General features: G+C 44.9%; 6 protein-coding genes across 6 annotated transcripts; all 6 read left to right on the forward strand.

Annotated features, from left to right (window-relative positions):
* Window positions 1-343: 343 nt before the first annotated feature.
* On the forward strand, window positions 344-3,105 carry LOC140546322 (serine/threonine-protein kinase pim-2-like). Its single transcript, XM_072669509.1, has 8 exons — window positions 344-422; window positions 1,289-1,453; window positions 1,595-1,689; window positions 1,782-1,832; window positions 1,941-2,316; window positions 2,451-2,627; window positions 2,756-2,868; window positions 3,058-3,105. Exons 1-8 carry the CDS (start codon window positions 344-346, stop codon window positions 3,103-3,105), a joined length of 1,104 nt encoding a protein of 367 aa, XP_072525610.1.
* A 9,320-nt stretch (window positions 3,106-12,425) lies between these two features.
* Window positions 12,426-16,518, forward strand: LOC140546323 (serine/threonine-protein kinase pim-1-like). Its single transcript, XM_072669510.1, has 8 exons — window positions 12,426-12,465; window positions 14,702-14,866; window positions 15,008-15,102; window positions 15,195-15,245; window positions 15,354-15,729; window positions 15,864-16,040; window positions 16,169-16,281; window positions 16,471-16,518. Exons 1-8 carry the CDS (start codon window positions 12,426-12,428, stop codon window positions 16,516-16,518), a joined length of 1,065 nt encoding a protein of 354 aa, XP_072525611.1.
* An 11,440-nt stretch (window positions 16,519-27,958) lies between these two features.
* Window positions 27,959-29,644, forward strand: LOC140546324 (serine/threonine-protein kinase pim-2-like). The gene is made up of 7 exons (XM_072669512.1): window positions 27,959-27,992; window positions 28,068-28,228; window positions 28,321-28,371; window positions 28,480-28,855; window positions 28,990-29,166; window positions 29,295-29,407; window positions 29,597-29,644. Exons 1-7 carry the CDS (start codon window positions 27,959-27,961, stop codon window positions 29,642-29,644), a joined length of 960 nt encoding a protein of 319 aa, XP_072525613.1.
* A 10,928-nt stretch (window positions 29,645-40,572) lies between these two features.
* Window positions 40,573-43,668, forward strand: LOC140546325 (serine/threonine-protein kinase pim-2-like). The gene is made up of 8 exons (XM_072669513.1): window positions 40,573-40,633; window positions 41,852-42,016; window positions 42,158-42,252; window positions 42,345-42,395; window positions 42,504-42,879; window positions 43,014-43,190; window positions 43,319-43,431; window positions 43,621-43,668. The coding sequence occupies exons 1-8, from the start codon at window positions 40,573-40,575 to the stop codon at window positions 43,666-43,668; spliced, it is 1,086 nt and encodes a 361-aa protein (XP_072525614.1).
* Window positions 43,669-51,212: 7,544 nt separating this feature from the next.
* LOC140546326 (serine/threonine-protein kinase pim-2-like) lies at window positions 51,213-54,308 on the forward strand. Its single transcript, XM_072669514.1, has 8 exons — window positions 51,213-51,273; window positions 52,492-52,656; window positions 52,798-52,892; window positions 52,985-53,035; window positions 53,144-53,519; window positions 53,654-53,830; window positions 53,959-54,071; window positions 54,261-54,308. The coding sequence occupies exons 1-8, from the start codon at window positions 51,213-51,215 to the stop codon at window positions 54,306-54,308; spliced, it is 1,086 nt and encodes a 361-aa protein (XP_072525615.1).
* A 7,650-nt stretch (window positions 54,309-61,958) lies between these two features.
* LOC140546327 (serine/threonine-protein kinase pim-2-like) lies at window positions 61,959-64,720 on the forward strand. Its single transcript, XM_072669515.1, has 8 exons — window positions 61,959-62,037; window positions 62,904-63,068; window positions 63,210-63,304; window positions 63,397-63,447; window positions 63,556-63,931; window positions 64,066-64,242; window positions 64,371-64,483; window positions 64,673-64,720. Exons 1-8 carry the CDS (start codon window positions 61,959-61,961, stop codon window positions 64,718-64,720), a joined length of 1,104 nt encoding a protein of 367 aa, XP_072525616.1.
* The last annotated feature ends 6,040 nt before the right edge of the window (window positions 64,721-70,760 follow it).

Below are 70,760 nucleotides of genomic sequence, written 5' to 3' on the forward strand. Positions count from 1 at the left end.
CTGAAGAGTGTCTCTACATGCACCAGCTGCATCTCCTACAGACAGCAGCTAAGACAGTACGCCACCTACTGGTCAACAGTAAGTATTACAGAGGGAGAAGATCTTACAGAGTGAAGCGATGATGTAAAGCTCTCTGTTACAATTTAAAAATAGGATCAAATTGATTGATTGATTGATGTTAATGAGCATTGTTACATCGTTCGTTTGATCTCCTGTTTTATTTTCTCAGCAAAGACAAATCATCTCATCTTCCTGTTTTAACTGCAGGTGAACAGAGGACACGCGGACACTGGGCGGAACTCGCCATGGCAATCGAGCAGCTCTTTCTATTGATGACATCACAATGGAGGAGCTCCCTGTCACAGTCTTCCGAGCTCGGAACTCCTTCACTTCTTCTCAGGACACTGAGGAAGAGACAAGCTGTCCGACTTGGTCCTGACGTTTGTCTTAGCGATTGACTTAGCAGCAGTCGTAGCGGTTCACTTAGCGACAGTCTTAGTGAACGTCTTAGTGGTAGTCTTAGCGACAGTCTTAGTGATTGTCTTAGTGACAGTTTTAGTCTCACTGACTGGCTTAGCGATTTAGTGACTACCGTAGTTATTGGCTTGGTCACAGCCTTAGCTATTAGCTTAATCATAGTCTTAGAGACTAAACTGGTGATTATCCTAGCGACAGTCTCACTGATTGGCTTAGCGACTTAGTGACTGGCGTAGTTTTTGGCTTAGTCACAGCCTTAGCTACTACCTTAATCATAGTCTTAGAGACTAACTTAGTGATTGTCTTAGAGACAGTCTTAGGGATTGTCCTAGCCACTGGCTTAGTGACAGTTTTAGCTGTTGGCTTAGCATTAGACTTAGCCACTGGATTAGCTGATAGTATTAGTGACTAGCTTAGCAATAGCGTTAGAGACAGTCTTAGCTATTGGCTTAGTCACATTCTTAGCTGTTGGCTTAGCGACAGTATTAGCAACTGGCTTAGCCACAGTGTTAGTTATTGTCTTAGCTGTAGGAAATTGCAGGTTCTTCATCCAGCAGTAGATGATGGAGCAGGAGTCTACAGCTACAGGTCATTCATACAGTTCTGCTGGAATCTGATCTTACAGATCCACACTTTGTTGCTTTGATTAGATTTTAGATTTAGGTCTCGGGATCCATGTTTACTCTCTGTGATGTGAACTGGAATAAGCTCTGTTAGGAGCTTCATTAAGAGCTAAGAGAATTGTAGGCACTACCTACTCCATTCTAGACGTCAGTCTGTACAGACTCCAACCCTTATGTCCTGTATTTAGATGTTGGGCGGCGAAAGAGGAAAAGAAAGGAGGAGGGCAGCCAGAGGTTCTCACAGAGAACAACCGAGGTTGCCAGAAGTAAAAGCCCGGTAAGGAAGAGAAGGAAGGGAGAAGTTAGCCAGCCCAAAATAATGACCAGAAGACAGCGGAGCGACATCAAGCCAGGTTAGCCCATTGGCCAGACCACTGCACACAAGGAGGTGGTCCAGTATTTAGTGCAATAGCCTGTGCTGCTAATAGATAGACTCCTGAGAGATGATGGGGAGAGAGCTGATGTTCAGCTTCAACACTGTTTGTTTTCAACAGACACTTTTGCCTCTCTCTACGTCACTGGAGAGAAACTGGGAGAAGGAGGCTTCGGCGCCGTCTTCGAGGGAACCCGGGTTTCCGACGGCCTACAGGTTCTTAAATCACCCCTCCAGAACTTCATTATCTCATCTGTTCCCTTTTCAGTCCTCATAACATTCACACCTCGTCTCCTCTCTGTCTGCAGGTGGCCGTTAAATTCGTCACCAAGCGGGACGACGATGAATACGTCCAATGCGTAAGTGCACCTGGAAGCCAGGTTTTACTGTCCGATCACACATCACGCTCCCAGACTTCACTGCACTCACCTTTCCACCAACCTTGCCCTGTGTTCCTGTTCTTCCAGCCTGTTCAGCTCAAGACAGTGCCCATGGAGGTGGCTCTAATGAACAGGATGAGCCAGCCACCCACCAGCAATGTGGTGAAGCTCATCGAGTGGTTCGACGAGCCTGAGCGCTACATCCTGGTCCTGGAGCGCCCAGATCCTTGCCAGGACTTGCAGTCCTTGATCGACCAGTGGGGAGGTTCGGTCAGTGAAGAGATAGCCAGGGACATCATGCTCCAGACGGTGGAGGCAGCAAGAACGTGCCAGAAGCGAGGTGTCCTGCACAGAGACATCAAACTGGAGAACTTCCTGATCAACACAGACACCTCAGAGATCAAGCTGATCGACTTCGGCTGTGGGGACTGGGTCAAGAAAGGCGGATACCGTGAATTTGCAGGTAAACTGGAGTCTAGGGACGAAATTTACACGTTACCTTAGAAACATGAGCCTGAGAGGACCCATGTGTCCCTCTCATGGCCACTTCACTGGAAAGGTAACGAGCTGGACGCTCTTCTTCTTTTATGTTGTCAGGCACCTTTCAGTACTGCCCCCCAGAGTTCTTTCTAAAGGGGAGGTACCACGCCAGTCCTGCGACAGTCTGGTCTCTAGGAGTCCTGCTGTTCAGGCTGGTTAGTGGACACCTTCCCTTTACAGACGAGCAGGAAATCGTGGAGGGGCTTCTGAGCTTCAAGGACCACCTATCCAATGGTGAGATAACTGAGAGCCTCCTCGAGAGACTCTTAGAAGTTCAGGACGACGTGTTCTGCACGGTCGTCTTTCTGAAATGTACTTAAGTATCTCTCTCACATCCAATCCAATCCCGTCCCTCTGCACAGAATGCTGCAATCTGATTAGGAGGTGTCTGCAGCGCAACCCATCCCAGAGGCCCAAAGTGAAGCAGATCCTGAAGCACGACTGGTTCCAGTGCAGCGTTCCTACCGAGGATCAGGTTAGCCATGGAAAATGAGAATGACTGCTTAGAGAAAAAAGAGTAGAAGCTAAAATATCTAGAGTTGTGATCGAGGAGGCGAAGGAAAGAAAAACTACTAGAAATGAAGAGGAAGATCTGAATTCTCAGCATTTCTGATCCTTAGACGTGCTTCCGTCTCCAATGCGTATCTCCTGGGTTGTGTTTCAGGTCCTGAGAACAGAGCAGCCTTCAGAGCAGAGGAGACAAACCGTCTGAAGTTGGCCCGTTTCATCAACAGGTAAAAATGGGTATAAGGAGCTCCAGCGTTGAGCTGTGGAGCTGTGGAGCTGTGCTTTATGGAATGATGGTGCTCCATCCAATAAGTCTGGGATGAGTTGGGGATGAGGTGAGTTGGTGATAATCCTGAGCTGACTAACGCTCTCGTCACTGAATGCAATCAAATTCTCACAGCAGTGCTCCTCCAAATTTTAGTAGAAAGGCGTCTTCCCTGGCAGTAGAGAGAGTTACCCCAACAAAAGCAGGATCAACTCTTTTAAATGCCGTTAATTTTGGAAGAAGCAGTGAATGAACAGGTGTCCCAATACTTTTGTCAATATAGTGTAGAGTCCCTAAAGTCTTTACAGGAAGCCCCAGCAGTGTGTGTAGCTGGGAATGGGTACACTTGACGTGCTTTGTCTTGCTTAAGGAAATTCCCATGTAAGGCTGGGAACTGTTTACCCTCGTCTTAATGACGACGACTCCGTCTGATAAATGATGAGAGTGAACGGCGGATTCTGGAAGGTGGGAAAGTTCACCACTGGTTTAATCTGCTGCTGTCTTAGAGGCCTGACACCAGTGTTTGTGGAAATGGGGGTCAGCAGAGCTCCGAGAGGGGGGGCGGGACAGAGGGGCAGTTCACTCTTACAGTGAAGATGACCTCATTCCCTTTAAGCGCTAAGCGCTCCCCACTTCTCGTAGAGCTTAGAAGCCTTTTTTTGGACAGAAGCACCAAACAGTGTATGAACCAAAAGCCTGTGAAGCGGTTAGCCTTTAGCTCACTGCTGCGCTGAGTAGAAGCTGCTGCTGCTGCTGTGTTGATTGTGTGTGTTTCAGGATTCCTCCTTTCCTCCATCCTTGGTTGCCTGGTTCCTCCAGAACTCATCCCTAGGTCATGCCATCTGCCAAGTCCCGCCTCTTCTAGCCTCGACTCTGCCCCATCACTTTTTCCTCACTCCATGCCTTCACCTTCCCCTCTGGCCACACCTCGGACCGCTGCTCGAACCTTCGCACGTCTTCTGCCCTTAATCTGCGGACCCTCCTAGGCGTAGAGCTTGTTCCCCGAGCTTCGCTGCTCCCTCTCGCTGCAGTACCTCAGTTCCCTCGACCGTAGTCCATGCGCCCCTCCACTGTCAGTGCCTGGAGTAGAAGCCTCTGGACTGGCTCCTCCATTCTGCACGACTCCCCAGGTGCGTCGTCTTGCTGACCCGTCGCAGGATCGGCTGACCCTCCCTCGGCTTTCTCAGCTTTCCGTTATTCTGCTGTCTTCTAGCAGCCGGTCTCCACATTACGTCCGTCGTTAGTAAGAAGTACGTGTAGAAGTAAGGAAGGACTAAGAAGTACTTTTCCACAATCCGGCGCCAACCAGAGGAGGATGGGTTCCCCTACTGAGCCTGGGTTCCTCTCAAGGTTTCTTCCTGGCTTCTCAGGGAGTTTTTCCTTGCCACCGTTGCCCTCGGCTTGCTCCTTAGGGGTCTAGGCCCGGATTCTAGCCTTATTCACTAGCGACACAACAGGCTAAATTCAATGGAGTATTTAATCGGACGTCCGTCTTACTTATCTGACCTCTATACTTTAAATCAACCGCCCCCCTTACAGCCCCCTCTCATATTATCAGAAGCTGATGGCATGGTCTGAACTAATAGACTTATCCTCTGACCAATCTGACCTCCTATAAATTCCAGCTCCGTCCTTCTCCCACCAAGCAGAAGCCACCTGAGCTCCAGCCCAGAGTTCTCAGAGTTCTCCCCCTTCCCTTACAGTCTCCTCCCATATGATCAGAAGCTGATGGCCTGGTCTGAACGCCCCTGATCAAAATAAAGATTTTTAGAGCACTGCTCAGGTGAATGTGTTTATTATCACTGATGATTCACTCCATTTCAGAAAGCATTACTGTACATCATACTGAGGCTAACAGCTAACAGCTAACAACGGTTCTACCTTCAGTGTTAGAACATGTGGAGGCATCTGGAGCCGAGCAGAGTCTTCAGAGCTGAAACGATGACCAGCTGTAGCCATAAGACACGTCTCTGGACAACTTGGCTATGATTAGTCAGATTCAGTGGTGGATTTATCTGTTTTACCTTCTGTTAAATGAGACATAAAATAATATGTCATATAAACAACTAAACAGAGCCTAAATGCTAACTCCAGCCACACAAGAGAAGGGAGAATGGCTGGGCAGAGGCTAAAAGCTAATGCTAGACGCAAAATAGCAATCAGTGCTACAGTTATTAGTGCTGAAGGACTGAGATGCTAATCTACTTTTAATAGCTTTGGTAAAGCTAACGCTAGGCTGACCGGCTACTGACTGTGCTGACTGGACACAGCGAGAACTTAGAAAGCAACACCATCCAGTAAGACTTGAGAATAGTTACAGCAAATACGTTTGTTCGGATTTGGATTTGCTACAGTTCTAAGCTACGCTACGCTAGGCTAGGTTGTGCTATGGTATGCGGCCAGTCAGTCATATACACTGAGTAATAACTGACGAGCTCCTTCAGGCAATAAACAGACGCTAACGGCTAACTGCTGCCTCTGAGGTAAGAAAACACTTCATGAGGTAAAAATGATCCATTTCTGAGTGAATATTGGTAATATGTATCAGTTCTAACTGAATATTGATTATTTTAAAGCTTTAACTAAATCATTTGTACATTATATTTGTACATTTGCGGCATTTAGCAGACGCTCTTATCCAGAGCGACTTACAAAGTGCTTTGCTATTTACCCAAGAAAAGCCTTAGCTAGTTAGAATAGGCTAATAATTCAAAAGATACCTCCAAGCTTAGACATTACTAAACACAATACAATAAGGCGACCATAGAACTATTCGTCCAAGTACTCTCTGAAGAGGTGGGTCTTCAGTCTGCGTTTGAAGACAGCGAGTGGCTCGGCCGTTCGGACACCCAGGGGCAGCTCGTTCCACCACTTTGGTGCCAGGACAGAAAAAAGCCTGGACGCTTGTCTTCCGCGGATTTTGAGGGATGGCGGGTCAAGCCGAGCCGTACTTGAAGCTCGAAGGGCTCTTGGTGCGGATCGGCTTTTGACCATTGCCATCAGGTACGGAGGGGCTGGTCCGTTCTTGGCTTTGTAGGCCAGCGTCAGGGTTTTAAATCTGATGCGGGCAGCTACTGGAAACCAGTGGAGAGAACGCAGCAGTGGAGTGACATGGCTAAATTTTGGGACATTGAAGACGACCCGTGCCGCTGCATTCTGGATGAGTTGCAGGGGCCTGATGGTGCGCAGAGGGAGACCAGCCAGAAGAGAGTTGCAGTAGTCAAGTCTGGAAGTGACGAGAGACTGAACAAGCACCTGGGTGGCCTCTCTAGAGAGGAAGGGTCGAATTCTCCGGATGTTGTACAGGAGGAATCTGCAGGACCGAGTTACGTTTGCAACATGACTTGAGAACGATAACTGATCATCCATCACTACACCAAGGCTTCGGGCTTCAGTTGAAGGAGTGACCAGTGAGTTCTCAAAGGTGATGGCAAGATCGTTTCTTGGTCCAGCAGTTCCCGGGATGTACAGCAGCTCCGTCTTGTAGGGGTTGAGTTTGAGATGGTGAGCCGCCATCCAAGACGAGACGTCGGCGAGGCATGCTGAGATACGGGCAGAAACCTGTGTGTCAGACGGTGGGAAAGAGAGCATGAGTTGAGTGTCATCGGCGTAGCAGTGGTAAGAGAATCCATGAGAGGATATCACTTTACCAAGAGAGTGAGTGTATAGTGAGAAAAGAAGAGGACCAAGAACTGAGCCTTGTGGAACGCCAGTGGAGAGACTACAAGGAGCGGACGTGTCACCCTGCCATGTTACCTGGTATGAGCGTCCCTGCAGGTATGATGCAAACCATTGCCATGCAGAGCCGGTAATTCCAAGACCGGCAAGGATAGACAGGAGGATCTTGTGGTCCACTGTGTCAAAAGCTGCGGAGAGGTCGAGAAGGATCAGAACCGAGGACAGTCTGGCAGCTTTAGCTGCATGGAGCTTCTCTGTAACTGCAATGAGAGCAGTTTCAGTAGAGTGTGCAGCTTTGAAGCCAGACTGGTGGGGGTCCTGAAGATTGTTCAGAGTGAGAAAGAGAGACAGTTGGTTGTAGACGGAACGTTCAAGAATCTTTGAGAGAAAAGAGAGAAGAGAGATAGGTCTGTAGTTGCCGATGTCCAAGCTGTCTAGAGTTGGTTTCTTTAGGATGGGCACGACTCTGGCAGACTTGAAGGCCAATGGTACATGACCTGATGACAAAGAGCTGTTTATGATAGAGGAGATAAAGGGAAGGAGGTTTGGAGCGATTGTTTGGAACAGAGGGGAAGGAACAGGGTCTAGTGGACAGGTGGTAGGATTATTGGAGGTGAGAAGATGTAGGAGGTCATCTGTGGAAAGAGGAGAGAAGCAGGTCAGAGAAGAGGGAGGAGGAGGGCAGTGCCTAGAGAGCTGGGTAGAGGCGGGGGGGAAAGATCGGCGGGTCTTGTCAACCTTTTCTTCAAAGAAGGAGACAAAATCATCTGCAGACAGGGTAGTGGGAGGTGGGGGAGTAGGAGGGTTGAGGAGAGAGGAGAAGATGGTGAATAGTTTGCGTGGGTCAGATGCAGAGGATTCCAATTTCCCCCTGTAGTAAGATGCTTTAGCGGCAGCAACTTCCATTCTAAACCTGGAGAGAAGAGACTGATAAGAGTGGAGGTCGGAGTCATGTTGTGACTTCCGCCACTTCCTTTCAGCCAGTCTTAGCTCTCTGCGGTTGTTGCGGAGAACATCTGACAGCCACGGGGAAGGTGGAGAAGAATTTGCTGACCTAGTGGAGAAAGGGCAGAGAAGGTCGACAGAGGTGGAAATAGAAGAGAGGAGAGTGTCTGTAGCAGTTTCAAGTGGGAGAGAGGAGAAAGATTCAAGATGGGGAAGAGTGGTCAGGACAGTTGAGGCAAGAGCTGAGGGGGAAACAGAGCGAAGATTGCGGTGAAGAGTGGAAGAACTTGCAGAAGTGGTAGTTGAAGGAGCAGAGAGGGGGAGTGAGAAGGAGAGAAAGTGGTGATCAGAGAAGTCCAAAGGAGTCACAGCCACATCCAGAGCAGGGACAGGTCTGCTGAAGATCAGGTCCAGAGTGTTCCCTGCTCTGTGTGTTGGTGCAGACTGGTTGAACGCGAGATCAAAAGAGGATAGGATTGGGAGAAGGCATGAAGACTGGAGTTTCTCTGATGGAAGGTTGAAGTCACCAAGTAGAATAAGTGGGGCGTCAACAGGGAGTCCACTCAAGAGAACATCCAGTTCATCAACGAAACTGCCCAAAGGACCAGGAGGACGATAGAGAACAATGATGAGAAGTCTAGTGGGAGAGGAGACAGTAACAGCATGGTATTCAAAAGAGGAAATGTCAAGATTAGAAAAAGAGAGCGGGGTGAAGCGCCACAGAGGAGAGAGAATTAAACCAGTGCCGCCGCCCCTGCCAGTCTTTCGTGGAGAGTGGGAAAAGACAAAGGCAGACGACAAGGCAGCTGGAGTTGCAGAGTTGTCCGGGGTGATCCACGTCTCAGTCAGTGCCAGGAAGTTTAGAGACCGAGCAGAAGCAAAAGCTGAAATGAAATCTGCCTTCTGCACTGCAGACTGGCAATTCCATAGTCCCCCAGTTACCATCACATTGGTATTAGAACAAGGTGGGTAAATGAGGTTACCGGAATTGCGGCGTCTGCACCGGTATCTGCACCTCCGGCTGCTGTCAGAGGTGAGGACAGGAATTGCAAAGCACATCTTCAAGTATAACAGAACAGAGTTGAGTAAAAAAAAAAGTTTTTGCAGCAGATATTCTAGCTAGGAGTCATGACGTCTAACAAACACCTAATTTATCAAGATTGGAGGCACTTGGCTCCTCCTCTGCAATTCACACTTCTAGCTGGCCTGAAACTACACCTGAATCAGCACCTCAATCAACTAGTGAGCACCAAGCTTCTATGTTAACCTTACTGTGGTAAAACGTCTGGTTATGACTGAGGACTCTAGCTAGCTAACAAGCTAACTAGCTGTAATGGAACGTAATGGCATTACTTTTATGCTAATGACTTTTAGGTATTAGATAGTGTGGTTTTAATTAGCATGAGGGAATTGTAGCTACGTAGCTAAGTAACATTATGTTGTAATGAAATCCGACTTTAATGGTTTAAACGAAGTTTTCAAATCTGAATCTTTTCACATCGCCAAGCTTTTTCACAACAGCCGTCCCCATTATCAGCCACTTCCCCGAAGTCAGCATTTCCGCCCTAGATGCACAAGATTACCACGTTGTTGTCATCTATGTCAAATATATCAAATATAACATGGATATTTGACGTAGTTTAGCATGTGATTGTGATTTTTGTCATGTTACATTCCCATTAGTTAGCTAACTAGCTACGTCTTTTTTCAGTCATTAGCACGGGGAGCTAGCTAACCATAAACGCTCATTCACACCATAAAAGTTTTTCAGGACGGGTTTGTGAGCATAAATGTGGGTATTTATTTATACATATTTAATATTTTTATTTAATAGCTTTTTTGTTTTACTTCAGATATTTAAAAAAAAAATTATTCTATATTGGACAAGTTTCTTTAAGTCTCTTTTCACTATACTGTTTTCCCCAAAATGACCCTTGCTGACCATAAAGCAGGGCTGATTTACCGTATTTTACCTCAGTAATCAGATTTTTAAAAGGTTTAAAGATGACTGAAGTGCTGTTGATTCAGTATGAATTTAGGGTGCAAAAGTGACACTGAATCATCATCAGATTAGATAATTGATTCAGTGAATGATTCAATTAATTGATTCAATTAATTAATGTCGACAGTTTAGCATTGACTCAACATCTGTTTAATGACTGATTGCTATCGGAGTAGAACTTGGTGGAGGAAGTGACTGATTGGAGAGGTAAGACTTGGCGGTAGCGCTAGATGACTAGTCTGACCTCACGTCTGACCTCACGTCTGATCTTCACTATTTTCTTTCCTCAAAATGACCTGTGCTGCATAAAGCAGAGCTGATTTACCGTATTTTACCTCAGTAATCATATTTTTAAAAGGTTTAAAGATGTCTGAGGTGGCGTCAATCTTCTGTTGATGTTTTGTTAAAATTTCAGGGTTGATTCAGTATGAATTTAGGGAGCAAAATTGACGATGAATCAACATAAGATTGGATTATTGATTCAAAGAATGACGTTAACGGCGAAACTTTAACGTTGACTTAACATCTATTCAATGACTGATGAATGCCTCATTAACACACACCTCAAACAGTAATACTAACCCCATCAGAAACCTCATTAACACACACCTCAAACATTAACACTAACCCCATCAGAAACCTCATTAACACACACCTCAAACAGTAACACTAACCCCATTAGAAACCTCATTAACACACACCTCAAACAGTAAAACTAACCCCATTAAAAACTGCATTAACATACACATCAAACAGGAATACTAACCCCATTAGAAACCTCATTAACACACACCACAAACAGTAACACTAACCCCAGTAGAAACCTCATCAACACACACCTCAAACAGTAACACTAACCCCATCAGAAACCTCATTAACACACACCTCAAACAGTAAGAATATCCCCATGAGAAACTTCATTAACACACACCTCAAACAGTAACACTAACCCCATTAGAAACCTTATTAACACACCTTAAACAGTAACACTAACCCCATTAGATACCTCATTAACACACACATCAAACATTAACACTCACCCCATAAGAAACCTCATTAACACACACCTCAAACAGTAACACTAACCCCATCAGAAACCTCATTAACACACACCTCAAACAGTAACACCCCATAAGAAACCTCATTAACACACACCTCAAACAGTAACACTAACCCCATAAGAAACCTCATTAACACACACCTCAAACAGTAACACTAACCCCATTAGTAACAACATTAACACACACCTCAAACAGTAACACTAACCCCATTAGAAACCTTATTAACAAACCTTAAACAGTAACACTAACCCCATTAGAAACCTCATTAACACACACCTCAAACAGTAACACTAACCCCATTAGAAACCTCATTAACACACACCTCAGGAACTCAACAAATGTAAACCCATTACATCACATCTTCTCCACCTCATTAAACCCTTCTTATTTTACACCACCTTCATCATCTACTACCATACCACATCCTCCCTCACGAACAGGCCCAATTCCTCAGATTCGGACTCAACCCAGAACAGTCCTCCTTACCAACTATCCTACATCACTGGACCTCTTCACTGGTTCAGAAGCTCGCTCTTCCACACTCTTCCCTAGACTACAGCTGATCTCTGAGCTGAAACTATCCCTTTAATCAATGCTCTCGTCTGGACTACGGTGGACTGATGCTAGCGTAGCACTCTTCCTGTAAACCATGTGATCCACCAAGCCCATTTCAGTCGACTTCAGGAGGTTCGTTTTTGGACACAAACCTGGAAACATCTGCTCATCTCCAGACTTTTAATTCAGACAAGGCCTTGATTCAGCCCATCTGCTTCCAGCCATCCAGACAAGGCCTTGATTTGGGAAGCTCATACAGTATCTTCATCTAGATGAAGAAGCGTCTTTCAGAGAAGAGCACAGAAGGTGTATTAGCTTTGACCTTGACCTGAAACAGTGTCCATATCACTACACACTAATTCAGCCGCTCAGCCATACTGTCCCCGCCTCACTGAGAGACTACAGCATGTAGGAGTCAGCAGGAGCCCCGTCCAGTATGCTAGCAATACAGCAGTGTGTTGTGTGTATTCATGTTGGTAGATGTAGAGTGGTCTTCGTAGCCGTGTTCCTCATCCGGGTCCATTACAACGCATAGCACCAGGAAGCTCCTACAGGAGGAACCTCAACGGTGGGGTGGTTAGCCTCTGAAGAACTGTAGCATTCAGATAATGGACTATATTGTAGATATTTTCAACAGCTGGACACGTCGGCCGACTGTATAATTCTGAACACAATATATTTATATATACATATACTGCCTGGCCACCACTAGATTTAACTTAGCAAATAGATAAGAGCTTCCCATTGGATAATTGTAGCCTTAAGAAAACCACTTGCTAGTGAGGCTAACCGGCAGAAACGGCTTTAGTTGCTAAGGACAGAGATTTATCGTACAGAGGTAGATCTACTTCACTACTGTACTAAAGTACTAAAATACTGTATCTGTATCTACTGGAGTATTATATACTTTTTTACTTCACTACATATTTTAGTGTTTACATTGTTTATGTGCTGCATCGTTACTCGTTACAATTATAACGAACCATTTCAAACCCACATCATCACCTCCAGAGCACAAGATGGCGCTCTCACCGGGTTTGATGAAGCCGCCTCAGCATTGTACAGAAAATGTTGAGTACCTGAGTGCCACTCAAGTCACTTTTACTCAAGTCTGGGTCTCTAGTACTTTCTACATGTCTGGCTAGTAAGCATAAAGATTGGACTCTGGAGCAACGGGAGGACGATGTGGTTCAGGGAGAGTCCATTGTTACACATGGACCGGCCACCAGACCTGAACCCCATTGAGAATCTTTGGGATCAGAGAAGCAGATGCACACTAGCAGACATAGAATACCCATAATGCACATGTCCCAAATCTGTGTTCACTACCTTTAGTGGAATTCTGTTCCCTATAATAGTGCCCTATATAGTGATCTGGTCTTACTGGTTGAGTAGTACCATAGTACTTGTGTTGTGTGATGTGTCAATCAGGTGTAAATCTGCTACGCTTGACACCCCTAAGGCATGCTTTTGTTCACACTATAATTAACGCTATGATGGCGATGGTATCTGGAACTGCTGTTCCCTGTTCCTGCAGCTGGTGGCAGCAGAGGACACAACTAATCTGTGCAGTTACCATGCAATCGATCCATGGTGAAGCCAAATCTCACATCTGCGGCCTGAATTCACCCCCTAATACCTGAGGACCCTGAGGAGCATCTTATTTAGCCTGCTACATTATTTAGCATTAGACTATTAGCCAAAATTAGCCTGACATAAGCCAATGAATGTGGAAGACCCTTATTCATGGATGGGAGACCCGAGTTCCCTTCCTAGCTGAAGGCTACACCAATGAAACTGGGAAGTGAGCCTCCAAAATGTCTTCAAACCTGCTATGGTCAGGTCTTCTTGCTAACTTTCTGTTAGTGATCATGATGGACTACAGCTGGTAGCTTCTCAACGCCCACATTACCAGCCCTGAGTGGACTGACCAACACACAGTACAACGGGAAAGTCCAGGGAGGTCAGTGCAGATCTGAGGAGGACGACTGTAGTAGACGTGTGCTGCTGAAGAGTGTCTCTACATGCACCAGCTGCATCTCCTACAGACAGCAGCTAAGACAGTACGCCACCTACTGGTCAACAGTAAGTATTACAGAGGGAGAAGATCTTACAGAGGGAAGCGATGATGTAAAGCTCTCTGTTACAATTTAAAAATAGGATCAAATTGATTGATTGATTGATGTTAATGAGCATTGTTACATCGTTCGTTTGATCTCCTGTTTTATTTTCTCAGCAAAGACAAATCATCTCATAAAAGCATCTTCCTGTTTTAACTGCAGGTGAACAGAGGACACGCGGACACTGGGCGGAACTCGCCATGGCAACCGAGCAGCTCTTTCTATTGATGACATCACAATGGTGGAGCTCCCTGTCACAGTCTTCCGAGCTCGGAACTCCTTCACTTCTTCTCAGGACACTGAGGAAGAGACAAGCTGTCCGACTTGGTCCTGACGTTTGTCTTAGCGATTGACTTAGCAGCAGTCGTAGCGGTTCACTTAGCGACAGTCTTAGTGAACGTCTTAGTGGTAGTCTTAGCGACAGTCTTAGTGATTGTCTTAGTGACAGTTTTAGTCTCACTGACTGGCTTAGCGATTTAGTGACTACCGTAGTTATTGGCTTGGTCACAGCCTTAGCTATTAGCTTAGTCATAGTCTTAGAGACTAAACTGGTGATTGTCCTAGCGACAGTTTCACTGATTGGCTTAGCGACTTAGTGACTGGCGTAGTTTTTGGCTTAGTCACAGTCTTAGCTACTACCTTAATCATAGTCTTAGAGACTAACTTAGTGATTGTCTTAGAGACAGTCTTAGGGATTGTCCTAGCCACTGGCTTAGTGACAGTTTTAGCTGTTGGCTTAGCATTAGACTTAGCCACTGGCATAGCTTATACTATTAGTGACTAGCTTAGCAAGAGACAGTCTTAGCTATTGGCTTAGTCACATTCTTAGCTGTTGGCTTAGCGACAGTATTAGCAACTGGCTTAGCCACAGTGTTAGTTATTGTCTTAGCTGTAGGGAATTGCAGGTTCTTCATCCAGCAGTAGATGATGGAGCAGGAGTCTACAGCTACAGGTCATTCATACAGTTCTGCTGGAATCTGATCTTACAGATCCACACTTTGTTGCTTTGATTAGATTTTAGATTTAGGTCTCGGGATCCATGTTTACTCTCTGTGATGTGAACTGGAATAAGCTCTGTTAGGAGCTTCATTAAGAGCTAAGAGAATTGTAGGCACTACCTACTCCATTCTAGACGTCAGTCTGTACAGACTCCAACCCTTATGTCCTGTATTTAGATGTTGGGCGGCGAAAGAGGAAAAGAAAGGAGGAGGGCAGCCAGAGGTTCTCACAGAGAACAACCGAGGTTGCCAGAAGTAAAAGCCCGGTAAGGAAGAGAAGGAAGGGAGAAGTTAGCCAGCCCAAGATAATGACCAGAAGACAGCGGAGTGACATCAAGCCAGGTTAGCCCATTGGCCAGACCACTGCACACAAGGAAGTGGTCCAGTATTTAGTGCAATAGCCTGTGCTGCTAATAGATAGACTCCTGAGAGATGATGGGGAGAGAGCTGATGTTCAGCTTCAACACTGTTTGTTTTCCACAGACACTTTTGCCTCTCTCTACGTCACTGGAGAGAAACTGGGAGAAGGAGGCTTCGGCGCCGTCTTCGAGGGAACCCGGGTTTCCGACGGCCTACAGGTTCTTAAATCACCCCTCCAGAACTTCATTATCTCATCTGTTCCCTTTTCAGTCCTCATAACATTCACACCTCGTCTCCTCTCTGTCTGCAGGTGGCCGTTAAATTCGTCACCAAGCGGGACGACGATGAATACGTCCAATGCGTAAGTGCACCTGGAAGCCAGGTTTTACTGTCCGATCACACATCACGCTCCCAGACTTCACTGCACTCACCTTTCCACCAACCTTGCCCTGTGTTCCTGTTCTTCCAGCCTGTTCAGCTCAGGACCGTGCCCATGGAGGTGGCTCTAATGAACAGGATGAGCCAGCCACCCACCAGCAATGTGGTGAAGCTCATCGAGTGGTTCGACGAGCCTGAGCGCTACATCCTGGTCCTGGAGCGCCCAGATCCTTGCCAGGACTTGCAGTCCTTGATCGACCAGTGGGGAGGTTCGGTCAGTGAAGAGATAGCCAGGGACATCATGCTCCAGACGGTGGAGGCAGCAAGAACGTGCCAGAAGCGAGGTGTCCTGCACAGAGACATCAAACTGGAGAACTTCCTGATCAACACAGACACCTCAGAGATCAAGCTGATCGACTTCGGCTGTGGGGACTGGGTCAAGAAAGGCGGATACCGTGAATTTGCAGGTAAACTGGAGTCTAGGGACGAAATTTACACGTTACCTTAGAAACATGAGTCTGAGAGGACCCATGTGTCCCTCTCATGGCCACTTCACTGGAAAGTTAACGAGCTGGACGCTCTTCTTCTTTTATGTTCTCAGGCACCTTTCAGTACTGCCCCCCAGAGTTCTTTCTAAAGGGGAGGTACCACGCCAGTCCTGCGACAGTCTGGTCTCTAGGAGTCCTACTGTTCAGGCTGGTTAGTGGACACCTTCCCTTTACAGACGAGCAGGAAATCGTGGAGGGGCTTCTGAGCTTCAAGGACCACCTATCCAATGGTGAGATATCTGAGAGCCTCCTCGAGAGACTCTTAGAAGTTCAGGACGACGTGTTCTGCACGGTCGTCTTTCTGAAATGTACTTAAGTATCTCTCTCACATCCAATCCAATCCCGTCCCTCTGCACAGAATGCTGCAATCTGATTAGGAGGTGTCTGCAGCGCAACCCATCCCAGAGGCCCAAAGTGAAGCAGATCCTGAAGCACGACTGGTTCCAGTGCAGCGTTCCTACCGAGGATCAGGTTAGCCATGGAAAATGAGAACGACTGCTTAGAGAAGAAACAGTAGAAGCTAAAATATCTAGAGTTGTGATCGAGGAGGCGAAGGAAAGAAAAACTACTAGAAATGAAGAGGAAGATCTGAATTTTAAGGATTTCTGATCCTTAGACGTGCTTCCGTCTCCAATGCGTATCTCCTGGGTTGTGTTTCAGGTCCTGAGAACAGAGCAGCCTTCAGAGCAGAGGAGACAAACCGTCTGAAGTTGGCCCGTTTCATCAACAGGTAAAAATGGGTATAAGGAGCTCCAGCGTTGAGCTGTGGAGCTGTGGAGCTGTGTTTTATGGAATGATGGTGCTCCATCCAATAAGTCTGGGATGAGTTGGGGATGAGGTGAGTTGGTGATAATCCTGAGCTGACTAACGCTCTCGTCACTGAATGCAATCAAATTCTCACAGCAGTGCTCCTCCAAATTTTAGTAGAAAGCCTTCTTCCCTGGCAGTAGAGAGAGTTACCCCAACAAAAGCAGGATCAACTCTTTTAAATGCCGTTAATTTTGGAAGAAGCAGTGAATGAACAGGCGTCCCAATACTTTAGTCAATATAGTGTAGAGTCCCTAAAGTCTTTACAGGAAGCCCCAGCAGTGTGTGTAGCTGGGAATGGGTACACTTGACGTGCTTTGGCTTGCTTAAGGAAATTCCCATGTAAGGCTGGGAACTGTTTACCCTCGTCTTAATGACGACGACTCCGTCTGATAAATGATGAGAGTGAACGGCGGATTCTGGAAGGTGGGAAAGTTCACCACTGGTTTAATCTGCTGCTGTCTTAGAGGCCTGACACCAGTGTTTGTGGAAATGGGGGTCAGCAGAGCTCCGAGAGGGGGGGCGGGACAGAGGGCCAGTTCACTCTTACAGTGAAGATCACCTCATTCCCTTTAAGCGCTAAGCGCTCCCCACTTCTCGTAGAGCTTAGAAGCCTTTTTTTGGACAGAAGCACCAAACAGTGTATGAACCAAAAGCCTGTGAAGCGGTTAGCCTTTAGCTCACTGCTGCGCTGAGTAGAAGCTGCTGCTGCTGCTGTGTTGATTGTGTGTGTTTCAGGATTCCTCCTTTCCTCCATCCTTGGTTGCCTGGTTCCTCCAGAACTCATCCCTAGGTCATGCCATCTGCCAACTCCCGCCCCTTCTAGCCTCGACTCTGCCCCATCACTTTTTCCTCACTCCATGCCTTCACCTTCCCCTCTGGCCACACCTCGGACCGCTGCTCGAACCTTCGCACGTCTTCTGCCCTTAATCTGCGGACCCTCCTAGGCGTAGAGCTTGTTCCCCGAGCTCCGTCGCTCCCTCTCGCTGCAGTACCTCAGTTCCCTCGACCGTAGTCCATGCGCCCCTCCACTGTCAGTGCCTGGAGTAGAAGCCTCTGGACTGGCTCCTCCATTCTGCACGACTCCCAAGGTGCGTCGTCTTGCTGACCCGTCGCAGGATCGGCTGACCCTCCCTCGGCTTTCTCAGCTTTCCGTTATTCTGCTGTCTTCTAGCCGGTCTCCACATTACGTCCGTCGTTAGTAAGAAGTACGTGTAGAAGTAAGGAAGGACTAAGAAGTACTTTTCCACAATCCGGCGCCAACCAGAGGAGGATGGGTTCCCCTACTGAGCCTGGGTTCCTCTCAAGGTTTCTTCCTGGCTTCTCAGGGAGTTTTTCCTTGCCACCGTTGCCCTCGGCTTGCTCCTTAGGGGTCTAGGCCCGGATTCTAGCCTTATTCACTAGCGACACAACAGGCTAAATTCAATGGAGTATTTAATCGGACGTCCGTCTTACTTATCTGACCTCTATACTTTAAATCAACCGCCCCCCTTACAGCCCCCTCTCATATTATCAGAAGCTGATGGCATGGTCTGAACTAATAGACTTATCCTCTGACCAATCTGACCTCCTATAAATTCCAGCTCCGTCCTTCTCCCACCAAGCAGAAGCCACCTGAGCTCCAGCCCAGAGTTCTCAGAGTTCTCCCCCTTCCCTTACAGTCTCCTCCCATATGATCAGAAGCTGATGGCCTGGTCTGAACGCCCCTGATCAAAATAAAGATTTTTAGAGCACTGCTCAGGTGAATGTGTTTATTATCACTGATGATTCACTCCATTTCAGAAAGCATTACTGTACATCATACTGACGCTAACAGCTAACAGCTAACAACGGTTCTACCTTCAGTGTTAGAACATGTGGAGGCATCTGGAGCCGAGCAGAGTCTTCAGAGCTGAAACGATGACCAGCTGTAGCCATAAGACACGTCTCTGGACAACTTGGCTATGATTAGTCAGATTCAGTGGTGGATTTATCTGTTTTACCTTCTGTTAAATGAGACATAAAAATAATATGTCATATAAACAACTAAACAGAGCCTAAATGCTAACTCCAGCCACAGAAGAGAAGGGAGAATGGCTGGGCAGAGGCTAAAAGCTAATGCTAGACGCAAAATAGCAATCAGTGCTACAGTTATTAGTGCTGAAGGACTGAGATGCTAATCTACTTTTAATAGCTTTGGTAAAGCTAACGCTAGGCTGACCGGCTACTGACTGTGCTGACTGGACACAGCGAGAACTTAGAAAGCAACACCATCCAGTAAGACTTGAGAATAGTTACAGCAAATACGTTTGTTCGGATTTGGATTTGCTACAGTTCTAAGCTACGCTACGCTAGGCTAGGTTGTGCTATGGTATGCGGCCAGTCAGTCATATACACTGAGTAATAACTGACGAGCTCCTTCAGGCAATAAACAGACGCTAACGGCTAACTGCTGCCTCTGAGGTAAGAAAACACTTCATGAGGTAAAAATGATCCATTTCTGAGTGAATATTGGTAATATGTATCAGTTCTAACTGAATATTGATTATTTTAAAGCTTTAACTAAATCATTTGTACATTATATTTGTACATTTGCGGCATTTAGCAGACGCTCTTATCCAGAGCGACTTACAAAGTGCTTTGCTATTTACCCAAGAAAAGCCTTAGCTAGTTAGAATAGGCTAATAATTCAAAAGATACCTCCAAGCTTAGACATTACTAAACACAATACAATAAGGCGACCATAGAACTATTCGTCCAAGTACTCTCTGAAGAGGTGGGTCTTCAGTCTGCGTTTGAAGACAGCGAGTGGCTCGGCCGTTCGGACACCCAGGGGCAGCTCGTTCCACCACTTTGGTGCCAGGACAGAAAAAAGCCTGGACGCTTGTCTTCCGCGGATTTTGAGGGATGGCGGGTCAAGCCGAGCCGTACTTGAAGCTCGAAGGGCTCTTGGTGCGGATCGGCTTTTGACCATTGCCATCAGGTACGGAGGGGCTGGTCCGTTCTTGGCTTTGTAGGCCAGAGTCAGTGTTTTAAATCTGATGCGGGCAGCTACTGGAAGCCAGTGGAGAGAACGCAGCAGTGGAGTGACATGGCTAAATTTTGGGACATTGAAGACGACCCGTGCCGCTGCATTCTGGATGAGTTGCAGGGGCCTGATGGTGCGCAGAGGGAGACCAGCCAGAAGAGAGTTGCAGTAGTCAAGTCTGGAAGTGACGAGAGACTGAACAAGCACCTGGGCGACTCTCTAGAGAGGAAGGGTCGAATTCTCCGGATGTTGTACAGGAGGAATCTGCAGGACCGAGTTACGTTTGCAACATGACTTGAGAACGATAACTGATCATCCATCACTACACCAAGGCTTCGGGCTTCAGTTGAAGGAGTGACCAGTGAGTTCTCAAAGGTGATGGCAAGATCGTTTCTTGGTCCAGCAGTTCCCGGGATGTACAGCAGCTCCGTCTTGCTGGGGTTGAGTTTGAGATGGTGAGCCGCCATCCAAGACGAGACGTCGGCGAGGCATGCTGAGATACGGGCAGAAACCTGTGTGTCAGACGGTGGGAAAGAGAGCATGAGTTGAGTGTCATCGGCGTAGCAGTGGTAAGAGAATCCATGAGAGGATATCACTTTACCAAGAGAGTGAGTGTACAGTGAGAAAAGAAGAGGACCAAGAACTGAGCCTTGTGGAACGCCAGTGGAGAGACTACAAGGAGCGGACGTGTCACCCTGCCATGTTACCTGGTATGAGCGTCCCTGCAGGTATGATGCAAACCATTGCCATGCAGAGCCGGTAATTCCAAGACCGGCAAGGATAGACAGGAGGATCTTGTGGTCCACTGTGTCAAAAGCTGCGGAGAGGTCGAGAAGGATCAGAACCGAGGACAGTCTGGCAGCTTTAGCTGCATGGAGCTTCTCTGTAACTGCAATGAGAGCAGTTTCAGTAGAGTGTGCAGCTTTGAAGCCAGACTGGTTAGGGTCCTGAAGATTGTTCAGAGTGAGAAAGAGAGACAGTTGGTTGTAGACGGAACGTTCGAGAATCTTTGAGAGAAAAGAGAGAAGAGAGATAGGTCTGTAGTTGCCGATGTCCAAGCTGTCTAGAGTTGGTTTCTTTAGGATGGGCACGACTCTGGCAGACTTGAAGGCCAATGGTACATGACCTGATGACAAAGAGCTGTTTATGATAGAGGAGATAAAGGGAAGGAGGTTTGGAGCGATTGTTTGGAACAGAGGGGAAGGAACAGGGTCTAGTGGACAGGTGGTAGGATTATTGGAGGTGAGAAGATGTAGGAGGTCATCTGTGGAAAGAGGAGAGAAGCAGGTCAGAGAAGAGGGAGGAGGAGGGCAGTGCCTAGAGAGCTGGGTAGAGGCGGGGGGGAAAGATCGGCGGGTCTTGTCAACCTTTTCTTCAAAGAAGGAGACAAAATCATCTGCAGACAGGGTAGTGGGAGGTGGGGGAGTAGGAGGGTTGAGGAGAGAGGAGAAGATGGTGAATAGTTTGCGTGGGTCAGATGCAGAGGATTCCAATTTCCCCCTGTAGTAAGATGCTTTAGCGGCAGCAACTTCCGTTCTAAACCTGGAGAGAAGAGACTGATAAGAGTGGAGGTCGGAGTCATGTTGTGACTTCCGCCACTTCCTTTCAGCCAGTCTTAGCTCTCTGCGGTTGTTGCGGAGAACATCTGACAGCCACGGGGAAGGTGGAGAAGAATTTGCTGACCTAGTGGAGAAAGGGCAGAGAAGGTCGACAGAGGTGGAAATAGAAGAGAGGAGAGTGTCTGTAGCAGTTTCAAGTGGGAGAGAGGAGAAAGATTCAAGATGGGGAAGAGTGGTCAGGACAGTTGAGGCAAGAGCTGAGGGGGAAACAGAGCGAAGATTGCGGTGAAGAGTGGAAGAACTTGCAGAAGTGGTAGTTGAAGGAGCAGAGAGGGGGAGTGAGAAGGAGAGAAAGTGGTGATCAGAGAAGTCCAAAGGAGTCACAGCCACATCCAGAGCAGGGACAGGTCTGCTGAAGATCAGGTCCAGAGTGTTCCCTGCTCTGTGTGTTGGTGCAGACTGGTTGAACGCGAGATCAAAAGAGGATAGGATTGGGAGAAGGCATGAAGACTGGAGTTTCTCTGATGGAAGGTTGAAGTCACCAAGTAGAATAAGTGGGGCGTCAACAGGGAGTCCACTCAAGAGAACATCCAGTTCATCAACGAAACTGCCCAAAGGACCAGGAGGACGATAGAGAACAATGATGAGAAGTCTAGTGGGAGAGGAGACAGTAACAGCATGGTATTCAAAAGAGGAAATGTCAAGATTAGAAAAAGAGAGCGGGGTGAAGCGCCACAGAGGAGAGAGAATTAAACCAGTGCCGCCGCCCCTGCCAGTCTTTCGTGGAGAGTGGGAAAAGACAAAGGCAGACGACAAGGCAGCTGGAGTTGCAGAGTTGTCCGGGGTGATCCACGTCTCAGTCAGTGCCAGGAAGTTTAGAGACCGAGCAGAAGCAAAAGCTGAAATGAAATCTGCCTTCTGCACTGCAGACTGGCAATTCCATAGTCCCCCAGTTACCATCACATTGGTATTAGAACAAGGTGGGTAAATGAGGTTACCGGAATTGCGGCGTCTGCACCGGTATCTGCACCTCCGGCTGCTGTCAGAGGTGAGGACAGGAATTGCAAAGCACATCTTCAAGTATAACAGAACAGAGTTGAGTAAAAAAAAAAGTTTTTGCAGCAGATATTCTAGCTAGGAGTCATGACGTCTAACAAACACCTAATTTATCAAGATTGGAGGCACTTGGCTCCTCCTCTGCAATTCACACTTCTAGCTGGCCTGAAACTACACCTGAATCAGCACCTCAATCAACTAGTGAGCACCAAGCTTCTATGTTAACCTTACTGTGGTAAAACGTCTGGTTATGACTGAGGACTCTAGCTAGCTAACAAGCTAACTAGCTGTAATGGAACGTAATGGCATTACTTTTATGCTAATGACCTTTAGGTATTAGATAGTGTGGTTTTAATTAGCATGAGGGAATTGTAGCTACGTAGCTAAGTAACATTATGTTGTAATGAAATCCGACTTTAATGGTTTAAACGAAGTTTTCAAATCTGAATCTTTTCACATCGCCAAGCTTTTTCACAACAGCCGTCCCCATTATCAGCCACTTCCCCGAAGTGAGCATTTCCGCCCTAGATGCACAAGATTACTACGTTGTTGTCATCTATGTCAAATATATCAAATATAACATGGATATTTGACGTAGTTTAGCATGTGATTGTGATTTTTGTCATATTACATTCCCATTAGTTAGCTAACTAGCTACGTCTTTTTTCAGTCATTAGCACGGGGAGCTAGCTAACCATAAACGCTCATTCACACCATAAAAGTTTTTCAGGACGGGTTTGTGAGCATAAATGTGGGTATTTATTTATACATATTTAATATTTTTATTTAATAGCTTTTTTGTTTTACTTCAGATATTTTAAAAAAAAATTATTCTATATTGGACAAGTTTCTTTAAGTCTCTTTTCACTATACTGTTTTCCCCAAAATGACCCTTGCTGACCATAAAGCAGGGCTGATTTACCGTATTTTACCTCAGTAATCAGATTTTTAAAAGGTTTAAAGATGACTGAAGTGCTGTTGATTCAGTATGAATTTAGGGTGCAAAAGTGACACTGAATCATCATCAGATTAGATAATTGATTCAGTGAATGATTCAATTAATTGATTCAATTAATTAATGTCGACAGTTTAGCATTGACTCAACATCTGTTTAATGACTGATTGCTATCGGAGTAGAACTTGGTGGAGGAAGTGACTGATTGGAGAGGTAAGACTTGGCGGTAGTGCTAGATGACTAGTCTGACCTCACGTCTGGTCTCACGTCTGATCTTCACTATTTTCTTTCCTCAAAATGACCTGTGCTGCATAAAGCAGGGCTGATTTACCGTATTTTACCTCAGTAATCATATTTTTAAAAGGTTTAAAGATGTCTGAGGTGGTGTCAATCTTCTGTTGATGTTTTGTCAAAATTTCAGGGTTGATTCAGTATGAATTTAGGGAGCAAAATTGACGATGAATCAACATAAGATTGGATTATGGATTCAATGAATGACGTTAACGGCGAAACTTTAACGTTGACTTAACATCTATTCAATGACTGATGAATGCCTCATTAACACACACCTCAAACAGTAATACTAACCCCATCAGAAACCTCATTAACACACACCTCAAACATTAACACTAACCCCATCAGAAACCTCATTAACACACACCTCAAACAGTAACACTAACCCCATTAGAAACCTCATTAACACACACCTCAAACAGTAAAACTAACCCCATTAAAAACTGCATTAACATACACATCAAACAGGAATACTAACCCCATTAGAAACCTCATTAACACACACCACAAACAGTAACACTAACCCCAGTAGAAACCTCATCAACACACACCTCAAACAGTAACACTAACCCCATCAGAAACCTCATTAACACACACCTCAAACAGTAAGAATATCCCCATGAGAAACTTCATTAACACACACCTCAAACAGTAACACTAACCCCATTAGAAACCTTATTAACACACCTTAAACAGTAACACTAACCCCATTAGATACCTCATTAACACACACATCAAACATTAACACTCACCCCATAAGAAACCTCATTAACACACACCTCAAACAGTAACACTAACCCCATCAGAAACCTCATTAACACACACCTCAAACAGTAACACCCCATAAGAAACCTCATTAACACACACCTCAAACAGTAACACTAACCCCATAAGAAACCTCATTAACACACACCTCAAACAGTAACACTAACCCCATTAGTAACAACATTAACACACACCTCAAACAGTAACACTAACCCCATTAGAAACCTTATTAACAAACCTTAAACAGTAACACTAACCCCATTAGAAACCTCATTAACACACACCTCAAACAGTAACACTAACCCCATTAGAAACCTCATTAACACACACCTCAGGAACTCAACAAATGTAAACCCATTACATCACATCTTCTCCACCTCATTAAACCCTTCTTATTTTACACCACCTTCATCATCTACTACCACACCACATCCTCCCTCACGAACAGGCCCAATTCCTCAGATTCGGACTCAACCCAGAACAGTCCTCCTTACCAACTATCCTACAGCACTGGACCTCTTCACTGGTTCAGAAGCTCGCTCTTCCACACTCTTCCCTAGACTACAGCTGATCTCTGAGCTGAAACTATCCCTTTAATCAATGCTCTCGTCTGGACTACGGTGGACTGATGCTAGCGTAGCACTCTTCCTGTAAACCATGTGATCCACCAAGCCCATTTCAGTCGACTTCAGGAGGTTCGTTTTTGGACACAAACCTGGAAACATCTGCTCATCTCCAGACTTTTAATTCAGACAAGGCCTTGATTCAGCCCATCTGCTTCCAGCCATCCAGACAAGGCCTTGATTTGGGAAGCTCATACAGTATCTTCATCTAGATGAAGAAGCGTCTTTCAGAGAAGAGCACAGAAGGTGTATTAGCTTTGACCTTGTCCTGAAACAGTGTCCATATCACTACACACTAATTCAGCCGCTCAGCCATACTGTCCCCGCCTCACTGAGAGACTACAGCATGTAGGAGTCAGCAGGAGCCCCGTCCAGTATGCTAGCAATACAGCAGTGTGTTGTGTGTATTCATGTTGGTAGATGTAGAGTGGTCTTCGTAGCCGTGTTCCTCAGCCGGGTCCATTACAATGCATAGCACCAGGAAGTTCCTACAGGAGGAACCTCAACGGTGGGGTGGTTAGCCTCTGAAGAACTGTAGCATTCAGATAACGGACTATATTGTAGATATTTTCAACAGCTGGACACGTCGGCCGACTGTATGATTCTCTACACAATATACTTATATATACACACTGCCTGGCCACCACTAGATTTAACTTAGCAAATAGATAAGAGCTTCCCATTGGATAATTGTAGCCTTAAGAAAACCACTTGCTAGTGAGGCTAACCGGCAGAAACGGCTTTAGTTGCTAAGGACAGAGATTTATCGTACAGAGGTAGATCTACTTCACTACTGTACTAAAGTACTAAAATACTGTATCTGTATCTACTGGAGTATTATATACTTTTTTACTTCACTACATATTTTAGTGTTTACATTGTTTATGTGCTGCATCGTTACTCGTTACAATTATAACGAACCATTTCAAACCCACATCATCACCTCCAGAGCACTAGATGGCGCTGTCACCGGGTTTGATGAAGCCGCCTCAGCATTGTACAGAAAATCCATTGTTACATATAAAGTGATCTGGTCTTACTGGTTGAGTAGTACCATAGTACTTGTGTTGTGTGATGTGTCAATCAGGTGTAAATCTGCTACACTTGACACCCCTAAGGCATGCTTTTGTTCACACTATAATTAACGCTATGATGGCGATGGTATCTGGAACTGCTGTTCCCTGTTCCTGCAGCTGGTGGCAGCAGAGGACACAATTAATCTGTGCAGTTACCATGCGATCGATCCAGGGTGAAGCCAAATCTCACATCTGCGGCCTGAATTCACCCCGTAATACCTGAGGACACATCTTATTTAGCCTGCTACGTTATTTAGCATTAGACTGTTAGCCAACGTTAGCCTGACATAAGCCAATGAATGTGGAAGACCCTTATTCATGGATGGGAGACCCGAGTTCCCTTCCTAGCTGAAGGCTACACCAATGAAACTGGGAAGTGAGCCTCCAAAATGTCTTCAAACCTGCTATGGTCAGGTCTTCTTGCTAACTTCCTGTTAGTGATCATGATGGACTACAGCTGGTAGCTTCTCAACGCCCACATTACCAGCCCTGAGTGGACTGACCAACACACAGTGCAACGGGAAAGTCCAGGGAGGTCAGTGCAGATCTGAGGAGGACGACTGTAGTAGACGTGTGCTGCAGAAGAGTGTCCCTACATGCACCAGCTGCATCTCCTACAGACAGCAGCTGAGACAGTACGCCACCTACTGATCAACAGTAAGTATTACAGAGGGAGAAGATCTTACAGAGTGAAGCGATGATGTAAAGCTCTCTCTTACAATTTAAAAATAGGATCAAATTGATTGATTGATTGATGTTAATGAGCATTGTTACATCGTTCGTTTGATCTCCTGTTTTATTTTCTCAGCAAAGACAAATCATCTCATAAAAGCATCTTCCTGTTTTAACTGCAGGTGAACAGAGGACACGCGGACACTGGACGGAACTCGCCATGGCAACCGAGCAGCTCTTTCTATTGATGACATCACAATGGTGGAGCTCCCTGTCACAGCCTTCCGAGCTCGGAACTCCTTCACTTCTTCTCAGGACACTGAGGAAGAGACAAGCTGTCCGACTTGGTCCTGACGTTTGTCTTAGCGATTGACTTAGCAGCAGTCGTAGCGGTTCACTTAGCGACAGTCTTAGTGAACGTCTTAGTGGTAGTCTTAGCGACAGTCTTAGTGATTGTCTTAGTGACAGTTTTAGTCTCACTGACTGGCTTAGCGATTTAGTGACTACCGTAGTTATTGGCTTGGTCACAGCCTTAGCTATTAGCTTAATCATAGTCTTAGAGACTAAACTGGTGATTGTCCTAGCGACAGTCTCACTGATTGGCTTAGCGACTTAGCGACTGTCGTAGTTTTTGGCTTAGTCACAGTCTTAGCTACTACCTTAATCATAGTCTTAGAGACTAACTCAGTGATTGTCTTAGAGACAGTCTTAGGGATTGTCCTAGCCACTGGCTTAGTGACAGTTTTAGCTGTTGGCTTAGCATTAGACTTAGCCACTGGTTTAGCTTATAGTATTAGTGACTAGCTTAGCAATAGCGTTAGAGACAGTCTTAGCTATTGGCTTAGTCACATTCTTAGCTGTTGGCTTAGCGACAGTATTAGCAACTGGCTTAGCCACAGTGTTAGTTATTGTCTTAGCTGTAGGGAATTGCAGGTTCTTCATCCAGCAGTAGATGATGGAGCAGGAGTCTACAGCTACAGGTCATTCATACAGTTCTGCTGGAATCTGATCTTACAGATCCACACTTTGTTGCTTTGATTAGATTTTAGATTTAGGTCTCGGGATCCATGTTTACTCTCTGTGATGTGAACTGGAATAAGCTCTGTTAGGAGCTTCATTAAGAGCTAAGAGAATTGTAGGCACTACCTACTCCATTCTAGACGTCAGTCTGTACAGACTCCAACCCTTATGTCCTGTATTTAGATGTTGGGCGGCGAAAGAGGAAAAGAAAGGAGGAGGGCAGCCAGAGGTTCTCACAGAGAACAACCGAGGTTGCCAGAAGTAAAAGCCCAGTAAGAAAGAGAAGGAAAGGAGAAGTTAGCCAGCCCAAGATAATGACCAGAAGACAGCGGAGCGACATCAAGCCAGGTTAGCTCATTGGCCAGACCACTGCACACAAGGAAGTGGTCCAGTATTTAGTGCAATAGCCTGTGCTGCTAATAGATAGACTCCTGAGAGATGATGGGGAGAGAGCTGATGTTCAGCTTCAACACTGTTTGTTTTCCACAGACACTTTTGCCTCTCTCTACGTCACTGGAGAGAAACTGGGAGAAGGAGGCTTCGGCGCCGTCTTCGAGGGAACCCGGGTTTCCGACGGCCTACAGGTTCTCAAATCACCCCTCCAGAACTTCATTATCTCATCTGTTCCCTTTTCAGTCCTCATAACATTCACACCTCGTCTCCTCTGTGTCTTTAGGTGGCCGTTAAATTCGTCACCAAGCGGGACGACGATGAATACGTCCAATGCGTAAGTGCACCTGGAAGCCAGGTTTTACTGTCCGATCACACATCACGCTCCCAGACTTCACTGCACTCACCTTTCCACCAACCTTGCCCTGTGTTCCTGTTCCTGCAGCCTGTTCAGCTCAAGACCGTGCCCATGGAGGTGGCTCTAATGAACAGGATGAGCCAGCCACCCACCAGCAATGTGGTGAAGCTCATCGAGTGGTTTGACGAGCCTGAGCGCTACATCCTGGTCCTGGAGCGCCCAGATCCTTGCCAGGACTTGCAGTCCTTGATCGACCAGTGGGGAGGTTCGGTCAGTGAAGAGATAGCCAGGGACATCATGCTCCAGACGGTGGAGGCAGCAAGAACGTGCCACAAGCGAGGTGTCCTGCACAGAGACATCAAACTGGAGAACTTCCTGATCAACACAGACACCTCAGAGATCAAGCTGATCGACTTCGGCTGCGGGGACTGGGTCAAGAAAGGCGGATACCGTGAATTTGCAGGTAAACTGGAGTCTAGGGACGAAATTCACACGTTACCTTAGAAACATGAGTCTGAGAGGAGCCTCGTGTCCCTCTCATGGCCACTTCACTGGAAAGGTAACGAGCTGGACGCTCTTCTTCTTTTATGTTCTCAGGCACCTTTCAGTACTGCCCCCCAGAGTTCTTTCTAAAGGGGAGGTACCACGCCAGTCCTGCGACAGTCTGGTCTCTAGGAGTCCTACTGTTCAGGCTGGTTAGTGGACACCTTCCCTTTACAGACGAGCAGGAAATCGTGGAGGGGCTTCTGAGCTTCAAGGACCACCTATCCAATGGTGAGATATCTGAGAGCCTCCTCGAGAGACTCTTAGAAGTTCAGGACGACGTGTTCTGCACGGTCGTCTTTTTGAAATGTACTTAAGTATCTCTCTCACATCCAATCCAATCCCGTCCTTCTGCACAGAATGCTGCAATCTGATTAGGAGGTGTCTGCAGCGCAACCCATCCCAGAGGCCCAAAGTGAAGCAGATCCTGAAGCACGACTGGTTCCAGTGCAGCGTTCCTACCGAGGATCAGGTTAGCCATGGAAAATGAGAATGACTGCTTAGAGAAGAAACAGTAGAAGCTAAAATATCTAGAGTTGTGATCGAGGAGGCAAAGGAAAGAAAAACTACTAGAAATGAAGAGGAAGATCTGAATTCTCAGCATTTCTGATCCTTAGATGTGCTTCCGTCTCCAATGCGTATCTCCTGGGTTGTGTTTCAGGTCCTGAGAACAGAGCAGCCTTCAGAGCAGAGGAGACAAACCGTCTGAAGTTGGCCCGTTTCATCAACAGGTAAAAATGGGTATAAGGAGCTCCAGCGTTGAGCTGTGGAGCTGTGGAGCTGTGCTTTATGGAATGATGGTGCTCCATCCAATAAGTCTGGGATGAGTTGGGGATGAGGTGAGTTGGTGATCATCCTGAGCTTACCACAGCTCTCGTCACTGAATGCAATCAAATTCTCACAGCAGTGCTCCTCCAAATTTTAGTAGAAAGCCTTCTTCCCTGGCAGTAGAGAGAGTTACCCCAACAAAAGCAGGATCAACTCTTTTAAATGCCGTTAATTTTGGAAGAAGCAGTGAATGAACAGGCGTCCCAATACTTTTGTCAATATAGTGTAGAGTCCCTAAAGTCTTTACAGGAAGCCCCAGCAGTGTGTGTAGCTGGGAATGGGTACACTTGACGTGCTTTGGCTTGCTTAAGGAAATTCCCATGTAAGGCTGGGAACTGTTTACCCTCGTCTTAATGACGACGACTCCGTCTGATAAATGATGAGAGTGAACGGCGGATTCTGGAAGGTGGGAAAGTTCACCACTGGTTTAATCTGCTGCTGTCTTAGAGGCCTGACACCAGTGTTTGTGGAAATGGGGGTCAGCAGAGCTCCGAGAGGGGGGTGGGACAGAGGGCCAGTTCACTCTTACAGTGAAGATGAGCTCATTCCCTTTAAGCGCTAAGCGCTCCCCACTTCTCGTAGAGCTTAGAAGCCTTTTTTTGGACAGAAGCACCAAACAGTGTATGAACCAAAAGCCTGTGAAGCGGTTAGCCTTTAGCTCACTGCTGCGCTGAGTAGAAGCTGCTGCTGCTGCTGTGTTGATTGTGTGTGTTTCAGGATTCCTCCTTTCCTCCATCCTTGGTTGCCTGATTCCTCCAGAACTCATCCCTAGGTCATGCCATCTGCCAACTCCCGCCCCTTCTAGCCTCGACTCTGCCCCATCACTTTTTCCACACTCCATGCCTTCACCTTCCCCTCTGGCCACACCTTGGACCGCTGCTCGAACCTTCGCGCGTCTTCTGCCCTTAATCTGCGGACCCTCCTAGGCGTAGAGCTTATTCCCCGAGCTCCGCCGCTCCCTCTCGCTGCAGTACCTCAGTTCCCTCGACCGTAGTCCATGCGCCCCTCCACTGTCAGTGCCTGGAGTAGAAGCCTCTGGACTGGCTCCTCCATTCTGCACGACTCCCCAGGTGCGTCGTCTTGCTGACCCGTCGCAGGATCGGCTGACCCTCCCTCGGCTTTCTCAGCTTTCCGTTATTCTGCTGTCTTCTAGCAGCCGGTCTCCACATTACGTCCGTCGTTAGTAAGAAGTACGTGTAGAAGTAAGGAAGGACTAAGAAGTACTTTTCCACAATCCGGCGCCAACCAGAGGAGGATGGGTTCCCCTACTGAGCCTGGGTTCCTCTCAAGGTTTCTTCCTGGCTTCTCAGGGAGTTTTTCCTTGCCACCGTTGCCCTCGGCTTGCTCCTTAGGGGTCTAGGCCCGGATTCTAGCCTTATTCACTAGCGACACAACGGGCTAAATTCAATGGAGTATTTAATCGGACGTCCGTCTTACTTATCTGACCTCTATACTTTAAATCAACCGCCCCCCTTGCAGCCCCCTCTCATATTATCAGAAGCTGATGGCATGGTCTGAACTAACAGACTTATCCTCTGACCAATCTGACCTCCTATAAATTCCAGCTCCGTCCTTCTCCCACCAAGCAGAAGCCACCTGAGCTCCAGCCCAGAGTTCTCAGAGTTCTCCCCCTTCCCTTACAGTCTCCTCCCATATGATCAGAAGCTGATGGCCTGGTCTGAACGCCCCTGATCAAAATAAAGATTTTTAGAGCACTGCTCAGGTGAATGTGTTTATTATCACTGATGATTCACTCCATTTCAGAAAGCATTACTGTACATCATACTGACGCTAACAGCTAACAGCTAACAACGGTTCTACCTTCAGTGTTAGAACATGTGGAGGCATCTGGAGCCGAGCAGAGTCTTCAGAGCTGAAACGATGACCAGCTGTAGCCATAAGACACGTCTCTGGACAACTTGGCTATGATTAGTCAGATTCAGTGGTGGATTTATCTGTTTTACCTTCTGTTAAATGAGACATAAAATAATATGTCATATAAACAACTAAACAGAGCCTAAATGCTAACTCCAGCCACACAAGAGAAGGGAGAATGGCTGGGCAGAGGCTAAAAGCTAATGCTAGACGCAAAATAGCAATCAGTGCTACAGTTATTAGTGCTGAAGGACTGAGATGCTAATCTACTTTTAATAGCTTTGGTAAAGCTAACGCTAGGCTGACCGCTACTGACTGTGCTGACTGGACACAGCGAGAACTTAGAAAGCAACACCATCCAGTAAGACTTGAGAATAGTTACAGCAAATACGTTTGTTCGGATTTGGATTTGCTACAGTTCTAAGCTACGCTACGCTAGGCTAGGCTGTGCTATGGTATGCGGCCAGTCAGTCATATACACTGAGTAATAACTGACGAGCTCCTTCAGGCAATAAACAGACGCTAACGGCTAACTGCTGCCTCTGAGGTAAAAAAACACTTCATGAGGTAAAAATGATCCATTTCTGAGTGAATATTGGTAATATGTATCAGTTCTAACTGAATATTGATTATTTTAAAGCTTTAACTAAATCACTTTCACATTACTGTGGTAAAACGTCTGGTTATGACTGAGGACTTTAGCTAGCTAACAAGCTAACTAGCTGTAATGGAACGTAATGGCATTACTTTTATGCTAATGACCTTTAGGTATTAGATAGTGTGGTTTTAATTAGCATGAGGGAATTGTAGCTACGTAGCTAAGTAGCATTATGTTGTAATGAAATCCGACTTTAATGGTTTAAACGAAGTTTTCAAATCTGAATCTTTTCACATCGCCAAGCTTTTTCACAACAGCCGTCCCCATTATCAACCACTTCCCCGAAGTCAGCATTTCCGCCCTAGATGCACAAGATTACTACGTTGTTGTCATCTATGTCAAATATATCAAATATAACATGGATATTTGACGTAGTTTAGCATGTGATTGTGATTTTTGTCATGTTACATTCCCATTAGTTAGCTAACTAGCTACGTCTTTTTTCAGTCATTAGCACGGGGAGCTAGCTAACCATAAACGCTCATTCACACCATAAAAGTTTTTCAGGACGGGTTTGTGAGCATAAATGTGGGTATTTATTTATACATATTTAATCTTTTTATTTAATAGCTTTGTTTTACTTCAGATATTAAAAAAAAAAATTATTCTATATTGGACAAGTCTCTTTAAGTCTCTTTTCACTATACTGTTTTCCCCAAAATGACCCTTGCTGACCATAAAGCAGAGCTGATTTACCGTATTTTACCTCAGTAATCAGATTTTTAAAAGGTTTAAAGATGACTGAAGTGCTGTTGATTCAGTATGAATTCAGGGTGCAAAAGTGACACTGAATCATCAAAAGATTTGATAATTGATTCAGTGAATGACGTTAACGGCGACAGTTTAACGTTGTCTTAACATCTATTCAATGACTGATGAATGCCTCATTAACACACACCTCAAACAGTAACACTAACCCCACCAGAAACCTCATTAACACACAACTCAAACATTAACACTAACCCCATTATAAACCTCATTAACACACACCTCAAACAGTAACACTAACCCCACCAGAAACCTCATTAACACACAACTCAAACAGTAACACTAACCCCATTATAAACCTCATTAACACACACCTCAAACAGTAACACTAACCCCATTAGAAATCTGATTAACACACACCTCAAACAGTAACACTAACCCCATTATAAACCTCATCAACACACACCTCAAACAGTAACACTAACCCCATTAGAAACCTCATTAACACATCTCAAACAGTAACACTAACCCCATTAGAAACCTCATTAACACATCTCAAACAGTAACGCTAACACCATTAGAAACCTCATTAACACACACCTCAAACAGTAACACTAACCCCATAAGAAACCTCATTACCACACACCTCAAACAGTAACACTAACCCCATTATAAACCTCATTAACACACACCTCAAACAATAACACTAACCCCATTAGAAACCTCATTAACACACACCTCAAACAATAACACTAACCCCATTAGAAACCTCATTAACACACACCTCAAACAGTAACACTAACCCCATTAGATACCTCATTAACACACATCTCAAACATTAACACTCACCCCATTAGATACCTCATTAACACACACCTCAAACATTAACACTCACCCTATTAGAAACCTCATTAACACACACCTCAAACTGTAACACTAACCCCATCAGAAACCTCATTAACACACACCCCAAACAGTAACACTAACACCAGTAGAAACTTCATTAACACACACCTCAAACAGTAACACTAACCCCATTAGAAACCTCATTAACACATCTCAAACAGTAACACTAACCCCATTATAAACCTCATTTACACACACCTCAAACAGTAACACTAACCCCATTAGAAATCTGATTAACACACACCTCAAACAGTAACACTAACCCCATTATAAACCTCATCAACACACACCTCAAACAGTAACACTAACCCCATTAGAAACCTCATTAACACATCTCAAACAGTAACACTAACCCCATTAGAAACCTCATTAACACATCTCAAACAGTAACGCTAACCCCATTAGAAACCTCATTAACACATCTCAAACAGTAACACTAACCCCATTAGAAACCTCATTAACACACACCTCAAACAGTAACACTAACCCCATGAGAAACTTCATTGCCACACACCTCAAACAGTAACACTAACCCCATTAGAAACCTTATTAACACACCTCAAACAGTAACTCTAAGCCCATTAGAAACCTCATTAACACACCTCAAACAGTAACACTAACCCCAGTAGAAACCTCATTAACACACACCTCAAACAGTAACATTAACCCCAGTAGAAACCTCATTAACACACCTCAAACAGTAACACTAACCCCATTAGAAACCTTATTAACACACACCTCAAACAGTAACACTAACCCCATTAGAAACCTCATTAACACACACCTCAAACAGTAACACTAACCCCAGTAGAAACCTCATTAACACACACCTCAAACAGTAACACTAACCCCAGTAGAAACCTCATTAACACCAGAAACAGTAACACTAACCCCATTAGAAACCTCATTAACACACACCTCAAACAATAACACTAACCCCATTAGATACCGCATTAACACACACCTCAGAAATTCCTACTAATCCCATTAGAAACCTCATTAACACACCTCAAACAGTAACACTAACCCCATTAGAAACCTCATTAACACACACCTCAAACAGTAACACTAACCCCATTAGAAACCTCATTAACACACACCTCAAACAGTAACACTAACCCCATTAGAAACCTCATTAACACACACCTCAAACAGTAACACTAACCCCATAAGAAACCTCATTAACACACACCTCAAACAGTAACACTAACCCTATAAGAAACCTCATTAACACACATCTTAAACAGTAAGACTAACCCCATTAGAAACTTCATTAACACACACCTCAAACAGTAAGACTAACCCCATTAAAAACTGCATTAACATACACATCAAACAGGAATACTAACCCCATTAGAAACCTCATTAACACACACCTCAAACAGTAACACTAACCCCATTAGAAACCTCATTAACACACACCTCAAAGAGTAACACTAACCCCATCAGAAACCTCATTAACACATGCCTCAAACAATAATACTAACCCCATCATAAACCTCATTACGACACACCTCAAACAGTAACACTAACCCCAGTCGAAATCTGATTAACACACACCTCAAACATTAAGACTAACCCCAGTAGAAACCTCATTAACACACACCTCAGAAATTCCTACTAACCCCATTATAAACCTCATTACCACGCACCGCAAACAGTAATACTAACCCCATTAGAAACCTCATTAACACACACCTCAAACAGTAACACTAACACCAGTAGAAACCTCATTAACACACACCCCAAACAGTAACACTAACACCAGTAGAAACTTCATTAACACACACCTCAAACAGTAAGAATATCCCCATGAGAAACTTCATTAACACACACCTCAAACAGTAACACTAACCCCATTAGAAACCTTATTAACACACCTTAAACAGTAACACTAACCCCATTAGAAACCTTATTAACACACACCTCAAACTGTAAGACTAACCCCATAAGAAACCTCATTAACACACACCTCAAACAGTAACACTAACCCCATTAGAAACCTCAATAACACACACCTCAAACAGTAACACTAACCCCATTAGAAACCTCATTAACACACACCTCAAACAGTAACACTAACCCCATTAGAAACCTCATTAACACACACCTCAAACAGTAATACTAACCCCATTAGAAACTTCATTAACACACACCTGAAACAGTAACACTAACCCCATTAGAAACCTCATTAACACACACCTCAAACAGTAACACTAACCCCATTAGAAACCTCATTAACACACACCTCAAACAGTAACACTAACCCCATTAGAAACCTCATTAACACACACCTCAAACAGTAACACTAACCCCATTAGAAACCTCATTAACACACACCTCAAACAGTAACACTAACCCCATTAGAAACCTCATTAACACACACCTCAAACAGTAAAATTAACCCCATATGAAACCTCATTAACACACACCTCAAACAGTAACACTAACCCCATTATAAACCTCATTAACACACACCTCAAACAGTAACACTAACCCCATTAGAAACCTCATTAACACACCTCAGGAACTCAACAAATGTAAACCCATTACATCACATCTTCTCCACCTCATTAAACCCTTCTTACTTTACACCACCTTCATCATCTACTACCACACCACATCCTCCCTCACGAACAGACCCAATTCCTCAGATTCGGACTCAACCCAGAACAGTCCTCCTTACCAACTATCCTACATCACTGGACCTCTTCACTGGTTCAGAAGCTCGCTCTTCCACACTCTTCCCTAGACTACAGCTGATCTCTGTGCTGAAACTATCCCTTTAATCAATGCTCTCGTCTGGACTACGGTGGACTGATGCTAGCGTAGCACTCTTCCTGTAAACCATGTGATCCACCAAGCCCATTTCAGTCCACTTCAGGAGGTTCGTTTTTGGACACAAACCTGGAAACATCTGCTCATCTCCAGACTTTTAATTCAGACAAGGCCTTGATTCAGCCCATCTGCTTCCAGCCATCCAGACAAGGCCTTGATTTGGGAAGCTCATACAGTATCTTCATCTAGATGAAGAAGCGTCTTTCAGAGAAGAGCACAGAAGGTGTATTAGCTTTGACCTTGTCCTGAAACAGTGTCCATATCACTACACACTAATTCAGCCACTCAGCCATACTGTCCCCGCCTCACTGAGAGACTACAGCATGTAGGAGTCAGCAGGAGCCCCGTCCAGTATGCTAGCAATACAGCAGTGTGTTGTGTGTATTCATGTTGGTAGATGTAGAGTGGTCTTCATAGCCGTGTTCCTCAGCCGGGTCCATTACAACGCATAGCACCAGGAAGTTCCTACAGGAGGAACCTCAACGGTGGGGTGGTTAGCCTCTGAAGAACTGTAGCATTCGGATAATGGACTATATTGTAGATAATTTCAACAGCTGGACACGTCGGCCGACTGTATGATTCCATTTGGGAATGGATGTAGTGTGTCTCTACAATTCCAATGATGTATCCGTATTAAAGTTGCCTATAATGTCAGAGATTTGGCTTTTATTCCATGTTGATGTTTGCTTTTTTTGTCCGTACTGTCCTTGATGTCTGTATTTCTTGGAAAATGAAATTCGGCCGCTCTAGACATAGCTCCAAATCCGACTATTCTAATGTAGCACTGTTCTGAAGCTAATAAGGCATTTAGAATGAGAGCTAGCCAGGCTAACATGCAGCCTCCACACAGGGGGGTTAGCTCAACACAATATATATATACAGTCATGCCCGAAAGTATTCATACCCCTGTCAAAGTTTGACTTAAATTTACTTTTATTTAACCAGAAATTATATTTTTACCTGGAAATGACACAGGCATCTCCCAGGAGATAACACGATGATGTACAAGAGGCATCATTGTGGGAAAAAATATTTCTCAGCTTTTATACACATTTGAACAAAAAGTGGCATGTCCAAAATTATTCATACCCTTTGAAAACTGTCACAGTATATGGGAAAATCCAAAGTTCTATACCATTCCAAATAGTCCAAGCTGTTTTAAAGCATCCTAATTACCCTGATTCATTGGGAACAGCTGTTTTAATCAACTCAACAGGAGAAAAACAGCAGCTCTCTGCAGTTGGTTTGTGGACAGTCATGGTTAAGACAAAGGAGCTCACTAAGGACCTGCGGCTGTGCATTGTGGCCGCTCACAAGTCAGGAAAGCCATATCAAAATGTTTTCAAGTTCCAGTGGCTACAGTGCAAAGTATTATTAAAAAATACAAGAAGTTCCGCACTGTGGAAAATCTCAGAAGATGTGGTCGGAAGCCAAAAGTGACACCTGTGCTGGCCAGGAGAATAGTGAGAGAGGTGAAGAAAAATCCAAGGATCACCACCAAGGCCATCCTGGTGAATCTGGACTCTGCTGGTGGCGACATCTCAAGGCAGACAGTTCAACGGACACTGCACACTGCTGGGTTCCACGGACGCAGGCCAAGGAGGACACCACTTCTCCAGAAAAGGCACACAAAAGCCCGCTTGACCTTTGCAAATGCTCATCTGGACAAAGAAGAAGACTTCTGGTGTTCTGTTTTATGGTCAGATGAAACAAAAATTGAATTGTTTGGCCACAATGATGTGTGCACCATTTGGCGTAAAAAAGGAGAAGCCTTCAACCCTAAGAACACCATCCCCACTGTCAAACATGGTGGTGGGAACCTAATGTTTTGGGGGTGTTTTTCAGCCAATGGACCAGGGAACTTGATCGCAGTAAATGGCACCATGAAAAAAGAGCAATACATCAAGATTCTCAACAACAACATCAGGCAGTCTGCAGAGAAACTTGGCCTTGGGAACCGGTGGACATTTCAGCACGACAACGACCCAAAACACACAGCCAAAGTGGTGAAGAAATGGTTAGCAGACAAAAACATTAATGTTTTGCAGTGGCCCAGCCAGAGTCCTGACTTGAATCCAATTGAGAATCTGTGGAGGGAGCTAAAGCTCAGGGTGATGGCAAGGAGACCCTTGAACCTCAAAGAGTTGGAGCTCATCACTAAAGATGAATGGGCAAAAATACCAGTGGAGACATGCAAAAAGCTGGTCAGCAATTACAGGAAGCGTTTGATTGCTGTAATAGCCAATAAAGGCTTTTCTATTAATTATTGAGAAGGGTATGAATAATTTTGGACATGCCACTTTTTGTTCAAATGTGTATAAAAGCTGAGAAATATTTTTTCCCACAATGATGCCTCTTGTACATCATCGTGTTATCTCCTGGGAGATGCCGGTGTCATTTCCAGGCAAAAATATAATTTCTGGTTAAATAAAAGTAAATTTAAGTCAAACTTTGACAGGGGTATGAATACTTTCGGGCATGACTGTATACACATACATACATATACACACTGCCTGGCCACCACTGGATTTAACTAAGCAAATAGATAAGAGGATAATTGTAGCCTTAAGAAAACCACTTGCTAGTGAGGCTAACCGGCAGAAACGGCTTTAGTTGCTAGGGACAGAGATTTATGGTACAGAGGTAGATCTACTTCACTACTGTACTAAAGTACTAAAATACTGTATCTGTATCTACTGGAGTATTATATACTTTTTTACTACATATTTTAGTGTTTACATTGTTTATGTGCTGCATCGTTACTCGTTACAATTATAACAAACCATTTCAAACCCACATCATCACCTCCAGAGCACTAGATGGCGCTGTCACCGGGTTTGATGAAGCCGCCTCAGCATTGTACAGAAAATGTTGAGTACCTGAGTGCCACTCAAGTCACTTTTACTCAAGTCTGGGTCTCTAGTACTTTCTACATGTCTGGCTAGTAAGCATAAAGATTGGACTCTGGAGCAACGGGAGGAAGATGTGGTTCAGGGAGAGTCCATTGTTACACATTGACCGACCACCAGACCTGAACCCCATCGAGAATCTTTGGGATCAGAGAAGCAGATGCACACTAGCAGACATAGAATACCCATAATGCACATGTCCCAAATCTGTGTTCACTACCTTTAGTGGAATTCTGTTCCCTATAATAGTGCCCTATATAGTGATCTGGTCTTACTGGTTGAGTAGTACCATAGTACTTGTGTTGTGTGATGTGTCAATCAGGTGTATATCTGCTACGCTTGACACCCCTAAGGCATGCTTTTGTTCACACTATAATTAACGCTATGATGGCGATGTTATCTGGAACTGCTGTTCCCTGTTCCTGCAGCTGGTGGCAGCAGAGGACACAACTAATCTGTGCAGTTACCATGCAATCGATCCATGGTGAAGCCAAATCTCACATCTGCGGCCTGAATTCACCCCCTAATACCTGAGGACCCTGAGGAGCATCTTATTTAGCCTGCTACGTTATTTAGCATTAGACTATTAGCCAACGTTAGCCTGACATAAGCCAATGAATGTGGAAGACCCTTATTCATGGATGGGAGACCCGAGTTCCCTTCCTAGCTGAAGGCTACACCAATGAAACTGGGAAGTGAGCCTCCAAAATGTCTTCAAACCTGCTATGGTCAGGTCTTCTTGCTAACTTCCTGTTAGTGATCATGATGGACTACAGCTGGTAGCTTCTCAACGCCCACATTACCAGCCCTGAGTGGACTGACCAACACACAGTACAACGGAAAAGTCCAGGGAGGTCAGTGCAGATCTGAGGAGGACGACTGTAGTAGACGTGTGCTGCTGAAGAGTGTCTCTACATGCACCAGCTGCGTCTCCTACAGACAGCAGCTAAGACAGTACGCCACCTACTGGTCAACAGTAAGTATTACAGAGGGAGAAGATCTTACAGAGTGAAGCGATGATGTAAAGCTCTCTCTTACAATTTAAAAATAGGATCAAATTGATTGATTGATTGATGTTTATGAGCATTGTTACATCGTTCGTTTGATCTCCTGTTTTATTTTCTCAGCAAAGACAAATCATCTCATAAAATCATCTTCCTGTTTTAACTGCAGGTGAACAGAGGACACGCGGACACTGGACGGAACTCGCCATGGCAACCGAGCAGCTCTTTCTATTGATGACATCACAATGGTGGAGCTCCCTGTCACAGCCTTCCGAGCTCGGAACTCCTTCACTTCTTCTCAGGACACTGAGGAAGAGACAAGCTGTCCGACTTGGTCCTGACGTTTGTCTTAGCGATTGACTTAGCAGCAGTCGTAGCGGTTCACTTAGCGACAGTCTTAGTGAACGTCTTAGTGGTAGTCTTAGCGACAGTCTTAGTGATTGTCTTAGTGACAGTTTTAGTCTCACTGACTGGCTTAGCGATTTAGTGACTACCGTAGTTATTGGCTTAGTCACAGCCTTAGCTATTAGCTTAGTCATAGTCTTAGAGACTAAACTGGTGATTGTCCTAGCGACAGTCTCACTGACTGGCTTAGCGACTTAGTGACTGGTGTAGTTTTTGGCTTAGTCACAGTTTTAGCTACTACCTTAATCATAGTCTTAGAGACTAACTTAGTGATTGTCTTAGAGACAGTCTTAGGGATTGTCCTAGCCACTGGCTTAGTGACAGTTTTAGCTGTTGGCTTAGCATTAGACTTAGCCACTGGTTTAGCTTATAGTATTAGTGACTAGCTTAGCAATAGCGTTAGAGACAGTCTTAGCTATTGGCTTAGTCACATTCTTAGCTGTTGGCTTAGCGACAGTATTAGCAACTGGCTTAGCCACAGTGTTAGTTATTGTCTTAGCTGTAGGGAATTGCAGGTTCTTCATCCAGCAGTAGATGATGGAGCAGGAGTCTACAGCTACAGGTCATTCATACAGTTCTGCTGGAATCTGATCTTACAGATCCACACTTTGTTGCTTTGATTAGATTTTAGATTTAGGTCTCTGGATCCATGTTTACTCTCTGTGATGTGAACTGGAATAAGCTCTGTTAGGAGCTTCATTAAGAGCTAAGAGAATTGTAGGCACTACCTACTCCATTCTAGACGTCAGTCTGTACAGACTCCAACCCTTATGTCCTGTATTTAGATGTTGGGCGGCGAAAGAGGAAAAGAAAGGAGGAGGGCAGCCAGAGGTTCTCACAGAGAACAACCGAGGTTGCCAGAAGTAAAAGCCCGGTAAGGAAGAGAAGGAAGGGAGAAGTTAGCCAGCCCAAGATAATGACCAGAAGACAGCGGAGCGACATCAAGCCAGGTTAGCTCATTGGCCAGACCACTGCACACAAGGAAGTGGTCCAGTATTTAGTGCAATAGCCTGTGCTGCTAATAGATAGACTCCTGAGAGATGATGGGGAGAGAGCTGATGTTCAGCTTCAACACTGTTTGTTTTCCACAGACACTTTTGCCTCTCTCTACGTCACTGGAGAGAAACTGGGAGAAGGAGGCTTCGGCGCCGTCTTCGAGGGAACCCGGGTTTCCGACGGCCTACAGGTTCTTAAATCACCCCTCCAGAACTTCATTATCTCATCTGTTCCCTTTTCAGTCCTCATAACATTCACACCTCGTCTCCTCTCTGTCTGCAGGTGGCCGTTAAATTCGTCACCAAGCGGGACGACGATGAATACGTCCAATGCGTAAGTGCACCTGGAAGCCAGGTTTTACTGTCCGATCACACATCACGCTCCCAGACTTCACTGCACTCACCTTTCCACCAACCTTGCCCTGTGTTCCTGTTCTTCCAGCCTGTTCAGCTCAAGACCGTGCCCATGGAGGTGGCTCTAATGAACAGGATGAGCCAGCCACCCACCAGCAATGTGGTGAAGCTCATCGAGTGGTTCGATGAGCCTGAGCGCTACATCCTGGTCCTGGAGCGCCCAGATCCTTGCCAGGACTTGCAGTCCTTGATCGACCAGTGGGGAGGTTCGGTCAGTGAAGAGATAGCCAGGGACATCATGCTCCAGACGGTGGAGGCAGCAAGAACGTGCCAGAAGCGAGGTGTCCTGCACAGAGACATCAAACTGGAGAACTTCCTGATCAACACAGACACCTCAGAGATCAAGCTGATCGACTTCGGCTGTGGGGACTGGGTCAAGAAAGGCGGATACCGTGAATTTGCAGGTAAACTGGAGTCTAGGGACGAAATTTACACGTTACCTTAGAAACATGAGTCTGAGAGGACCCATGTGTCCCTCTCATGGCCACTTCACTGGAAAGTTAACGAGCTGGACGCTCTTCTTCTTTTATGTTCTCAGGCACCTTTCAGTACTGCCCCCCAGAGTTCTTTCTAAAGGGGAGGTACCACGCCAGTCCTGCGACAGTCTGGTCTCTAGGAGTCCTACTGTTCAGGCTGGTTAGTGGACACCTTCCCTTTACAGACGAGCAGGAAATCGTGGAGGGGCTTCTGAGCTTCAAGGACCACCTATCCAATGGTGAGATATCTGAGAGCCTCCTCGAGAGACTCTTAGAAGTTCAGGACGACGTGTTCTGCACGGTCGTCTTTCTGAAATGTACTTAAGTATCTCTCTCACATCCAATCCAATCCCGTCCTTCTGCACAGAATGCTGCAATCTGATTAGGAGGTGTCTGCAGCGCAACCCATCCCAGAGGCCCAAAGTGAAGCAGATCCTGAAGCACGACTGGTTCCAGTGCAGCGTTCCTACCGAGGATCAGGTTAGCCAGGGAAAATGAGAATGACTGCTTAGAGAAGAAACAGTAGAAGCTAAAATATCTAGAGTTGTGATCGAGGAGGCGAAGGAAAGAAAAACTACTAGAAATGAAGAGGAAGATCTGAATTCTCAGCATTTCTGATCCTTAGACGTGCTTCCGTCTCCAATGCGTATCTCCTGGGTTGTGTTTCAGGTCCTGAGAACAGAGCAGCCTTCAGAGCAGAGGAGACAAACCGTCTGAAGTTGGCCCGTTTCATCAACAGGTAAAAATGGGTATAAGGAGCTCCAGCGTTGAGCTGTGGAGCTGTGGAGCTGTGCTTTATGGAATGATGGTGCTCCATCCAATAAGTCTGGGATGAGTTGGGGATGAGGTGAGTTGGTGATAATCCTGAGCTGACTAACGCTCTCGTCACTGAATGCAATCAAATTCTCACAGCAGTGCTCCTCCAAATTTTAGTAGAAAGGTGTCTTCCCTGGCAGTAGAGAGAGTTACCCCAACAAAAGCAGGATCAACTCTTTTAAATGCCGTTAATTTTGGAAGAAGCAGTGAATGAACAGGCGTCCCAATACTTTTGTCAATATAGTGTAGAGTCCCTAAAGTCTTTACAGGAAGCCCCAGCAGTGTGTGTAGCTGGGAATGGGTACACTTGACGTGCTTTGGCTTGCTTAAGGAAATTCCCATGTAAGGCTGGGAACTGTTTACCCTCGTCTTAATGACGACGACTCCGTCTGATAAATGATGAGAGTGAACGGCGGATTCTGGAAGGTGGGAAAGTTCACCACTGGTTTAATCTGCTGCTGTCTTAGAGGCCTGACACCAGTGTTTGTGGAAATGGGGGTCAGCAGAGCTCCGAGAGGGGGGCGGGACAGCGGGGCAGTTCACCCTTACAGTGAAGATGACCTCATTCCCTTTAAGCGCTAAGCGCTCCCCACTTCTCGTAGAGCTTAGAAGCCTTTTTTTGGACAGAAGCACCAAACAGTGTATGAACCAAAAGCCTGTGAAGCGGTTAGCCTTTAGCTCACTGCTGCGCTGAGTAGAAGCTGCTGCTGCTGCTGTGTTGATTGTGTGTGTTTCAGGATTCCTCCTTTCCTCCATCCTTGGTTGCCTGGTTCCTCCAGAACTCATCCCTAGGTCATGCCATCTGCCAACTCCCGCCCCTTCTAGCCTCGACTCTGCCCCATCACTTTTTCCTCACTCCATGCCTTCACCTTCCCCTCTGGCCACACCTCGCACCGCTGCTCGAACCTTTGCACGTCTTCTGCCCTTAATCTGCGGACCCTCCTAGGCGTAGAGCTTGTTCCCCGAGCTCCGCTGCTCCCTCTCGCTGCAGTACCTCAGTTCCCTCGACCGTAGTCCATGCGCCCCTCCACTGTCAGTGCCTGGAGTAGAAGCCTCTGGACTGGCTCCTCCATTCTGCACGACTCCCCAGGTGCGTCGTCTTGCTGACCCGTCGCAGGATCGGCTGACCCTCCCTCGGCTTTCTCAGCTTTCCGTTATTCTGCTGTCTTCTAGCAGCCGGTCTCCACATTACGTCCGTCGTTAGTAAGAAGTACGTGTAGAAGTAAGGAAGGACTAAGAAGTACTTTTCCACAATCCGGCGCCAACCAGAGGAGGATGGGTTCCCCTACTGAGCCTGGGTTCCTCTCAAGGTTTCTTCCTGGCTTCTCAGGGAGTTTTTCCTTGCCACCGTTGCCCTCGGCTTGCTCCTTAGGGGTCTAGGCCCGGATTCTAGCCTTATTCACTAGCGACACAACAGGCTAAATTCAATGGAGTATTTAATCGGACGTCCGTCTTACTTATCTGACCTCCATACTTTCAACCCCCACCCCCCCTTACAGCCCCCTCTCATATTATCAGAAGCTGATGGCATGGTCTGAACTAACAGACTTATCCTCTGACCAATCTGACCTCCTATAAATTCCAGCTCCGTCCTTCTCCCACCAAGCAGAAGCCACCTGAGCTCCAGCCCAGAGTTCTCAGAGTTCTCCCCCTTCCCTTACAGTCTCCTCCCATATGATCAGAAGCTGATGGCCTGGTCTGAACGCCCCTGATCAAAATAAAGATTTTTAGAGCACTGCTCAGGTGAATGTGTTTATTATCACTGATGATTCACTCCATTTCAGAAAGCATTACTGTACATCATACTGACGCTAACAGCTAACAGCTAACAACGGTTCTACCTTCAGTGTTAGAACATGTGGAGGCATCTGGAGCCGAGCAGAGTCTTCAGAGCTGAAACGATGACCAGCTGTAGCCATAAGACACGTCTCTGGACAACTTGGCTATGATTAGTCAGATTCAGTGGTGGATTTATCTGTTTTACCTTCTGTTAAATGAGACATAAAATAATATGTCATATAAACAACTAAACAGAGCCTAAATGCTAACTCCAGCCACACAAGAGAAGGGAGAATGGCTGGGCAGAGGCTAAAAGCTAATGCTAGACGCAAAATAGCAATCAGTGCTACAGTTATTAGTGCTGAAGGACTGAGATGCTAATCTACTTTTAATAGCTTTGGTAAAGCTAACGCTAGGCTGACCGCTACTGACTGTGCTGACTGGACACAGCGAGAACTTAGAAAGCAACACCATCCAGTAAGACTTGAGAATAGTTACAGCAAATACGTTTGTTCGGATTTGGATTTGCTACAGTTCTAAGCTACGCTACGCTAGGCTAGGCTGTGCTATGGTATGCGGCCAGTCAGTCATATACACTGAGTAATAACTGACGAGCTCCTTCAGGCAATAAACAGACGCTAACGGCTAACTGCTGCCTCTGAGGTAAGAAAACACTTCATGAGGTAAAAATGATCCATTTCTGAGTGAATATTGGTAATATGTATCAGTTCTAACTGAATATTGATTATTTTAAAGCTTTAACTAAATCACTTTCACATTACTGTGGTAAAACGTCTGGTTATGACTGAGGACTTTAGCTAGCTAACAAGCTAACTAGCTGTAATGGAACGTTAATGGCATTACTTTTATGCTAATGACTTTTAGGTATTAGATAGTGTGGTTTTAATTAGCATGAGGGAATTGTAGCTACGTAGCTAAGTAGCATTATGTTGTAATGAAATCCGACTTTAATGGTTTAAACGAAGTTTTCAAATCTGAATCTTTTCACATCGCCAAGCTTTTTCACAACAGCCGTCCCCATTATCAGCCACTTCCCCGAAGTCAGCATTTCCGCCCTAGATGCACAAGATTACTACGTTGTTGTCATCTATGTCAAATATATCAAATATAACATGGATATTTGACGTAGTTTAGCATGTGATTGTGATTTTTGTCATGTTACATTCCCATTAGTTAGCTAACTAGCTACGTCTTTTTTCAGTCATTAGCACGGGGAGCTAGCTAACCATAAACACTCATTCACACCATAAAAGTTTTTCAGGACGGGTTTGTGAGCATAAATGTGGGTATTTATTTATACATATTTCATATTTTTATTTAATAGCTTTTTTGTTTTACTTCAGATATTTAAAAAAAAAAATATTCTATATTGGACAAGTCACGTCTGACCTCACGTCTGATCTTCACTATTTTCTTTCCTCAAAATGACCTGTGCTGCATAAAGCAGGGTTGATTTACTATAATTTACCTCAGTAATCATATTTTTAAAAGGTTTAAAGATGTCTGAGGTGGCGTCAATCTTCTGTTGATGTTTTGTCAAAATTTCAGGGTTGATTCAGTATGAATTTAGGGAGCAAAATTGACGATGAATAAACATAAGATTGGATTATTGATTCAATGAATGACGTTAACGGCGACAGTTTAACGTTGACTTAATATCTATTCAATGACTGATGAATGCCTCATTAACACACACCTCAAACAGTAACACTAACCCCACCAGAAACCTCATTAACACACACCTCAAACAGTAACACTAACCCCACCAGAAACCTCATTAACACACCTGAAACATTAACACTAACCCATCAGAAACATCATTAACACACACCTCAAACAGTAACACTAAGCCCATCAGAAACCTCATTAACACACACCTCAAACAGTAAGACTAACCCCATGAGAAACTTCATTAAAACACACCTCAAACAGTAAGACTAACCCCATGAGAAACTTCATTAAAACACACCTCAAACAGTAACACTAACCCCATTAGAAACCTTAACACACCTCAAACAGTAACACTAACATCAGAAGAAACCTCATTAACACACACCTCAAACAGTAAGACTAACCTCATTAGAAACCGCTAAGAGTAACACTAAGCCCATCAGAAACTTCATTAACACACACCTCAAACAATAACACTAACCCCATTATAAACCTCATTACGACACAGCTCAAACAGTAACACTAACCCCATTAGAAACCTCATTAACACACACCTCAGAAATTCCTACTAACCCCATTAGAAACCTCATTAACACACACCTCAAACAGTAACACTTACCCCATTAGAAACCTTATTAACACACCTCAAACAGTAACACTAACACCAGAAGAAACCTCATTAACACACACCTCAAACAGTAAGACTAACCTCATTAGAAACCGCAAAGAGTAACACTAAGCCCATCAGAAACTTCATTAACACACACCTCAAACAATAACACTAACCCCATTATAAACCTCATTACCATGCACCTCAAACAGTAACAATAACCCCATTAGAAACTTCATTAACACACACCCCAAACAGTAACACTAACACCAGTAGAAACTTCATGAACACACACCTCAAACATTAATACTAACCCCATCAGAAACCCCATTAACACACATCTTAAACAGTAAAACTAACCCCATTAAAAACTGCATTAACATACACATCAAACAGGAATACTAACCCCATTAGAAACCTCATTAACACACACCACAAACAGTAACAATAACCCCATTAGAAACCTCATTAACACACACCTCAAACAGTAACACTAACCCAATCAGAAACCTCATTAACACATGCCTCAAACAGTAACACTAACCCCATTAGAAACCTCATTAACACATGCCTCAAACAGTAACACTAACCCCATTAGAAACCTCATTAACACACACCTTAAACAGTAACACTAACCCCATTATAAACTTCATTAACACACACCTCAAACGGTAAAACTAACCCCATTAGAAACCTTATTAACACACACCACTAACAGTAACACTAACCCCAGTAGAAACCTCATCAACACACACCTCAAACAGTAACACTAACCCCATCAGAAATCTCATTAACACACACCCCAAACAGTAACACCTCATTAACACACACCTTAAACAGTAACACTAACCCCATGAGAAACTTCATTAACACACACCTCAAACAGTAACACTAACCCTATAAGAAACCTCATTAACACACACCTCAAACAGTAACACTAACCCCATATGAAACCTCATTAACACACACCTCAAACAGTAACACTAACCCCATAAGAAACCTCATTAACACACACATCAAACATTAACACTCACCCCATTAGAAACCTTATTAACACACACCTCAAACAGTAATACTAACCCCATAAGAAACCTCATTAACACACACCTCAAACAGTAACACTAACCCCATTAGAAACCTCATTAACACACACCTCAAACAGTAACACTAACCCCATTAGAAACCTCATTAACACACACCTCAGGAACTCAACAAATGTAAACCCATTACATCACATCTTCTCCACCTCATTAAACCCTTCTTATTTTACACCACCTTCATCATCTACTACCACACCACATCCTCCCTCACGAACAGACCCAATTCCTCAGATTCGGACTCAACCCAGAACAGTCCTCCTTACCAACTATCCTACATCACTGGACCTCTTCACTGGTTCAGAAGCTCGCTCTTCCACACTCTTCCCTAGACTACAGCTGATCTCTGAGCTGAAACTATCCCTTTAATCAATGCTCTCGTCTGGACTACGGTGGACTGATGCTAGCGTAGCAGTCTTCCTGTAAACCATGTGATCCACCAAGCCCATTTCAGTCCACTTCAGGAGGTGGAAACATCTGCTCATCTTCAGACTTTTAATTCAGACAAGGCCTTGATTCAGCCCATCTGCTTCCAGTCATCCAGACAAGGCCTTGATTTGGGAAGCTCATACAGTATCTTCATCTAGATGAAGAAGCGTCTTTCAGAGAAGAGCACAGAAGGTGTATTAGCTTTGACCTTGTCCTGAAACAGTGTCCATATCACTACACACTAATTCAGCCGCTCAGCCATACTGTCCCCGCCCGGCTTTTATTCCATGTTGATGTTTGCTTTTTTTGTCCGTACTGTCCTTGATGTCTGTATTTCTTGGAAAATGAAATTCGGCCGCTCTAGACATAGCTCCAAATCCGACTATTCTAATGTAGCACTGTTCTGAAGCTAATAAGGCATTTAGAACGAGAGCTAGCCAGGCTAACGTGCAGCCTCCACACAGGGGGGGTAGCTCAACACAATATATATATATATATATACACACACATACATACATACACACACTGCCTGACCACCACTAGATTTAACTAAGCAAATAGATAAGAGGATAATTGTAGCCTTAAGAAAACCACTTGCTAGTGAGGCTAACCGGCAGAAACGGCTTTAGTTTGCTAAGGACAGAGATTTATGGTACAGAGGTAGATCTACTTCACTACTGTACTAAAGTACTAAAATACTGTACCTGTATCTACTGGAGTATTATATACTTTTTTACTACATATTTTAGTGTTTACATTGTTTATGTGCTGCATCGTTACTCGATACAATTATAACAAACCATTTCAAACCCACATCATCACCTCCAGAGTACTAGATGGCGCTGTCGGGTTTGATGAAGCCGCCTCAGCATTGTACAGAAAATGTTGAGTACCTGAGTGCCACTCAAGTCACTTTTACTCAAGTCTGGGTCTCTAGTACTTTCTACATGTCTGGCTAGTAAGCATAAAGATTGGACTCTGGAGCAACGGGAGGACGATGTGGTTCAGGGAGAGTCCATTGTTACACATGGACCGGCCACCAGACCTGAACCCCATTGAGAATCTTTGGGATCAGAGAAGCAGATGCACACTAGCAGACATAGAATACCCATAATGCACATGTCCCAAATCTGTGTTCACTACCTTTAGTGGAATTCTGTTCCCTATAATAGTGCCCTATATAGTGATCTGGTCTTACTGGTTGAGTAGTACCATAGTACTTGTGTTGTGTGATGTGTCAATCAGGTGTAAATCTGCTACACTTGACACCCCTAAGGCATGCTTTTGTTCACACTATAATTAACGCTATGATGGCGATGGTATCTGGAACTGCTGTTCCCTGTTCCTGCAGCTGGTGGCAGCAGAGGACACAACTAATCTGTGCAGTTACCATGCGATCGATCCAGGGTGAAGCCAAATCTCACATCTGCGGCCTGAATTCACCCCCTAATACCTGAGGACCCTGAGGAGCATCTTATTTAGCCTGCTACATTATTTAGCATTAGACTGTTAGCCAACGTTAGCCTGACATAAGCCAATGAATGTGGAAGACCCTTATTCATGGATGGGAGACCCGAGTTCCCTTCCTAGCTGAAGGCTACACCAATGAAACTGGGAAGTGAGCCTCCAAAATGTCTTCAAACCTGCTATGGTCAGGTCTTCTTGCTAACTTCCTGTTAGTGATCATGATGGACTACAGCTGGTAGCTTCTCAACGCCCACATTACCTGCCCTGAGTTGACTGACCAACACACAGTGCAACGGGAAAGTCCAGGGAGGTCAGTGCAGATCTGAGGAGGACGACTGTAGTAGACGTGTGCTGCTGAAGAGTGTCCCTACATGCACCAGCTGCATCTCCTACAGACAGCAGCTAAGACAGTACGCCACCTACTGGTCAACAGTAAGTATTACAGAGGGAGAAGATCTTACAGAGTGAAGCGATGATGTAAAGCTCTCTCTTACAATTTAAAAATAGGATCAAACTGATTGATTGATTGATGTTTATGAGCATTGTTACATCGTTCGTTTGATCTCCTGTTTTATTTTCTCAGCAAAGACAAATCAGCTCATAAAATCATCTTCCTGTTTTAACTGCAGGTGAACAGAGGACACGCGGACACTGTGCGGAACTCGCCATGGCAACCGAGCAGCTCTTTCTATTGATGACATCACAATGGTGGAGCTCCCTGTCACAGTCTTCCGAGCTCGGAACTCCTTCACTTCTTCTCAGGACACTGAGGAAGAGACAAGCTGTCCGACTTGGTCCTGACGTTTGTCTTAGCGATTGACTTAGCAGCAGTCGTAGCGGTTTACTTAGCGACAGTCTTAGTGAACGTCTTAGTGGTAGTCTTAGCGACAGTCTTAGTGATTGTCTTAGTGACAGTTTTAGTCTCACTGACTGGCTTAGAGATTTAGTGACTACCGTAGTTATTGGCTTAGTCACAGCCTTAGCTATTAGCTTAGTCATAGTCTTAGAGACTAAACTGGTGATTGTCCTAGCGACAGTCTCACTGATTGGCTTAGCGACTTAGTGACTGGTGTAGTTTTTGGCTTAGTCACAGTTTTAGCTACTACCTTAATCATAGTCTTAGAGACTAACTTAGTGATTGTCTTAGAGACAGTCTTAGGGATTGTCCTAGCCACTGGCTTAGTGACAGTTTTAGCTGTTGGCTTAGCATTAGACTTAGCCACTGGCCTAGCTTATAGTATTAGTGACTAGCTTAGCAATAGCGTTAGAGACAGTCTTAGCTATTGGCTTAGTCACATTCTTAGCTGTTGGCTTAGCGACAGTATTAGCAACTGGCTTAGCCACAGTGTTAGTTATTGTCTTAGCTGTAGGGAATTGCAGGTTCTTCATCCAGCAGTAGATGATGGAGCAGGAGTCTACAGCTACAGGTCATTCATACAGTTCTGCTGGAATCTGATCTTACAGATCCACACTTTGTTGCTTTGATTAGATTTTAGATTTAGGTCTCGGGATCCATGTTTACTCTCTGTGATGTGAACTGGAATAAGCTCTGTTAGGAGCTTCATTAAGAGCTAAGAGAATTGTAGGCACTACCTACTCCATTCTAGACGTCAGTCTGTACAGACTCCAACCCTTATGTCCTGTATTTAGATGTTGGGCGGCGAAAGAGGAAAAGAAAGGAGGAGGGCAGCCAGAGGTTCTCACAGAGAACAACCGAGGTTGCCAGAAGTAAAAGCCCGGTAAGGAAGAGAAGGAAGGGAGAAGTTAGCCAGCCCAAGATAATGACCAGAAGACAGCGGAGCGACATCAAGCCAGGTTAGCTCATTGGCCAGACCACTGCACACAAGGAAGTGGTCCAGTATTTAGTGCAATAGCCTGTGCTGCTATTAGATAGACTCCTGAGAGATGATGGGGAGAGAGCTGATGTTCAGCTTCAACACTGTTTGTTTTCCACAGACACTTTTGCCTCTCTCTACGTCACTGGAGAGAAACTGGGAGAAGGAGGCTTCGGCGCCGTCTTCGAGGGAACCCGGGTTTCCGACGGCCTACAGGTTCTTAAATCACCCCTCCAGAACTTCATTATCTCATCTGTTCCCTTTTCAGTCCTCATAACATTCACACCTCGTCTCCTCTCTGTCTGCAGGTGGCCGTTAAATTCGTCACCAAGCGGGACGACGATGAATACGTCCAATGCGTAAGTGCACCTGGAAGCCAGGTTTTACTGTCCGATCACACATCACGCTCCCAGACTTCACTGCACTCACCTTTCCACCAACCTTGCCCTGTGTTCCTGTTCTTCCAGCCTGTTCAGCTCAAGACCGTGCCCATGGAGGTGGCTCTAATGAACAGGATGAGCCAGCCACCCACCAGCAATGTGGTGAAGCTCATCGAGTGGTTCGATGAGCCTGAGCGCTACATCCTGGTCCTGGAGCGCCCAGATCCTTGCCAGGACTTGCAGTCCTTGATCGACCAGTGGGGAGGTTCGGTCAGTGAAGAGATAGCCAGGGACATCATGCTCCAGACGGTGGAGGCAGCAAGAACGTGCCAGAAGCGAGGTGTCCTGCACAGAGACATCAAACTGGAGAACTTCCTGATCAACACAGACACCTCAGAGATCAAGCTGATCGACTTCGGCTGTGGGGACTGGGTCAAGAAAGGCGGATACCGTGAATTTGCAGGTAAACTGGAGTCTAGGGACGAAATTTACACGTTACCTTAGAAACATGAGTCTGAGAGGACCCATGTGTCCCTCTCATGGCCACTTCACTGGAAAGTTAACGAGCTGGACGCTCTTCTTCTTTTATGTTCTCAGGCACCTTTCAGTACTGCCCCCCAGAGTTCTTTCTAAAGGGGAGGTACCACGCCAGTCCTGCGACAGTCTGGTCTCTAGGAGTCCTACTGTTCAGGCTGGTTAGTGGACACCTTCCCTTTACAGACGAGCAGGAAATCGTGGAGGGGCTTCTGAGCTTCAAGGACCACCTATCCAATGGTGAGATATCTGAGAGCCTCCTCGAGAGACTCTTAGAAGTTCAGGACGACGTGTTCTGCACGGTCGTCTTTCTGAAATGTACTTAAGTATCTCTCTCACATCCAATCCAATCCCGTCCCTCTGCACAGAATGCTGCAATCTGATTAGGAGGTGTCTGCAGCGCAACCCATCCCAGAGGCCCAAAGTGAAGCAGATCCTGAAGCACGACTGGTTCCAGTGCAGCGTTCCTACCGAGGATCAGGTTAGCCAGGGAAAATGAGAATGACTGCTTAGAGAAGAAACAGTAGAAGCTAAAATATCTAGAGTTGTGATCGAGGAGGCGAAGGAAAGAAAAACTACTAGAAATGAAGAGGAAGATCTGAATTCTCAGCATTTCTGATCCTTAGACGTGCTTCCGTCTCCAATGCGTATCTCCTGGGTTGTGTTTCAGGTCCTGAGAACAGAGCAGCCTTCAGAGCAGAGGAGACAAACCGTCTGAAGTTGGCCCGTTTCATCAACAGGTAAAAATGGGTATAAGGAGCTCCAGCGTTGAGCTGTGGAGCTGTGGAGCTGTGCTTTATGGAATGATGGTGCTCCATCCAATAAGTCTGGGATGAGTTGGGGATGAGGTGAGTTGGTGATAATCCTGAGCTGACTAACGCTCTCGTCACTGAATGCAATCAAATTCTCACAGCAGTGCTCCTCCAAATTTTAGTAGAAAGGTGTCTTCCCTGGCAGTAGAGAGAGTTACCCCAACAAAAGCAGGATCAACTCTTTTAAATGCCGTTAATTTTGGAAGAAGCAGTGAATGAACAGGCGTCCCAATACTTTTGTCAATATAGTGTAGAGTCCCTAAAGTCTTTACAGGAAGCCCCAGCAGTGTGTGTAGCTGGGAATGGGTACACTTGACGTGCTTTGGCTTGCTTAAGGAAATTCCCATGTAAGGCTGGGAACTGTTTACCCTCGTCTTAATGACGACGACTCCGTCTGATAAATGATGAGAGTGAACGGCGGATTCTGGAAGGTGGGAAAGTTCACCACTGGTTTAATCTGCTGCTGTCTTAGAGGCCTGACACCAGTGTTTGTGGAAATGGGGGTCAGCAGAGCTCCGAGAGGGGGGCGGGACAGCGGGGCAGTTCACCCTTACAGTGAAGATGACCTCATTCCCTTTAAGCGCTAAGCGCTCCCCACTTCTCGTAGAGCTTAGAAGCCTTTTTTTGGACAGAAGCACCAAACAGTGTATGAACCAAAAGCCTGTGAAGCGGTTAGCCTTTAGCTCACTGCTGCGCTGAGTAGAAGCTGCTGCTGCTGCTGTGTTGATTGTGTGTGTTTCAGGATTCCTCCTTTCCTCCATCCTTGGTTGCCTGGTTCCTCCAGAACTCATCCCTAGGTCATGCCATCTGCCAACTCCCGCCCCTTCTAGCCTCGACTCTGCCCCATCACTTTTTCCTCACTCCATGCCTTCACCTTCCCCTCTGGCCACACCTCGCACCGCTGCTCGAACCTTTGCACGTCTTCTGCCCTTAATCTGCGGACCCTCCTAGGCGTAGAGCTTGTTCCCCGAGCTCCGCTGCTCCCTCTCGCTGCAGTACCTCAGTTCCCTCGACCGTAGTCCATGCGCCCCTCCACTGTCAGTGCCTGGAGTAGAAGCCTCTGGACTGGCTCCTCCATTCTGCACGACTCCCCAGGTGCGTCGTCTTGCTGACCCGTCGCAGGATCGGCTGACCCTCCCTCGGCTTTCTCAGCTTTCCGTTATTCTGCTGTCTTCTAGCAGCCGGTCTCCACATTACGTCCGTCGTTAGTAAGAAGTACGTGTAGAAGTAAGGAAGGACTAAGAAGTACTTTTCCACAATCCGGCGCCAACCAGAGGAGGATGGGTTCCCCTACTGAGCCTGGGTTCCTCTCAAGGTTTCTTCCTGGCTTCTCAGGGAGTTTTTCCTTGCCACCGTTGCCCTCGGCTTGCTCCTTAGGGGTCTAGGCCCGGATTCTAGCCTTATTCACTAGCGACACAACAGGCTAAATTCAATGGAGTATTTAATCGGACGTCCGTCTTACTTATCTGACCTCCATACTTTCAACCCCCACCCCCCCTTACAGCCCCCTCTCATATTATCAGAAGCTGATGGCATGGTCTGAACTAACAGACTTATCCTCTGACCAATCTGACCTCCTATAAATTCCAGCTCCGTCCTTCTCCCACCAAGCAGAAGCCACCTGAGCTCCAGCCCAGAGTTCTCAGAGTTCTCCCCCTTCCCTTACAGTCTCCTCCCATATGATCAGAAGCTGATGGCCTGGTCTGAACGCCCCTGATCAAAATAAAGATTTTTAGAGCACTGCTCAGGTGAATGTGTTTATTATCACTGATGATTCACTCCATTTCAGAAAGCATTACTGTACATCATACTGACGCTAACAGCTAACAGCTAACAACGGTTCTACCTTCAGTGTTAGAACATGTGGAGGCATCTGGAGCCGAGCAGAGTCTTCAGAGCTGAAACGATGACCAGCTGTAGCCATAAGACACGTCTCTGGACAACTTGGCTATGATTAGTCAGATTCAGTGGTGGATTTATCTGTTTTACCTTCTGTTAAATGAGACATAAAATAATATGTCATATAAACAACTAAACAGAGCCTAAATGCTAACTCCAGCCACACAAGAGAAGGGAGAATGGCTGGGCAGAGGCTAAAAGCTAATGCTAGACGCAAAATAGCAATCAGTGCTACAGTTATTAGTGCTGAAGGACTGAGATGCTAATCTACTTTTAATAGCTTTGGTAAAGCTAACGCTAGGCTGACCGCTACTGACTGTGCTGACTGGACACAGCGAGAACTTAGAAAGCAACACCATCCAGTAAGACTTGAGAATAGTTACAGCAAATACGTTTGTTCGGATTTGGATTTGCTACAGTTCTAAGCTACGCTACGCTAGGCTAGGCTGTGCTATGGTATGCGGCCAGTCAGTCATATACACTGAGTAATAACTGACGAGCTCCTTCAGGCAATAAACAGACGCTAACGGCTAACTGCTGCCTCTGAGGTAAGAAAACACTTCATGAGGTAAAAATGATCCATTTCTGAGTGAATATTGGTAATATGTATCAGTTCTAACTGAATATTGATTATTTTAAAGCTTTAACTAAATCACTTTCACATTACTGTGGTAAAACGTCTGGTTATGACTGAGGACTTTAGCTAGCTAACAAGCTAACTAGCTGTAATGGAACGTTAATGGCATTACTTTTATGCTAATGACTTTTAGGTATTAGATAGTGTGGTTTTAATTAGCATGAGGGAATTGTAGCTACGTAGCTAAGTAGCATTATGTTGTAATGAAATCCGACTTTAATGGTTTAAACGAAGTTTTCAAATCTGAATCTTTTCACATCGCCAAGCTTTTTCACAACAGCCGTCCCCATTATCAGCCACTTCCCCGAAGTCAGCATTTCCGCCCTAGATGCACAAGATTACTACGTTGTTGTCATCTATGTCAAATATATCAAATATAACATGGATATTTGACGTAGTTTAGCATGTGATTGTGATTTTTGTCATGTTACATTCCCATTAGTTAGCTAACTAGCTACGTCTTTTTTCAGTCATTAGCACGGGGAGCTAGCTAACCATAAACACTCATTCACACCATAAAAGTTTTTCAGGACGGGTTTGTGAGCATAAATGTGGGTATTTATTTATACATATTTCATATTTTTATTTAATAGCTTTTTTGTTTTACTTCAGATATTTAAAAAAAAAAATATTCTATATTGGACAAGTCACGTCTGACCTCACGTCTGATCTTCACTATTTTCTTTCCTCAAAATGACCTGTGCTGCATAAAGCAGGGTTGATTTACTATAATTTACCTCAGTAATCATATTTTTAAAAGGTTTAAAGATGTCTGAGGTGGCGTCAATCTTCTGTTGATGTTTTGTCAAAATTTCAGGGTTGATTCAGTATGAATTTAGGGAGCAAAATTGACGATGAATAAACATAAGATTGGATTATTGATTCAATGAATGACGTTAACGGCGACAGTTTAACGTTGACTTAATATCTATTCAATGACTGATGAATGCCTCATTAACACACACCTGAAACATTAACACTAACCCATCAGAAACATCATTAACACACACCTCAAACAGTAACACTAAGCCCATCAGAAACCTCATTAACACACACCTCAAACAGTAAGACTAACCCCATGAGAAACTTCATTAAAACACACCTCAAACAGTAACACTAACCCCATTAGAAACCTTAACACACCTCAAACAGTAACACTAACATCAGAAGAAACCTCATTAACACACACCTCAAACAGTAAGACTAACCTCATTAGAAACCGCTAAGAGTAACACTAAGCCCATCAGAAACTTCATTAACACACACCTCAAACAGTAACACTAACCCCATTAGAAACCTCATTAACACACACCTCAGAAATTCCTACTAACCCCATTAGAAACCTCATTAACACACACCTCAAACAGTAACACTTACCCCATTAGAAACCTTATTAACACACCTCAAACAGTAACACTAACACCAGAAGAAACCTCATTAACACACACCTCAAACAGTAAGACTAACCTCATTAGAAACCGCAAAGAGTAACACTAAGCCCATCAGAAACTTCATTAACACACACCTCAAACAATAACACTAACCCCATTATAAACCTCATTACCATGCACCTCAAACAGTAACAATAACCCCATTAGAAACTTCATTAACACACACCCCAAACAGTAACACTAACACCAGTAGAAACTTCATGAACACACACCTCAAACATTAATACTAACCCCATCAGAAACCCCATTAACACACATCTTAAACAGTAAAACTAACCCCATTAAAAACTGCATTAACATACACATCAAACAGGAATACTAACCCCATTAGAAACCTCATTAACACACACCACAAACAGTAACAATAACCCCATTAGAAACCTCATTAACACACACCTCAAACAGTAACACTAACCCAATCAGAAACCTCATTAACACATGCCTCAAACAGTAACACTAACCCCATTAGAAACCTCATTAACACATGCCTCAAACAGTAACACTAACCCCATTAGAAACCTCATTAACACACACCTTAAACAGTAACACTAACCCCATTATAAACTTCATTAACACACACCTCAAACGGTAAAACTAACCCCTTAAGAAACCTTATTAACACACACCACTAACAGTAACACTAACCCCAGTAGAAACCTCATCAACACACACCTCAAACAGTAACACTAACCCCATCAGAAACCTCATTAACACACACCCCAAACAGTAACACCTCATTAACACACACCTTAAACAGTAACACTAACCCCATGAGAAACTTCATTAACACACACCTCAAACAGTAACACTAACCCTATAAGAAACCTCATTAACACACACCTCAAACAGTAACACTAACCCCATATGAAACCTCATTAACACACACCTCAAACAGTAACACTAACCCCATAAGAAACCTCATTAACACACACATCAAACATTAACACTCACCCCATTAGAAACCTCATTAACACACACCTCAAACAGTAACACTAACCCCATTAGAAACCTCATTAACACACACCTCAAACAGTAACACTAACCCCATTAGAAACCTCATTAACACACACCTCAGGAACTCAACAAATGTAAACCCATTACATCACATCTTCTCCACCTCATTAAACCCTTCTTATTTTACACCACCTTCATCATCTACTACCACACCACATCCTCCCTCACGAACAGACCCAATTCCTCAGATTCGGACTCAACCCAGAACAGTCCTCCTTACCAACTATCCTACATCACTGGACCTCTTCACTGGTTCAGAAGCTCGCTCTTCCACACTCTTCCCTAGACTACAGCTGATCTCTGAGCTGAAACTATCCCTTTAATCAATGCTCTCGTCTGGACTACGGTGGACTGATGCTAGCGTAGCACTCTTCCTGTAAACCATGTGATCCACCAAGCCCATTTCAGTCCACTTCAGGAGGTGGAAACATCTGCTCATCTTCAGACTTTTAATTCAGACAAGGCCTTGATTCAGCCCATCTGCTTCCAGTCATCCAGACAAGGCCTTGATTTGGGAAGCTCATACAGTATCTTCATCTAGATGAAGAAGCGTCTTTCAGAGAAGAGCACAGAAGGTGTATTAGCTTTGACCTTGTCCTGAAACAGTGTCCATATCACTACACACTAATTCAGCCGCTCAGCCATACTGTCCCCGCCCGGCTTTTATTCCATGTTGATGTTTGCTTTTTTTGTCCGTACTGTCCTTGATGTCTGTATTTCTTGGAAAATGAAATTCGGCCGCTCTAGACATAGCTCCAAATCCGACTATTCTAATGTAGCACTGTTCTGAAGCTAATAAGGCATTTAGAACGAGAGCTAGCCAGGCTAACGTGCAGCCTCCACACAGGGGGGGTAGCTCAACACAATATATATATATATATATACACACACATACATACATACACACACTGCCTGACCACCACTAGATTTAACTAAGCAAATAGATAAGAGGATAATTGTAGCCTTAAGAAAACCACTTGCTAGTGAGGCTAACCGGCAGAAACGGCTTTAGTTTGCTAAGGACAGAGATTTATGGTACAGAGGTAGATCTACTTCACTACTGTACTAAAGTACTAAAATACTGTACCTGTATCTACTGGAGTATTATATACTTTTTTACTACATATTTTAGTGTTTACATTGTTTATGTGCTGCATCGTTACTCGATACAATTATAACAAACCATTTCAAACCCACATCATCACCTCCAGAGTACTAGATGGCGCTGTCGGGTTTGATGAAGCCGCCTCAGCATTGTACAGAAAATGTTGAGTACCTGAGTGCCACTCAAGTCACTTTTACTCAAGTCTGGGTCTCTAGTACTTTCTACATGTCTGGCTAGTAAGCATAAAGATTGGACTCTGGAGCAACGGGAGGACGATGTGGTTCAGGGAGAGTCCATTGTTACACATGGACCGGCCACCAGACCTGAACCCCATCGAGAATCTTTGGGATCAGAGAAGCAGATGCACACTAGCAGACATAGAATACCCATAATGCACATGTCCCAAATCTGTGTTCACTACCTTTAGTGGAATTCTGTTCCCTATAATAGTGCCCTATATAGTGATCTGGTCTTACTGGTTGAGTAGTACCATAGTACTTGTGTTGTGTGATGTGTCAATCAGGTGTAAATCTGCTACACTTGACACCCCTAAGGCATGCTTTTGTTCACACTATAATTAACGCTATGATGGCGATGGTATCTGGAACTGCTGTTCCCTGTTCCTGCAGCTGGTGGCAGCAGAGGACACAACTAATCTGTGCAGTTACCATGCGATCGATCCAGGGTGAAGCCAAATCTCACATCTGCGGCCTGAATTCACCCCCTAATACCTGAGGACCCTGAGGAGCATCTTATTTAGCCTGCTACATTATTTAGCATTAGACTGTTAGCCAACGTTAGCCTGACATAAGCCAATGAATGTGGAAGACCCTTATTCATGGATGGGAGACCCGAGTTCCCTTCCTAGCTGAAGGCTACACCAATGAAACTGGGAAGTGAGCCTCCAAAATGTCTTCAAACCTGCTATGGTCAGGTCTTCTTGCTAACTTCCTGTTAGTGATCATGATGGACTACAGCTGGTAGCTTCTCAACGCCCACATTACCAGCCCTGAGTGGACTGACCAACACACAGTGCAACGGGAAAGTCCAGGGAGGTCAGTGCAGATCTGAGGAGGACGACTGTAGTAGACGTGTGCTGCTGAAGAGTGTCTCTACATGCACCAGCTGCATCTCCTACAGACAGCAGCTAAGACAGTACGCCACCTACTGGTCAACAGTAAGTATTACAGAGGGAGAAGATCTTACAGAGTGAAGCGATGATGTAAAGCTCTCTGTTACAATTTAAAAATAGGATCAAATTGATTGATTGATTGATGTTATTGAGCATTGTTACATCGTTCGTTTGATCTCCTGTTTTATTTTCTCAGCAAAGACAAATCATCTCATAAAAGCATCTTCCTGTTTTAACTGCAGGTGAACAGAGGACACGCGGACACTGGACGGAACTCGCCATGGCAACCGAGCAGCTCTTTCTATTGATGACATCACAATGGTGGAGCTCCCTGTCACAGCCTTCCGAGCTCGGAACTCCTTCACTTCTTCTCAGGACACTGAGGAAGAGACAAGCTGTCCGACTTGGTCCTGACGTTTGTCTTAGCGATTGACTTAGCAGCAGTCGTAGCGGTTCACTTAGCGACAGTCTTAGTGAACGTCTTAGTGGTAGTCTTAGCGACAGTCTTAGTGATTGTCTTAGTGACAGTTTTAGTCTCACTGACTGGCTTAGCGATTTAGTGACTACCGTAGTTATTGGCTTGGTCACAGCCTTAGCTATTAGCTTAATCATAGTCTTAGAGACTAAACTGGTGATTATCCTAGCGACAGTTTCACTGATTGGCTTAGCGACTTAGTGACTGGCGTAGTTTTTGGCTTAGTCACAGCCTTAGCTACTACCTTAATCATAGTCTTAGAGACTAACTTAGTGATTGTCTTAGAGACAGTCTTAGGGATTGTCCTAGCCACTGGCTTAGTGACAGTTTTAGCTGTTGGCTTAGCATTAGACTTAGCCACTGGATTAGCTGATAGTATTAGTGACTAGCTTAGCAATAGCGTTAGAGACAGTCTTAGCTATTGGCTTAGTCACATTCTTAGCTGTTGGCTTAGCGACAGTATTAGCAACTGGCTTAGCCACAGTGTTAGTTATTGTCTTAGCTGTAGGGAATTGCAGGTTCTTCATCCAGCAGTAGATGATGGAGCAGGAGTCTACAGCTACAGGTCATTCATACAGTTCTGCTGGAATCTGATCTTACAGATCCACACTTTGTTGCTTTGATTAGATTTTAGATTTAGGTCTCGGGATCCATGTTTACTCTCTGTGATGTGAACTGGAATAAGCTCTGTTAGGAGCTTCATTAAGAGCTAAGAGAATTGTAGGCACTACCTACTCCATTCTAGACGTCAGTCTGTACAGACTCCAACCCTTATGTCCTGTATTTAGATGTTGGGCGGCGAAAGAGGAAAAGAAAGGAGGAGGGCAGCCAGAGGTTCTCACAGAGAACAACCGAGGTTGCCAGAAGTAAAAGCCCAGTAAGGAAGAGAAGGAAGGGAGAAGTTAGCCAGCCCAAGATAATGACCAGAAGACAGCGGAGCGACATCAAGCCAGGTTAGCTCATTGGCCAGACCACTGCACACAAGGAAGTGGTCCAGTATTTAGTGCAATAGCCTGTGCTGCTATTAGATAGACTCCTGAGAGATGATGGGGAGAGAGCTGATGTTCAGCTTCAACACTGTTTGTTTTCCACAGACACTTTTGCCTCTCTCTACGTCACTGGAGAGAAACTGGGAGAAGGAGGCTTTGGCGCCGTCTTCGAGGGAACCCGGGTTTCCGACGGCCTACAGGTTCTTAAATCACCCCTCCAGAACTTCGTTATCTCATCTGTTCCCTTTTCAGTCCTCATAACATTCACACCTCGTCTCCTCTGTGTCTGCAGGTGGCCGTTAAATTCGTCACCAAGCGGGACGACGATGAATACGTCCAATGCGTAAGTGCACCTGGAAGCCAGGTTTTACTGTCCGATCACACATCACGCTCCCAGACTTCACTGCACTCACCTTTCCACCAACCTTGCCCTGTGTTCCTGTTCTTCCAGCCTGTTCAGCTCAAGACCGTGCCCATGGAGGTGGCTCTAATGAACAGGATGAGCCAGCCACCCACCAGCAATGTGGTGAAGCTCATCGAGTGGTTCGACGAGCCTGAGCGCTACATCCTGGTCCTGGAGCGCCCAGATCCTTGCCAGGACTTGCAGTCCTTGATCGACCAGTGGGGAGGTTCGGTCAGTGAAGAGATAGCCAGGGACATCATGCTCCAGACGGTGGAGGCAGCAAGAACGTGCCACAAGCGAGGTGTCCTGCACAGAGACATCAAACTGGAGAACTTCCTGATCAACACAGACACCTCAGAGATCAAGCTCATCGACTTCGGCTGCGGGGACTGGGTCAAGAAAGGCGGATACCGTGAATTTGCAGGTAAACTGGAGTCTAGGGACGAAATTTACACGTTACCTTAGAAACATGAGCCTGAGAGGACCCATGTGTCCCTCTCATGGCCACTTCAATGGAAAGGTAACGAGCTGGACGCTCTTCTTCTTTTATGTTCTCAGGCACCTTTCAGTACTGCCCCCCAGAGTTCTTTCTAAAGGGGAGGTACCACGCCAGTCCTGCGACAGTCTGGTCTCTAGGAGTCCTACTGTTCAGGCTGGTTAGTGGACACCTTCCCTTTACAGACGAGCAGGAAATCGTGGAGGGGCTTCTGAGCTTCAAGGACCACTTATCCAATGGTGAGATTGCTGAGAGCCTCCTCGAGAGACTCTTAGAAGTTCAGGACGACGTGTTCTGCACGGTCGTCTTTCTGAAATGTACTTAAGTATCTCTCTCACATCCAATCCAATCCCGTCCCTCTGCACAGAATGCTGCAATCTGATTAGGAGGTGTCTGCAGCGCAACCCATCCCAGAGGCCCAAAGTGAAGCAGATCCTGAAGCACGACTGGTTCCAGTGCAGCGTTCCTACCGAGGATCAGGTTAGCCATGGAAAATGAGAACGACTGCTTAGAGAAGAAACAGTAGAAGCTAAAATATCTAGAGTTGTGATCGAGGAGGCGAAGGAAAGAAAAACTACTAGAAATGAAGAGGAAGATCTGAATTCTCAGCATTTCTGATCCTTAGACGTGCTTCCGTCTCCAATGCGTATCTCCTGGGTTGTGTTTCAGGTCCTGAGAACAGAGCAGCCTTCAGAGCAGAGGAGACAAACCGTCTGAAGTTGGCCCGTTTCATCAACAGGTAAAAATGGGTATAAGGAGCTCCAGCGTTGAGCTGTGGAGCTGTGGAGCTGTGTTTTATGGAATGATGGTGCTCCATCCAATAAGTCTGGGATGAGTTGGGGATGAGGTGAGTTGGTGATAATCCTGAGCTGACTAACGCTCTCGTCACTGAATGCAATCAAATTCTTACAGCAGTGCTCCTCCAAATTTTAGTAGAAAGCCTTCTTCCCTGGCAGTAGAGAGAGTTACCCCAACAAAAGCAGGATCAACTCTTTTAAATGCCGTTAATTTTGGAAGAAGCAGTGAATGAACAGGCGTCCCAATACTTTTGTCAATATAGTGTAGAGTCCCTAAAGTCTTTACAGGAAGCCCCAGCAGTGTGTGTAGCTGGGAATGGGTACACTTGACGTGCTTTGGCTTGCTTAAGGAAATTCCCATGTAAGGCTGGGAACTGTTTACCCTCGTCTTAATGACGACGACTCCGTCTGATAAATGATGAGAGTGAACGGCGGATTCTGGAAGGTGGGAAAGTTCACCACTGGTTTAATCTGCTGCTGTCTTAGAGGCCTGACACCAGTGTTTGTGGAAATGGGGGTCAGCAGAGCTCCGAGAGGGGGGGTGGGACAGAGGGGCAGTTCACTCTTACAGTGAAGATCACCTCATTCCCTTTAAGCGCTAAGCGCTCCCCACTTCTCGTAGAGCTTAGAAGCCTTTTTTTGGACAGAAGCACCAAACAGTGTATGAACCAAAAGCCTGTGAAGCGGTTAGCCTTTAGCTCACTGCTGCGCTGAGTAGAAGCTGCTGCTGCTGCTGTGTTGATTGTGTGTGTTTCAGGATTCCTCCTTTCCTCCATCCTTGGTTGCCTGGTTCCTCCAGAACTCATCCCTAGGTCATGCCATCTGCCAACTCCCGCCCCTTCTAGCCTTGACTCTGCCCCATCACTTTTTCCACACTCCATGCCTTCACCTTCCCCTCTGGCCACACCTCGGACCGCTGCTCGAACCTTCGCACGTCTTCTGCCCTTAATCTGCGGACCCTCCTAGGCGTAGAGCTTGTTCCCCGAGCTCCGCCGCTCCCTCTCGCTGCAGTACCTCAGTTCCCTCGACCGTAGTCCATGCGCCCCTCCACTGTCAGTGCCTGGAGTAGAAGCCTCTGGACTGGCTCCTCCATTCTGCACGACTCCCCAGGTGCGTCGTCTTGCTGACCCGTCGCAGGATCGGCTGACCCTCCCTCGGCTTTCTCAGCTTTCCGTTATTCTGCTGTCTTCTAGCAGCCGGTCTCCACATTACGTCCGTCGTTAGTAAGAAGTACGTGTAGAAGTAAGGAAGGACTAAGAAGTACTTTTCCACAATCCGGCGCCAACCAGAGGAGGATGGGTTCCCCTACTGAGCCTGGGTTCCTCTCAAGGTTTCTTCCTGGCTTCTCAGGGAGTTTTTCCTTGCCACCGTTGCCCTCGGCTTGCTCCTTAGGGGTCTAGGCCCGGATTCTAGCCTTATTCACTAGCGACACAACGGGCTAAATTCAATGGAGTATTTAATCGGACGTCCGTCTTACTTATCTGACCTCCATACTTTAAACCCCCACCCCCCTTACAGCCCCCTCTCATATTATCTGAAGCTGATGGCATGGTCTGAACTAACAGACTTATCCTCTGACCAATCTGACCTCCTATAAATTCCAGCTCCGTCCTTCTCCCACCAAGCAGAAGCCACCTGAGCTCCAGCCCAGAGTTCTCAGAGTTCTCCCCCTTCCCTTACAGTCTCCTCCCATATGATCAGAAGCTGATGGCCTGGTCTGAACGCCCCTGATCAAAATAAAGATTTTTAGAGCACTGCTCAGGTGAATGTGTTTATTATCACTGATGATTCACTCCATTTCAGAAAGCATTACTGTACATCATACTGACGCTAACAGCTAACAGCTAACAACGGTTCTACCTTCAGTGTTAGAACATGTGGAGGCATCTGGAGCCGAGCAGAGTCTTCAGAGCTGAAACGATGACCAGCTGTAGCCATAAGACACGTCTCTGGACAACTTGGCTATGATTAGTCAGATTCAGTGGTGGATTTATCTGTTTTACCTTCTGTTAAATGAGACATAAAATAATATGTCATATAAACAACTAAACAGAGCCTAAATGCTAACTCCAGCCACACAAGAGAAGGGAGAATGGCTGGGCGGAGGCTAAAAGCTAATGCTAGACGCAAAATAGCAATCAGTGCTACAGTTATTAGTGCTGAAGGACTGAGATGCTAATCTACTTTTAATAGCTTTGGTAAAGCTAATGCTAGGCTGACCGCTACTGACTGTGCTGACTGGACACAGCGAGAACTTAGAAAGCAACACCATCCAGTAAGACTTAAGAATAGTTACAGCAAATACGTTTGTTCGGATTTGGATTTGCTACAGTTCTAAGCTACGCTACGCTAGGCTAGGCTGTGCTATGGTATGCGGCCAGTCAGTCATATACACTGAGTAATAACTGACGAGCTCCTTCAGGCAATAAACAGACGCTAACGGCTAACTGCTGCCTCTGAGGTAAGAAAACACTTCATGAGGTAAAAATGATCCATTTCTGAGTGAATATTGGTAATATGTATCAGTTCTAACTGAATATTGATTATTTTAAAGCTTTAACTAAATCACTTTCACATTACTGTGGTAAAACGTCTGGTTATGACTGAGGACTTTAGCTAGCTAACAAGCTAACTAGCTGTAATGGAACGTTAATGGCATTACTTTTATGCTAATGACCTTTAGGTATTAGATAGTGTGGTTTTAATTAGCATGAGGGAATTGTAGCTACGTAGCTAAGTAACATTATGTTGTAATGAAATCCGACTTTAATGGTTTAAACGAAGTTTTCAAATCTGAATCTTTTCACATGGCCAAGCTTTTTCACAACAGCCGTCCCCATTATCAGCCACTTCCCCGAAGTCAGCATTTCCGCCCTAGATGCACAAGATTACTACGTTGTTGTCATCTATGTCAAATATATCAAATATAACATGGATATTTGACGTAGTTTAGCATGTGACTGTGATTTTTGTCATATTACATTCCCATTAGTTAGCTAACTAGCTACGTCTTTTTTCAGTCATTAGCACGGGGAGCTAGCTAACCATAAACGCTCATTCACACCATAAAAGTTTTTCAGGACGGGTTTGTGAGCATAAATGTGGGTATTTATTTATACATATTTCATATTTTTATTTAATAGCTTGTTTGTTTTACTGTGGTGATGTTTTCAGATATTTAAAAAAAAATTATTCTATATTGGACAAGTCTCTTTAAGTCTCTTTTCACTATACTGTTTTCCCCAAAATGACCCTTGCTGACCATAAAGCAGGGCTGATTTACCGTATTTTACCTCAGTAATCAGATTTTTAAAAGGTTTAAAGATGACTGAAGTGCTGTTGATTCAGTATGAATTCAGGGTGCAAAAGTGACACTGAATCATCAAAAGATTAGATAATTGATTCAGTGAATGATTCAATTAATTGATTCAATGAATTAACGTCGACAGTTTAGCATTGACTCAACATCTGTTTAATGACTGATTGCTATCGGAGTAGAACTTGGTGGAGGAAGTGACTGATTGGAGAGGTAAGACTTGGCGGTAGTGCTAGATGACTAGTCTGACCTCACGTCTGACCTCACGTCTGATCTTCACTATTTTCTTTCCTCAAAATGACCCGTGCTGCATAAAGCAGGGTTGATTTACTATAATTTACCTCAGTAATCAGATTTTTAAAAGGTTTAAAGATGTCTGAGGTGACGTCAATCTTCTGTTGATGTTTTGTCAAAATTTCAGGGTTGATTCAGTATGAATTTAGGGAGCAAAATTGACGATGAATAAACATAAGATTGGATTATTGATTCAATGAATGACGTTAACGGCGAAACTTTAACGTTGACTTAACATCTATTCAATGACTGATGAATGCCTCATTAACACACACCTCAAACAGTAACACTAACCTCAATAGTAACCTCATTAACACACACCACAAACATTAACACTAACCCCATCAGAAACCTCATTAACACACCTGAAACATTAACACTAACCCATCAGAAACATCATTAACACACACCTCAAACAGTAACACTAAGCCCATCAGAAACCTCATTAACACACACCTCAAACAGTAAGACTAACCCCATGAGAAACTTCATTAAAACACACCTCAAACAGTAACACTAACCCCATTAGAAACCTTAACACACCTCAAACAGTAACACTAACATCAGAAGAAACCTCATTAACACACACCTCAAACAGTAAGACTAACCTCATTAGAAACCGCTAACAGTAACACTAAGCCCATCAGAAACTTCATTAACACACACCTCAAACAATAACACTAACCCCATTAGAAACCTCATTAACACACACCTCAAACAGTAACACTAACCCCATTAGATACCTCATTAACACACACCTCAAACATTAACACTAACCCCATTAGAAACTGCATTAACATAAACCTCAAACTGTAACACTAACCCCATTATAAACCTCATTACGACACACCTCAAACAGTAACACTAACCCCATTAGAAACCTCATTAACACACACCTCAGAAATTCCTACTAACCCCATTAGAAACCTCATTAACACACACCTCAAACACTAACACTTACCCCATTAGAAACCTTATTAACACACCTCAAACAGTAACACCAACACCAGAAGAAACCTCATTAAGACACACCTCAAACAGTAACACTAACCCCATTAGAAACCTCATTAACACACACCTCAGAAATTCCTACTAACCCCATTAGAAACCTTACTAACACACCTCAAACAGTAACACTAACACCAGAAAAAACCTCATTAACACACACCTCAAACAGTAAGACTAACCTCATTATAAACCGCAAAGAGTAACTCTAAGCCCATTAGAAACCTCATTAACACACACCTCAAACAGTAACACTAACACCAGTAGAAACCTCATTAACAGACACCTCAAACAGTAAAACTAACCCCATTAGATACCTCATTAACACACACCTCAAACAGTAACACTAACCCCATCAGAAACCTCATTAACACATGCCTCAAACAATAATACTAACCCCATTATAAACCTCATTACGACACACCTCAAACAGTAACACTAACCCCAGTCGAAATCTGATTAACACACACCTCAAACATTAACACTAACCCCAGTAGAAACCTCATTAACACACACCTGAGAAATTCCTACTAACCCCATTATATGCCTCATTACCACGCACCTCAAACAGTAATACTAACCCCATTAGAAACCTCATTAACACACACCTCAAACAGTAACACTAACCCCATTAGAAACCTTATTAACACACCTCAAACAGTAACACTAACACCAGAAGAAACCTCATTAACACACACCTGAAAAATTCCTACTAACCGCATTATATACCTCATTACCACGCACCGAAAACAGTAATACTAACCCCATTAGAAACCTCATTAACACACACCTCAAACAGTAACACTAACCCCATTAGAAACCTTATTAACACACCTCAAACAGTAACACTAACACCAGAAGAAACCTCATTAACACACACCTCAAACAGTAATACTAACCCCATTAGAAACCTCATTAACACACCTCAAACAATAACACTAACCCCATTATAAACCTCATTACCATGCACCTCAAACAGTAACAATAACCCCATTAGAAACCTCATTAACACACACCCCAAACAGTAACACTAACACCAGTAGAAACTTCATGAACACACACCTCAAACAGTAATACTAACCCCATCAGAAACCTTATTAACACACATCTTAAACAGTAACACTAATCCCATGAGAAACTTCATTAACACACACCTCAAACAGTAAAACTAACCCCATTAAAAACTGCATTAACATACACATCAAACAGGAATACTAACCCCATTAGAAACCTCATTAACACACACCACAAACAGTAACAATAACCCCATTAGAAACCTCATTAACACACACCTCAAACAGTAACACTAACCCAATCAGAAACCTCATTAACAAACACCTCAAAC

The sequence above is a fragment of the Salminus brasiliensis genome, chromosome 24 (genome assembly GCF_030463535.1).
Source record: "Salminus brasiliensis chromosome 24, fSalBra1.hap2, whole genome shotgun sequence".
In the NCBI taxonomy this organism is placed as follows: domain Eukaryota; kingdom Metazoa; phylum Chordata; class Actinopteri; order Characiformes; family Bryconidae; genus Salminus; species Salminus brasiliensis.

Excerpts from the sequence above, each read along its gene's own strand:
- LOC140546323 (XM_072669510.1), top strand. The coding sequence starts at position 12,426 with ATGGCGCTCTCACCGGGTTTGATGAAGCCGCCTCAGCATT. Across the intron at positions 14,867-15,007 it reads GCGGAGTGACATCAAGCCAG|ACACTTTTGCCTCTCTCTAC; the intron begins GTTAGCCCATTG and ends TGTTTTCCACAG. Across the intron at positions 16,282-16,470 it reads GCGTTCCTACCGAGGATCAG|GTCCTGAGAACAGAGCAGCC; the intron begins GTTAGCCATGGA and ends GTTGTGTTTCAG.
- LOC140546322 (XM_072669509.1), top strand. The coding sequence starts at position 344 with ATGGAGGAGCTCCCTGTCACAGTCTTCCGAGCTCGGAACTCCTTCACT. Across the intron at positions 423-1,288 it reads CACTGAGGAAGAGACAAGCT|ATGTTGGGCGGCGAAAGAGG; the intron begins GTCCGACTTGGT and ends TCCTGTATTTAG. Across the intron at positions 2,628-2,755 it reads CAAGGACCACCTATCCAATG|AATGCTGCAATCTGATTAGG; the intron begins GTGAGATAACTG and ends CCCTCTGCACAG.
- LOC140546325 (XM_072669513.1), top strand. The coding sequence starts at position 40,573 with ATGCACCAGCTGCGTCTCCTACAGACAGCAGCTAAGACAGTACGCCAC. Across the intron at positions 42,880-43,013 it reads CGGATACCGTGAATTTGCAG|GCACCTTTCAGTACTGCCCC; the intron begins GTAAACTGGAGT and ends TTATGTTCTCAG. Across the intron at positions 43,432-43,620 it reads GCGTTCCTACCGAGGATCAG|GTCCTGAGAACAGAGCAGCC; the intron begins GTTAGCCAGGGA and ends GTTGTGTTTCAG.
- LOC140546327 (XM_072669515.1), top strand. The coding sequence starts at position 61,959 with ATGGTGGAGCTCCCTGTCACAGCCTTCCGAGCTCGGAACTCCTTCACT. Across the intron at positions 63,448-63,555 it reads ACGATGAATACGTCCAATGC|CCTGTTCAGCTCAAGACCGT; the intron begins GTAAGTGCACCT and ends CTGTTCTTCCAG. Across the intron at positions 64,484-64,672 it reads GCGTTCCTACCGAGGATCAG|GTCCTGAGAACAGAGCAGCC; the intron begins GTTAGCCATGGA and ends GTTGTGTTTCAG.
- LOC140546326 (XM_072669514.1), top strand. The coding sequence starts at position 51,213 with ATGCACCAGCTGCATCTCCTACAGACAGCAGCTAAGACAGTACGCCAC. Across the intron at positions 53,520-53,653 it reads CGGATACCGTGAATTTGCAG|GCACCTTTCAGTACTGCCCC; the intron begins GTAAACTGGAGT and ends TTATGTTCTCAG. Across the intron at positions 54,072-54,260 it reads GCGTTCCTACCGAGGATCAG|GTCCTGAGAACAGAGCAGCC; the intron begins GTTAGCCAGGGA and ends GTTGTGTTTCAG.
- LOC140546324 (XM_072669512.1), top strand. The coding sequence starts at position 27,959 with ATGACCAGAAGACAGCGGAGCGACATCAAGCCAG. Across the intron at positions 28,856-28,989 it reads CGGATACCGTGAATTTGCAG|GCACCTTTCAGTACTGCCCC; the intron begins GTAAACTGGAGT and ends TTATGTTCTCAG. Across the intron at positions 29,408-29,596 it reads GCGTTCCTACCGAGGATCAG|GTCCTGAGAACAGAGCAGCC; the intron begins GTTAGCCATGGA and ends GTTGTGTTTCAG.